The following is a 72,089-nucleotide window of genomic DNA, read 5'->3' on the forward strand; positions in this document are numbered from 1 at the left end:
GTCGCGGCCGCACTCCAGGGGAAGTTCTGTAGATCCGCTGATTCGACTTCGGAAGCCTATATCTTTTGAACTACAAGGAATTTTTAGATGATTCAAACATGACAGTTGTAGCCCTTCGTGTCTAATTTCCAGAAAGGTAAAGAAGTCATCATTTGGATATCCGTAAAAAAGGTATGGACAAAATACTAAAGCCTGTCAGTGTAGTCACCAAGAGGTGCGGCCGCACCATTTTTACGCGACAGCAGGAGCTGGGAGGCGCGGCCGTGCTTGTATTTTCGTGGTCCGCATAGTGGGAGTTAGAGGGTGCACTATATAAATGGGGTTTAGGGCATTATTTCACATTTTGGACCTAGGGAGCTTGGTTTGTGGCGATGTTTCGTGGGTTTTTCAAGAAATTCATCGGGGTAAGTGATTCTAACTCGAATTTGGTTAATATACATGAATATATCAATGTTTTCATCATTTGATTAGCAATTTGAGGTGGAAATTTGGGTTTGGGATTTGAATGTCGATTCAAAGTCGGATTTGAGTGAAACTAGTATGGTTGGACTCGTGAGTGAATGGGTGTTCGTAATTTGTGACTTTTACCTGATTCCAAGTTGTGGGACCGGGGGTCGGGCTTGAGCCAATTTCGGGTTTGGGTCTAATTTGATAGTGTTTCTTGTGGAATTCATTCCTTTAGCATAAATTGATGGTATTGTGGTGGTTGTGAATAGATTCGGAGCACTCGGAGGCCGAATCGACGGGCAAGAGCATCGCGAAGTAGAGATTTGACCGGTTTGAGGTAAGTAACGATTTTAAATCTAGTCCTGAGGGTATAAAACCCCGAATTTCGTATCATTTTTACTATTTTGAGGTGACGCACATGCTAGGTGACAGGCGTGTGGGCGTGCACCGTTAGGGATTGTGACTTGGTCCGTCCCGTAGCAATTGTAGAGTTGCATATTTTGTTGAAACGGTATAATATCTATGTGTTTTAGAAAGAGTTTATGTAAATTGGGCTGAATGCCATGTTTGGGCTTTGTGCCAGCACTGTTTGGACCCTCAAAGGCCTTTTCTTACTATCCTCTCACTGTTTTCAATTGAAAATTTATACTCAGTCATGATTATACCTGTTTACTGCATAACTTAATTTTATTACACTGTTTTGATGCATATGAAAGTTGTTTTGGGCTGAGTTCCCTGTTTTTACTGAAATGCCCGAGTGGCTTGAGAGGTTTATGACTGAATGAGACCGAGGGCCTGATTTTGTGAGGATATTTATGGGATCGGGCTGTACGCCGCAACATGTTTGATATAGGCCGAGGGCCTGAGTGATTTATGCCATGATTTGGCTTGATATAATGCTTGGGTGGAAGGAGCCCCTTCGGAGTCTATATACACCCCAGTAAGCGCAGGTACCTACTGAGTGACTGGGTGGCATGAGACATGGTGAGATATGCCCGAGGGGCTGTTACGAGTGATTGTGAGGTATGCCCGAGGGGCTGTTTACGAGTGACTGTGAGGCTTGCCCGAGGGGTTGTACATGAGTGATGTTTTGCCCGAGGGGTTGTTTATGTTTTCATCATTTTCTCTCTATTTTGCTTTGAGTCTCTGTTGAAATTGTTGAAAAATATCTTTAAATGAGTTTTCACCGAGACTAGATTTTAAACGAGATGATTTGACTCAATACTGATTGGAAGCATGTTGTATTATACTGTGATTTCATGATGTGGACTTTATGTGTTTTACTGCTCGTCACTACTACTCTGCCTTTATTTATGGTTGTTACTTACTGAGTTGGCGTATTCACGTTACTCATTGCACCTTGTGTGCAGATCCAAGTGTTACTGGACGTGCTAGCGATTGTTGATTTCACCCATCGTGGATTGATTGGAGTTGGCAAGGTAGCTGCATGGCGATCGCAACTCTGCTCTTCTCCCTCCTATCTTCCTATAGATGTTTTTAGTTGATTCCCAGACTGTATTGGTCTTAGTATTATCAGACATATATTGTAGATGCTCATGACTAGTGACACCTGATGTCGGGCCTTTATTTCCACATTTTCTTTGATTGAATTTCTTATGAAATACTTATCGTTAAATAGCTTGAAAGTTATTTTTGAAATGAGATATTGCATCATTTTTGGTAAAGAGACGGCTGGCCTAGTACTACGATAGGTGCCATCACAACTTGGTAGTTTGGATCGTGACAAGTTGGTATCAGAGCCTAGGCTACATAGGTCTCACAAGTCATGAGAAGGTTGTGTAGTGTCTTGCGGATTGGTGCAGAGACGTCCGTACTTATCTTCAAGAGGCTGTAGAACCCTTAGGAAAAATCTCACATTCTTGAATTCTTGTCGTGCGAATCCGTTGATTCAGCTTGAAGCGTAACTCTTTGAATTCCTTTCATGCATTCGTATGCGTACATGAGTGCTCAGTATTAGTTGTGCATCGACGGCTTGTGATTCGTATGATTGATGTGTGAGATGTGATTTTGGCGTGTTAATGAGGGGCTAGTCTGGAGAACTTGAGGCCGGGTCTTGTCTGTGGCTTGAGTACTGAGATTTGGATTGTGGGAGCACATGCATTTAGGGATTTATACGTCCGTTGTGTCCTTATTGATGGGACTTTGTGACTGGATGAATATGTGGTGAGTATGATATGATGGTGAGATGTGTTCAGATTGCTGGAATGCGACAAAAGAATTTGCTGGAAATGTATCAAGAACTATTGGGTGTTTGACTTCTGTCTTGAGTTGACGTATGGCCTCGAGTTATAGGGATATTGAAGAACATCTCACGTAGTTTAGTTGTGGAGTGAAGTAGATCTTTATGTTGTGTTATGAGTTCAGACTCAGGGCGATAAAGTGATTGCGTAATAGCTATGATTATGGAGGAGTGTAGAGAGATATCAGTTTGAGGCTAAGCAGGTGGGGTTATCTCCTGCAGGGTGTCCTGAGGTTGTGTGATCCTTATGTTGTTTGGTAGTGAGTTCCCTTTCACCAGTAAATGATATATGTTGCAATTTGAGTTTAGATCGCTTGTGGAAGTTGGCATGACTATTACAATGGTGAATGCGAGATTTGCTGATGATTTGAAATATTAGATGGTTTGCGTTACAGGAGCTCAGGAAGGATTTAGTTGAATCCCACTGCGGTATTATGGTAGTAATGGAGTATGGGCATTGTGAATTATTGTGTGTTTTGATTTATGGCCTTGAGCCAAGTGGAGGAGTCTGTTATCGATGAGTTGATGGCACGATTATGTGTTGTATTGGTTTCAGTTGGGATATACTAGTGAGTCAGTTATGACTGCAGGCGTTGAGAGTGAGGATGACTCGAGTAAGGGAATTTTTGGATATAGGTTGTACTTCGATCTATGAGTATGTGAGAGTTATGGAATAATTGAGTGGCTAGCTGTGAAGGATGTAGTGTACGTGGAGTAGAAGATTGCTCGGTTGCTTAGAAGTGTGGATTACTTCCTAGGGTGTTGGTGTACAAATGGGGCATAGGTTGTTCGGTCTGTTTGAACAGTTTAATTGAGATTGCGTAGAGTGGATGACTCTCGAGAATGGTTCTGATGGATTCAAGATCTATATGTAATAATTGGGAATCTTTAGGATGTGTATTTGGCTAGAAACTGCGTCAAGATTTGTGGTATTTCTATATCGTTGTGGATTCTACATTTTGGTATCAGGAAAGGGAAAGAATAACTTAAATTCATAGGAAGTCTCTTCATAGTAAGTATTTGAGTTGTGGTACTTTTGGGTGCATAAGAGAACATTCAGCAACTTTTGAGCCTTAGGGTGGTGTGGTTTGTGCTAGGGTCTCACGTGGTGAGTTTTGGTTGAGGATTTTGGTATTCCGTCAAGGAGAAGAATCAATTTGAAGGTAATTCAGAAGGAACTCGGAAAATAAGACAGCTTGGTAGTAGGTTAGATCGGCATGATAATGAGTAAGATCGGTTCTTTGGGTGCTTATGATGTGGTAAGGATTCCATGTGTGATTCGTGGCAATACTCTTGGGTTTTGGCGACCTGCGTAGCTTGGTTGAGTTAGAGGGACTCAGTCCTGACGGTTTGGTTAGATGCAAGTGGGTTTCAGAGAGTTCTTGATGGTTTCTACCATGGTTTGAGGTGTATATTTTCTACTGGTGCGTGGGGCATGTGGCGTATTGTAATTTTCTCCAGAATGAAATCAAATGGAGAGTTCTTTGCTAAATGAGTATGTAGTTGCTTGCGACTTAGAGTGGATTTTGAGATTTGTCATATCTTTCATACGGTGGCATAATGGGTACGATGTGTGGGGTAGTGTTGAGATTTGCAGGTGCAAGGTCATGATGCGGTGTGAAGGAAGGTCCTAAATTCTTAAGCAGCATGGATGATCTCAAATGACCAGATAGATGATATTACTTTTAGATATGGCTTGATGAAGGTGTAAGTTTCATAAGGGGCACTGTGTTTTGATTTATGGGGATACCTTAGTGGTGTGGTGGCACTCTCCTAGTTGGTCGGCTGCGGATATTCAAATTTTACTTTGTAACACTTATGGATGGTAGGGGTATTCCTTGTGGTATGATCGTGTATGGGAGAAGTATTAGAGATTCAGGCGGCAGATTTGAGATCGGATATAGTGATTCGTGTGCTCTATGGATTTGGAGACTGGGAACTCTAATGAGTAGATGATTTCATAGTTGTGGGCTAGGGAGACATAGCCAAGGTTAGGCAGAGGATAGTATGTGTTGTGATTCTATCATTGTGGGCCTTCGGAGGGTTATTTGTCTATTGTGGATGACCGGATTGATTTGGGGTTCATTAGTAGGCCCAATTGGGATAGGTGTTTTGCGCCGAGTCGGATTGGTTGGCTCTGTAGTGCTATTGTTGAGAGACGTTCCATTCAGTTATTGTTGGGCTTATTTGTGTTCTGGAATGATTTATGAGTTACTCTTCCACGCTACGAGAAGTTGTGATTTGTTGGTTTTAGGCACACATAGTGTGGTTTTATTGTGATCTTATAGCGGAATTTGAGTGAGATGAGTAATTGGGTATTGCATGATGGAGGCATATTGGTTATGTTCTTTCGGGTTTCGTGTGGCATTGTATCATATGATTCTCCGTGGTTATGGTAATGCACTTTGAGTACTTGGCGTCGAATATCACGTGGTTATTGATTTTGAGCAAGGTAGAGCGAGGTATATAAAATGGATCGGCGTTTGGATGGGGTCACGCATTGCAATAAAGTATGTTGAGATATGATCCTTGTGTATTAGATTCGTGTGTTTTGGTTCTGTGGTGTGTGGGGAGCTCTTGGATTTGCGTTGGGGCGATACCCGTTAATCTTGCGGGACGGTTCCCTTGTTTGATGTCATTTATCATGTTTGAGTTCATTTGGAATGTTGCTTATTTGTGCACGGACTGCACATGTTGTTGCTTTAAGTTGTATTGATGTGTCACGTCACTAGAGTGGTTGTGTTGGATGAGATGAGGTCATCGGACCTAGAATGGGTGCTATCAGATCTGGTTGCGGTATATTTGGGAGGATATTGATGCTGATCGACTTAGAAATTTTGCTATAGTTCCTATCGAAAGAGAGGGAGTTCCACCACTTGTTGATCCGATGAATGGTTATGGGTTTCTGCGTGTTTCTTTACTCATTGGCATTATATGAAGGTATTAGAACGGGTCTCTATTTGATAATAGGTTTATCACCAGAATTGGGTTGTTTCGAGCATCCACTGTGATCATAAATTATCGCTACGAGTGTTTGAGTTATGGGGATGTCATGTGATTTCATCTTGAGTTATGGCTACGGTTGGATACAGCTTGTTCAAACTTACACAGTGTGAAGAATCGAGATTCTGATCGTATACAAAATGTCGGATGTGGAAGTTTAGATTTTAAGGCTTGGGCTAGGTTGGACGAAGGAATTTCAGTTATGCTGTGTTATCAGACCTATATGGGAGGAGGTGTAGATCTCCAATTGGATGGTTTGAGCCGGGTGAGGCTAGGCTCTTGGGTACAGACTTGGTTCAGGATGCTTTACATAAGGTGAAATTGATTCAGGAGAGGCTTCGCACGACGCGGTCTAGGCAAAAGAGCTATGCGGATAGGTAGGTCTGTGATGTGTCATTTATGGTTGGGGAGAAGGTCTTGCTAAAGGTATCACCCATGAAGGGTGTTATGAGGTTTGGGAAGAGGGGCAAGTTGAGCCCCCGGTTCATTGGGCCTTTGAGGTGCTTCAGAGGATAGGGGATGTGGCTTATAAGCTTGCCTTGCCACCCAGTTTGTCGAGTATGCATCTAGTATTTCATGTTTCCATGCTTCAGAAGTATGTTAGCGATCCGTCCCATGTTTTGGAATTCAGCACGGTTCAGTTGGAGGGTGATATGACTTACGATGTGGAGCCGGTGGCAATTTTGGATCGGCAGATTCAAAAGTTGAGGTCAAAGGACATAGCTTCAGTGAAGGTGCAATGGAGAGGGCAGCCCGTGGAGGAGGCCACCTACGAGACCGAGCGGGAGATGCAGAGCGGATATCCATACCTATTTCAGACCCCAGGTATGTTTTTAGACTCATTCGAGGACGAACGTTTGTTTAAGAAGGGGAAGATATAACAACCCGGCCGGTCGTTCCGAGAGTTAGAGCCCCGTTTTACCCATTTCTGTTTCCTTATTTGTTATTCAGCTTTATTGTGTTGTATCAGGCTGGTTGGTTCCGGTGCGGAGTGGTTTCGGAGTGGAATGAGACACTTAGACTCTTATTTAGAAGTTCAAGTTGGAAATAAAAAGTCAATTGGATGTTGACTTATGAAAAAACGATCTTGGATTTGGATTTTTATGGTTCGGTTAGCTCCGTTAGGTGATTTTGGACTTAGGAGCGTGTCCGGAATGTAATTTGGAGGTACATGGTATAATTAGGCTTGAACTGGCGAAATTGGAAATTTGGTGACTTCCAGTCGGCAGTGGAAAATTTGATATCGGAGTCGGAATGGAATTCTGAGAGTTGGAGTAGGTTCGTAGTGTCATTTGTGACGTGTATGCAAGATTGGAAGTTATTCGGATGAGGTTTGGTAGGTTTCTGCGTCGTTTGCAGAATTTGGAAGTTTAGAAGTCTTAGGCTTGAATCTGAGGTTATTTTGGTATTTTGATGTTGTTTTGAGAGTACTGAGGGTTCGACCAAGTTCGTATATTGATATATAACTTGTTGGTACCTTTGGTTGAGGTTCCAGAGGCCTAGGGTGTGTTTCGGGTGAGTTTTGAGTGAGTCCGGGCATTTCCAAAACAATGGTATTGTTCTGGTGCCTTAAAAATGCGGACCTCTGCAAAATTTTGCGGACCGCGGAGGAGGGTGTGCGGACCGCATAATTTTGGTCGCGACCGCACTCCAGGGAAAGTTCTGCAGATCCGCTAGTCCTTCTTTGGAAGCCTATATCTTTTGATCTACAAAGAAATATGAGAAAAATAAAAAATAAAAGTTGTAGCCCTTCGTGTCTAGTTTCCAGAAAGGTAAAGAAGTCAGAATTTGGACATTTGTAGAGAAGGTTATGGCCAAAATACTAAATCTTGTCAGTGCAGCCACCAAGAGGTGCGGCCGCACCAGTTTTACGCGACCGCAGGAGCTGGGAGGCGCGGCCGGGCTTGGAATTTCGCGGACCGCACAGTGGGAGTCAGAGGGTGCAATATATTAACGGGGTTTAGGGCATTATCTCACATTTTGGACCTAGGGATATCGGTTTGTGGCAATGTTTCGTGGGTTTTTCAAAAAGTTCATCAGGGTAAGTAATTCTAACTTTGATTTGGTTAATATACATGAATATATATATATGATTTCATCATTTGATTAGTACTTTGAGATGGAAATTTGGAGAAAATTGTAGAAACTGCATAAAATAAATTTTTGAGATTTGAATGTCGATCCGAAGTCGGATTTGAGTGAAACTAGCATGGTTGGACTCGCGAGTGAATGGGTGTTCGTAATTTGTGACTTTTACCCAATTTCGAGTCATGGACCCGAGGGTCAGGCTTGAGCCAATTTCTGGTTTGGGGTCTAATTTGATAGTTTTTCTTGCGGAATTCATTCCTTTAGCATAAATTAATGGTATTGTGGTGGTTGTGAATAGATTCGGAGCACTTAGAGGCCGAACTGAGGGGCAAGAGCATCGCGAAGTAGAGATTTGATCGGTTTGAGGTATGTAACGATTGTAAATCTAGTCCCGTGGGTATGAAACCCCGAAATTTCGTATCATTTTACTATTTTGAGTTGACGCACATGCTAGGTGACGGGCGTGTGGGCGTGCACAGCTAGGGATTGTGACTTGGTCCATCCCGTAGCAACTGTATAGTTGCATATTTTGTTGAAACGGTATAATATCTATGTGTTTTAGAAAGAGTTTCTGTAAATTAGGTTGAATGCCATGTTTGGGCTTTGTGCCAGCACTGTTTGGACCCTCAGAGGTCTTTTCTTACTATCCTATCACTATTTTCGATTGAAAATTTATACTCAGTCATGATTATACCTGTTTATTGCATAACTCAATTTTATTACTCTGTTTTGATGCATATGAAAGTTGTTTTGCGCTGAGTTCCCTGTTTTTACTGAAATGCTCGAGTGGCTTGCAAGGTTTATGACAGAGTGAGGCCGAGGGCCTAATGTTGTGAAGATTTTTATGGGATCGGGCTGCACGCAGCAGCATGTTTGATATAGGCCGAGGGCCTGACTGATTTATGCCATGATTTGGCTTGATATAGCACTTGGGCTGAAGGATCCCCTTTGTAGTCTGTACACACCCCCAGTGAGCGCATGTATCTACTGAGTGCGAGTGCCGAGTGCTGAGTGACTGGGAGATATGAGAGATGGTGAGGTATGCCCGGAGGGCTGTTGTGAGTGATTGTGAGGTATTCCCGAGGAGTTGTTTATGAGTGACTGTTAGGCTTGCCCAAGGGGCTGTACATGAGTGATGTTTTGCCCGAGGGGCTGTTTATGTTTTCATCATTTTCACTCTATTTTGCATTGAGCCTCTATTGAAATTGTTGAAAAATATCTTTAAACAATTTTTCACCGAGACTGGATTTTAAACGAGATGATTTGACTCAATACTGATTGGAAACATGGTGTATTTTACTGTGATTTCATGATGTGGACTTTATGTGTTTTACTGCACATCACTACTGCTCAACCTTTATTTATGATTGTTACTTACTGAGTTGGCGTACTAACGTTACTCCCTACACTTTGTGTGCAGATCCAGGTGCTACAGGATGTGCTAGCGATTGTTGATTTCACCCGTCGCGGATCGATTGGAGTTGCCAAGGTAGCTGCATGGCGATCGCAGCCCTGCTCTTCTCCCTCCTATCTTCCTATAGATGTTTTTAGTTGATTCCCAGACTGTATTGGTCTTAGTATTATCAGACAGATATTGTAGATGCTCATGACTAGTGATACCTGATGTCGTGCCTTTATTTCTGCATTTTCTTTGATTGAATTTATTATTATTACATCCCATATTTTCGTACGTGAAATTACGCCATAAATAAATTAATGGAAGCTCGAAAATGAGATGTTACATCCCATATTTTCGTACGTTAAAGTTTTGTCGTAAGTTAATCGACGCAAGTTTGGGAATGAAGTTATTTTAAGATTATAGGCATTATGTCATTTCAAACAAGTGATGAATAAATTCGTGAAGGTGAGAGGGTAAGCAAATCGAAAAAAATGAGTTTCATCGAGGTTTGACATTTTGGGATAAAATATGGTCCGAGCTATAATACCCGATATTTATGGACTAGTGCCACATAAGGTACCACATGACCATGATAGTAAGGTGTATAAGGTATGTTAAAAGTGAGTAGTATTTTAAGTAAGTGGAGATAATTCTTAATTATGTAGGTAATTGGTTAATTATTGGGTAATGGGACATTACCTAGTTAATTAAGGAGTTGTGGGTGATTAATTAAAGAATGTGGTTGAGACAAAACATCCCCACGTGGCAGCAAAAACCAATTCAAGAAATGTGACTCTTAAGTCAATATACTATGTGGCAAGATTAGAAATGTGAAGGAGGTGAGTCATTATTTTGATAATTTCAGTATTACAACTTCTTTGTACAAGATACTCAAGAATGACATTGATACACTTCTCTTCCTTAATCAAATGAAAGGGTGTCTGTTGGAATTTAGGCCTTATATTCGTGTATCAAATTGCCCGCAGTTGTTAACTCACAATTGTAGCTAGATTCATGATCCTTGCTACTTGTATTTATTCTCTTTACAAATCAATTAAAGCTCTTCACTACTTCCACTCTCACCTCTTATTTTCTTCTGTTTTTTTGTCTTCGCTTTTTTATTTTCTGTATGTTTATACGTGCAAGTTAATACCCTTCTTGTGTCCATTCTGGAGTAGACAAAGGACGTGGCGTGAAAAGTAGTATCAGAGCAGTTCTATCCTAAGAAGTCTACAAGCCGTGTCTAGTAGAGTCTTATTTATGGATATGTCGTGCATCACACTTATAAGCAGGAGGCTACATGGCATTTAGGACTGTTATTGTTTCTTCTTACTCTAGATCGTGTGGTAGAGCTCAGTCCTAGAAATTCAAATTCCTGAATTCTATCTCATTCATAATAAAACGATACCTACGTCCAAAAGGCAGCTGGTAAGAGATTGAATGTGGATGTGGAAGAGTTGAGTCAAAGGAACTCGCTTTTGTATCAAGCTTATGATGAATAAATGTGAGGTCTTCAGCAGAACATGTGTGTACTAAGACGTGTAAACTTCTTGACAAGGAACCTTATGGTAAAAATATTTATCTACCCATATGGTAAAAAGGAATAACATAATCGGAAGGAAGACACAAGTTTCAACAAGTAAAAGAAGAAAGGTGAAGAAGGGAATGAGGTATCCAGTTTGTGAAGATGATCATTATCTATAGTTCAGGAAAAGAGATATAAGTATTTTGAGTTACCTTCGACAGTAACATAAGTATGTACAATTAGTCACACCCATCTCATTATGCTCCATGGGAGCCAACAGATATAGTTTAAGAGAAGGACGAGATATCAGAATCCAGCTGGGGTTAAAGTAACCCAAAATGTTAGATGGATTGTTAGCATTAGCTAACATTCCAAAGGATATTGCGAATATGCTAATAGATCTCCTTGTGAGACACCCAGAAGGTGCACTTCAAAATAGTACAGCTAGATATGAGTACTGCAAGGATAGGCACTGGAAGCCTCGAAGGGATAAATATTACCTTAGTATGGCTCTCATCCCTAGTAGAGAAAGAATGTTAGGCAACCCAAAGAGCCAGTAGGTTGAGCAAGGGGAGCTAAAAGCAAAAGAATGTCTTGTTCGAGCTTTCGGAATAAAGTAATAGATACAAATGTTAGCGGGAAATAAGAAGAGAGTTAATGAAGCATTATGAGTCAGATGTGATACATGGATGACAACGGTAGATCAAAAGATAATAGTATCACAGAATCTATAGTCAAGTAAAGGAAATGACAAGAGGTGATAGGCCTTGAGATAACAAAAGAGTAGGTCATAAAGTCATATCCTTATTTCAAGAAATAAGTTCGTTACTCCAACGCGACTACCAGAAGAAAAAATTAAACCCCAGAGTAATAGGAACCAGTATGGGCTGGTGAACAAGATAAACTAAACATGAATTAGGGACTGAGTGATTTGATAATAGTCGGCATCATGAGAATTTCAGAGATTGCTTTCCGGTGATAGTAGAATGGACGACAGAAGAATAACCTTTAAAGGTCATTCAGGAAGAGGCTTTCTTAAAGCAAGAAAGGTAAGCAAAGTTAAGCTTAAGGGACTATATGTGCCAGTTACACCCGCGCGAGTAAGGAAATTTGTTATCCTTGGTCCAGAAGGATTACCGCAAGGCGAGTAAGGGTCATCGATGATGTGAGAAGATGCCAAAAATAAAGAGATAAAATATCTATACGTAGATCATCATAGCACTAAATCTTAATACTCCCCAAGGGGGAGGGGGGGATATCGAGTGATATGGCATTAAGTTAGAATTAAATGGTTCTGGCAATTATGAAATGATAAAGGAAGAATGTGATAAAATGAAAAAGGGATGAGATTGCACTTATTCAAAGCCTACATATATGCTACGATTCCAGAACATTATATAGACACGACGTCAAGGAGAGAAAGTAAGGACCCCCCCCCCTCCTCGAGGTGTTATTGATTAATAAGGAGCCAATGCGAGAGGTAAGTTAAGACAAAAGGAATAACCCAAGAAAGATTACGCGGAATATTGATTCGAGAATGAGCCAACGAGTAGTTAGCAGTTGATTCAGGAAGAGCCTAGCTATGCCTAGGAAAGAAGATACAGACAAATCAATAGATCGTGCAAGACAAACAGAATGAACCCCGACATGGGGAATTCAGTCCCGCAAATATGACATCATAACCTTGAGAAATATTCAGATAGGAGTTGGGGTAGTTAAAGATACCGTATGAGTGTCACGGGAATAAAAGAGAGTGCCACTGGAAAGACAGTCAAAATATCAGTTCAGAAGCAACCGTACAAGCACAAGGACGTGGAAGTAAGTAACTACGAATAATTATAGGCAAGGAAGGACATCAAAAGATCTGTAATAAGCTCGCAGCTTTACAAAAGTCAGAGGGTCTTCCCTAGGTACTACAATGAAAGACTAGTTGAGAAAATAAGGAAGAAGGCTTCAACCAAAGCACAATGACCTACAGAGGAAATGGTTGCGCAACAACAGTCTAACTACAAAATTGTATGCACTCCAAAAGAAAGTTGCACCTACCATGGCTAATGAGCGGCGAGTAAAACCAAAAGTAATATTCGAGACCATATGAGCTGCACAAAAACTTCGGCATGCGTGACAACTCAGATGAGCTAAGTATGTACGCAAAAAGGGGCAAAAAGACCAGGAAAAGCAATTGCTTACGTTTGAAGAAAGCTGAAATGGAACGGAAGGAATTATTCGATTAATGATCAGCCGTAGAAGATTCCGGTATAAGTTAAAAGAAGGAATTGGGTCCAGATCATAGACAAAGGATTGAATCATTAGAATATTATATCACGGTTTTCCATAGCGTCCATAAAAGGCTAAAGTAATAGCTAAATGCCATGAGCCACAGATCGGAAGATAGCTTAAGCTTACATAAAGGCTAATCAGAAGGAAGAAGAAACTAAAGAGTTACATCAACTAAGTAAATTAGGAGTCTGCTTATTGGACCCAGAAAGTTACAGACATCATGATTGAGAACATTGTAGAATCACTCTTAATATCAGAGTTACAAAAGAGATAGTACAATAGCCATATTCTATAACGGCTCTACGATAAAGCTAGTTAAAAGTGTCCCAACCTCATAAGAAGTTAGTATGAAGCTCTCACGAGATTGTGTAAAGAGGTGCAAACAAGCTGAAGGAAGGTTGCGAGTAGTATAAATAGATGTGTATAGATCGCAAGCTAAAGTATGGAAAAGCATCAAGGTTTTAGGAAGACATGAGTAAGAATAAGAAAGGAGAAGTGAGAAGGTGACGATAATGGATAAGTGCTCAGGATTAAGCCCATATAAACAAGAGAGCTGATGGTTTCTCCAATTTGTAGAAAGCTCAGTATAGCCTAATGAACTCAAAGAAGTCTAAGACTAGTAGCATTTAATTGTGATAAATAAAGAATGAGGGTGTAATTATGATAAATAAATGGATTTCAATAATTGTACAGGACTAAAATACCCACGTAAGTAAATCACATTGGAATGCTATGAAATACGGTTATGAACTATAGTATCGTATCACCCCAGGTGGATCAGAAAAATTACTTCAAATGTTCCACGATGCAACACGAGCCCTAGTGATTACGTGAGAGGTTTCAAGTTATCAATAGTATATTGTAGATTAATATTGAGGTTTCAAGTCACAAAGTATGAGGTAAGATTAGGTCGTCATTCTTAAGATGAACAAGTAATGAGGAAGTATTAAAGGACTTAGACTTATGCATATAGGATAAGCAACGAGAGTATGCTGGAATTTGATAGCAGACCTCAGCAACGATAAATATAAGAAAGAGTTACGGTATAGTATGATCTATCTTGATATAGTAAAGTCATACGGATGGATAAACGGATCTATGAAATAAGGTATAGCAATATTTATAAGTTCAACAAAGTACCGAGTGAAGAACTTCAGTATACCTATAGATGCCCAGAGGGACATCTTGTCAAGCTCTGTATATGTTCACAAAGTACGGCCTAGAGATCGGCTAAAAGCTGGAGGAAAAAGGATAGAAGATTCGCATAGATGCGCACTTACAAGGTCAGAATCATACAAGCTGCATGAAAGAAGGTAGCAACAGTTACGAGATTGGAAGGATTCCGACCACAAGTCGTGGCGTGAGAAAGAGGCCTAAAGGGGGGAATGCCCTGGCCTTTAGATTTATTCATAGAACAATTGCCTAAATGGCAATGAGAGTATTAAAGTATTCACAAGAGCTATAAGTTATGAAAATGATCAGTGCATCAGTCAACATTCAAGGACGAATGTTCCAAAGGGGGGAATGATACCTCATGTTTTCGTACGTGAAAGTACGCCATAAATAAATTAATGGAAGGTCAGAAATGAGATGTTACATCCCGCATTTTCGTACGTTAAAGTTTCTTCGTAAGTTAATCGACGCAAGTTTGGGAATGAGATTATTTTGAGATTATAGGCATTATGCTATTTCAAACAAGTGATGAATAAATTCGTGAAGGTGAGAGGGTAAGCAAATCGAAGAAAATGAGTTTCATCAAGGTTTGACATTTTGGGATAAAATATGGTCCGAGCTATAATACCCGATATTTATGGACTAGTACCATACAAGGTACCACATGACCATGATAATAAGGTGTATAAGGTATGTTAAAAGTGAGTAGTATTTTAAGTAAGTGAAGATAATTTTTAATTATGTGGGTCATTGGTTAATTATTAGGTAATGGGACATTATCTAGTTAATTAAAGAGTTGTGGGTGATTAATTAAAGAATGTGGTTGAGACAAAATATCCCCACGTGGCAGCAAACCAATTCAAGAAATGTGACTCTTAAGTCAATATACTATGTGGCAAGATTAGAAATGTGAAGGAAGTGAGTCATTATTTTGATAATTTCAGTATTACAACTTCTTTGTACAAGATACTCAAGAATGACATTGATACACTTCTCTTCCTTAATCAAACGAAAGGGTGTCTGTTGGAATTTAGGCCTTATATTCGTGTCTCAAATTGCCCGCAGTTGTTAACTCACAATTGTAGCTAGCTTCATGGTCCTTGCTACTTGTATTTATTCTCTTTACAAATCAATTAAAGCTCTTCACTACTTCCACTCTCACCTCTTATTTTCTTCTGTTTTTTTGTCTTCGCTTTTCTATTTTCTGTTTGTTTATACGTGCAAGTTAATACCCTTCTTGTGTCCATTCTGGAGTAGACAAAGGAAGTGGCGTGAAACTTATGAAAGACTTATCGTTAAATACCTTGAAAGTTATTTTTGAAATGAGATATTGCGTCATTTTTGGTAAAGAGTCAGCTGGCCTAGTATTACGATATGCGCCATCACGACTTGGTAGTTTGGTTCGTGACACTAATAGTGCTAATGTTTCAAAAATTAAAAAGACTTATTTTGATTAGTTAGGGTGTTTGGCTAAGTTTCCGAAAAGAAAATATTTTGGAATAGTAGCAAAAACTATTTTTTTGCGGCAAGAAAGAAGCTAAAAAAAGTAGATGTCTCTTTTTAAAACAAAATCAAAAGTAGAAGTTTTTAAAAATGTTAGTTGAAGTACTCTTAACTTGACTCTCTAGAAGTAAAAAGTGACCAATATTTTAATGTAGAAGAAGTACGAAAATTGTTTTCTCACATATAATTTCACTGAACGTTGATGATAAGTTATGCCTTTGTGTTTTTATGATTTAACAAATTTTATATGAGAATCAGATAGGGATCCCGATACTAATTCTCAAAGTGTCCGGAACAACAAGTCACATGTCTGGCACAACTTCCAATGATATCAGTCAAGGGAAGAACAGAGGAAACATATGGCTATTAGTTCCTCCGGTCACAGTATAAATTAACTCTTTACAGCTGTTAAAGTTGTTGCACTAAAGACGCAATAGTGTAGCAGTCACTGTTGAAGCATGTTGTATACCGGATACTTGCTTGCATCATCCCAGTGACCTCACTTATATATTATCAACGTGAGGCAAGGGTTTACACACACTTGCAAATCCCAAAAAATTATTTTCTCTCAAGTTGCAGCCGCGTTCATTTACTCCAAGGCTTAAAGAACAACATAGCAATAGAACAAAGGACCGGTTCTCAGTATTGAGTTCATCGTTTGTCCTTAGTATTGTTGTATATTTGTTAATGTTATTCACTTGTAATTCCTATTCATCTTAGTTAGAAGTATCTCGTAGAATATCTTTGTAAACCATAAACCTTGTGTTTGTATTTGAGTAGAGTTAGTCAAAGTGGTGAGCTTTATAATAAAGTTATTACAAAGAGGCTTGCAATAGAATTATTTCAAGTAGGTAAAAGATTAAGAGTTTAATTTCTAGGTTACAATAGGTTGTAATCTAAAGTTTCTCGGTTAGTGAAGTTGAAACCCTACGAGTGTAGGTCATGGTTTTTTATCCCGTGAGCTGGGAGTTTTTCACGTAAAATACTGTTGTATTATTTACTTACCGTTGTGTGTGTGTGTATGTGTATTCTGTGGGAACTGATAGAGAACCAGGTTGTCTATACAGTTGGTGAACTCTTAGTTTACATTAATTGGTATCAAAGAAAGTTCTTTCTATAAGGCTAACACCTAGAAAGGATCTACATGGCTGCTCCACCAAACTTTGAAGAAGGCCAATCAACCTACAGACCACCAAGATTCAATGGAGAATACTATGGCTTGTGGAAGACAAGAATGCATGAATTTATCATGGATGAAGATTCAGAGCTTTGGGATGTCATTTGTGATGGACCCTTTGCCCTATGAAGACCATTGGCGAGACAAAAGTGACAGTCCCAAAAGACAAGGAAGGAGTACAATGATGTTGATCGCAAAGCTATCGAGAAAAACTTCTGAGCAAAGAAGATCCTCATCTATGGTATTGGACCAGATGAGTACAACAGAATCTCAGCTTGTCAATCTGACAAGGAGATTTGGGAGGCTCTCCAAACCGCACATGAAGGAAAAACTTAAGTCAAGCAGTCATAGATCGACATGCTCACTACTGAGTATGAACTCTTCAAGATAAAGGATGATGAGTCCATTCAGGACATACTCACTTTACTTCCATCATCAATGAGCTCCATTCTCTAGGATAGATTATTCCAAGGAACAAATTGGTCAAAAACATACTCAGTGTATTACCTGGTTCTTGGGAGAGCAAAGTCAATGCTATCACGTAGGCAAAAGATTTGCAAATGCTGGCGATTGATGAACTCATTGAAAATCTGAAGACCTATGAAATGAATAAGAAGAAGGACAAAAAGGAGAAGAACCTGGTTCTCAAAGTAGACAACAGTGGCTCAGGTGATGATGATGCTGACATGGCCTATTGACATGGAGGTTTCATAAAATGGTTTGCAAAAATGGAGGTATTCCGAAAAAGGGCAGCTCTAGCAGAACAAAAGGCTATGATTGTTGTCACAAATGCAAGAAGCCGGGACATTTCATCAAAGATTGTCCTCTCCAAAAGAAGGACCATTACAAGCACAACAAAGACAAGACGGCCAAGAGGAACCTGGTTCCCAAGAGGAAATTCAAGAGAAAAAATGCCGCTGATAATATTGTGAAACAAGCTCTTGTTTCAGATTTCTCTATTGAATCTGAGGGCGATGATGAACAAGGAGACACCTCCATGATGGCTATTGAAAGCGAAGCAGCAGAATATGACTCTATGTTTGCCCTGATGGCAAAATCTGATGAGGATGAAGATGATGATGACGATAATATAAAATTTCTAGACGTTCAAAGAAATTTGAAGTTTTACTCTCAAAAGAAGCTTGTATATTTAGCTAATATCTTGATTGATATTTACCATAACCTTATCAATGATAAAAACATTTTAACCGAAGAATTAGGAGAGATAGAGCATGAGAGAGATGATTTACTGGTCGTAGTTGTTGATTTAAAAGAAACCATTGAGTATTTAAAAAATGAAAAGGATGTTCTAACTGAGAAAATTGAAAAGGAAAAACATGAAAGAGATGATTTGTTGGTAATCATTGTGGATCTAAAGGAAACATTAGAGGAATTAAAATGGGACAATATTGCTGTAAATATTTCAGTAGAAAATTGCATGAACTACTCAAAAGGAAAGGAAGTGGCGTGTGAGGCACACCTTAAGGTTGAAAATGAACTCAAAAAGGTACAATCGAGTCTTTGTCCTGAACTTGAAAGAAATAGACAACTTCAGGAAGATCTAAGCAGGGTTAAAAATAACCTAGATATATCTCTAAAGTGGACCTGTTCCTCTGATACAATCACTTTTATGTATACAAATTATGAGGAAAATAGGCAGGGAATTGGGCTCCAAAAGAAAAAAGCTCCTTACAACCCACATAGCAAGTATGTTGTTGTACTTAATAACTGGCTTTGCGCTCACTGTGGTAACACTGGTCATTTCAAAGATTCTTGTAAAGCTAGGTTTCAGTCCCAATAGAAAATAAAGTTTTTGTTGAAAAAGTATCTACTGCTAGGGAACCTGGTTCCTACAATTAAAAAATGTGTGATGCCTTCTTGGACAAGAAGAAGTTTAATTCGCCCTTTTCCTCATTACAAGGGACCCAAACTTGTTTGGGTTCCTAAGTCTAATCTCTGATTTCCTTGTGCAGGGAGCAGTGAAATGGAACAGCCAAAGATGGTACATGGATAGCAGCTGCTCTAAACATATGACTAGAAGTATTGATGATTTTCTTTCACTCAAAGCCCTGCAATGTGGTAGTGTGTCCTTTGGCAATGCCAAAAAGGGATACATTCTGGGACTTGAAAAAATTAAAAAGACACTTAATCACTCAATTGAGAATGTGTATTATGTGAATGGCCTGAAATATATCCTGCTGAGTGTCTCTCAAATTTGTGACAAAGGAAACAAAGTGGAGTTCTTATCAAAGTCTTGCACAATCACCAATATTATAACTAGTAAAGTGATGATGGTGGCAAAAAGATTCAAAAATATCTATGTTAATGACTTTGAGTCTCTAAACAGTAGGGATCTTACATGTTTGAGTGTTGTTGATGATGATGTTGAACTGTGGGACAAAAGATTGGGACATGCAAGCTTTTTCTTGTTGAACAATCTAGTCAAGAAGGACCTGGTTCGCGTGCTGCCAAAGTCAAAGTTCAAGGATCACAAGGTATGTGATGCATGTGTGAAAAGGAAGCAAGTCAGGTCCTCCTTCAAGCCAAAGAAGGAAGTAAGCACTTCAAGGCCACTGGATATTCTCCATACGGATCAGTGTAGATCTATGAGGATGCCCAACAAAGGAGGAAAAAAGTACATCTTTGTCATTGTAGATGACTACTCTAGATTCACATGGACTTTGTTCCTCAAAACCAAGGATGAAACTTTTCCAGTTTTTGCTGCCTTTGTGAAGTAGATCAAGTGAAGATGAGTCATAATGTTATACGGATAAAATATGATCATGGTACTGAGTTCGACAATGCAAAATTTGACGAATTCTATGCTGAAAATGGTTTAAGTCATAATTTTTTAGCTCCCAGAACACCCCCACCAAAATGGTATTGTGGAGAGGAAAAATAGGACGCTTGAAGATATGACAAGGACGATGTTAATTGATAGTGGTGTACCAAAGATCTTTTGGGATGAGGTAGTGAACACTGCCTCCTATCTGATAAACAGGTGCATGATCAGGTCCTTCCTAAACAAGACCCCATATGAATTGCTAAATGGGAGAAAACCCAAGCTGACTTACCTGAGAACATTTCGTTGCAAATGTTTTGTTCTCAATAATGGTAAGGAAGCGCTGGAAAAATTTGATGCCAAAATTGATGAAGGGATTTTTCTTGGATATTCTTCACAAAGCAAAGCATAAAGGTCTAAAACAAAAGGACTCAATATGTAAAATAAAATGTACATGTAATCTTTGACACATGATAAGAATGATCAAGATGGAGAGCATTCAAAGGTTCATGGAGAAGTCATTGATATGATAAATGGGAAGGCAGATCTGATGAGTCATGTTAAAGAGTCTAGTGAAGAAGATGCAGCAGAAACTCCAACTGACTCAGAGGAACATGGTCCCTCCATTACAGCAACTGAAGCAGAAAATAGAGTTTCTGACACTATGCAAGGCACTCCTGATGCTGAGAAGAGAAGTGGAACTCACACTTCCATGGATACTAATAATGGATCCAAAATAGCGGAACCTGATTCTTCTCACCATGAGACTCAGGTGTCTAATTGGAAGCACAAATGCTCACACCCTCTCCAGAATGTAATCACCCATCTGGACTCAGGAACTCAGACTAGATCAAAGACAAGAAGCATGTTTGATTTCTCAGCCTTCCTGTCTCAAATTGAGCCTAAAAATATCAAGAAAGCATTAAAAGATGCTGACTGGATTGTTTCTACGCAAGATGAACTCCATCAATTTGAGAGGAACAGTGTGTGGCACCTGGTTCGCTGACCTTCAGATATAACAATTATTGGAACTAGGTTGGTGTTCAGAAACATGCTTCATGAGTTTGGAAATACAACAAGAAACAAGGCCAGGTTGGTAGTTCAAGGCTATAATCAAGAGGAAGGAATTGATTATGATGAAACTTTTGCTCCAGTTGCAAGGATGGAAGCCATCAGAATTCTCATTGCTTTTGCATCTCATATGGAATTCAAATTGTTCCAAATGGATGTCAAGAGTGCATTCCTGAATGGATATTTAAAGGAAGAAGTCTTTATCAAACAACCACCTAGTTTTGAATGTCATGAACATACTGAACATGTATTAAAACTCGACAAAGCACTATATGGATTAAAGTAGGCCCCTCGTGCATGTTATGAAAGGTTGTCTAGGTTCTTTCTGAAAAATGGTTTTACTAGAGGGAAAATTGACAATACACTTTTTCTAAAGAAAAGAGGGAGGAACCTACTAATTGTGTAGGTCTATCTTGGCGACATCATCTTTGGTGCAACAAATGATTCCTTGTGTGAGGAGTTTGCCAATCTTATGGGAAGTGAGTTTGAAATAAGCATGATGGGGGAACTGAACTTCTTCCTAAGTCTGCAAGTAAATCAAACCTCTAAGGGAACGATGATAAGTCAGTAGAAATACATTAAAGAGCTCCTAAAGAGGTTTGAGATGGAAAGTTCAAAGACTATTGATACTCCTATTTCCACAGCCACTCATCTAGACATGGACGAACCTGGTTCCCCTGTGAATGAAACCATGTATCGGGGCATCATTGGTTCACTCTTTTATCTTACAACCATAAGACTTGACATTGTGTTTAGTGTGGGGTTATGTGCTAGATTCCAATCAAGTCCAAATGAATCTCATCTGAAAGATGGTAAGAGAATTTTGAGGTATCTCAAAGGAACACAGAACCTGGTCCTCTATTATCCCTTAGGAGATAATTTTGACGTAATTGGGTATGCTGATGCGGATTATGCTGGTTATTTGGCGGACAGAAAGAGTACGTCTGGGATGGAATATTTTCTAGGGTCATGCTTGATTTCATGGGGTATAAAGAAACAAAACTCTGTAGCCCTCTCTACAGTAGAAGCTGAATATGTGGCAGTTGCTTCCTGTTGTGCCCAATTATTGTGGATCAAGTAACAACTAGAAGATTTTGGTGTGTTCTCTGACTGTGAGCCACTACTGTGTGACAATACAAGTGCTCTCAACATGGCAAAGAACCCGGTCCAGTATAAGAGTACAAAGCACATTGATGTGCAACATCATTTCCTCAGGGACATTATTGAAAAGGGTCTCATCTGTATGAAGTTTGGAATAGAGGACCATGTAGTTGATATCTTCACCAAAGTATTGAGCAGAGAGCATTTTGATAAGAATCGACTGGAGTTGAGACTAATCAAATTGAACTAAGAACCTGGTCCCTCAATGACTAGCTATGAAGGAATGGTAAAGTAAACTGCTAAAATATATTTTTTGGCAACTTTTAACTCAATTATATACCGTTACAGGTAAACACGCATGTCAATTAGAGGCAAACAAGTAGCTAATGACATTAAATTTGGTAGGAGGATGATGCTCATATTTGCAAAATCAGTCAGGGAGCTTGGTTCCCTTGTCTCAGGTTTGTAGTTCCTCTTACACTCATACGCATTTTAAACTGCTAAAAGTTCCACGTCATTAAAATGTGTCTGCCCTTTTCCCACACCTTATAAGACCAACTTTCACACCTGTTACAAACCGACCCTACTACTCTGTGTCTCGCTTCCAATTGTAACTGGTCCCTCCTTCCCTCTAAATAACCCCAAAAGATATGTCTCTCTCATAACTGTCTAGATCAAAGCCATCAAACTTTCCTCCTCTCTGAAAACCCTCTTTCTCGTGTCTTTGCTCTCCTAAACCCACCATTGACATTCCTACTGTGTCTTCATCTCACGAAGCATAGCATCCCGAATCTAAGTGTCAACCTTCATAAGTGAAACCACATCTCCGACCAACCACCACCCACTATTTCTTCCCCGACACTATCAAGTTTTGGTTCCCATCGTAGACGAAAAAATCAAACACCTAAGAAGTTTGTCGCGTCAATATCTCCCTCTACTACGCCAGAAAAAAATGGCAGAAGACGGACTGGTAGAAGGAGAAGAGGGAACAAAAGTCTCGAGTCAGCGGGTTGAGTAGGCAACTGTAGCCCAATAGGTTGTTGCTAGTCTTGGTGAAGCATCTGGTGTATCTACTACCCCTTCTACTCCAACTTTTGATCTAAATAGTACATCACCATCAGGTAACGCCTCTCTCGCTTCTACTGATTCTACATTGTTGGATGTAAGTGAAAAGAATGCCATAGAGAACATGTTGCTTATTGATACTGAATGGATTTTGGTTGGGGAGTGTGTGCCTGGGGATGTGAGCATTGAGACTCGGGGGAAATAAAAAGAGAATGGGGATGGAAGTGGGGAACTAGTGCCTCAAGGTGACCTGGTACCAGTTAGTAGTACATGGGTGCCAACAAAGAGACTTGCTCCATCTGCGCAAGAGGAGAACTCTGCTCCTACTTGGGATGAAACTCCATGCTCCACTAAAAAGCCCCTGGACAATACTGACCCTTTTCCTTCCTCTCATCTTGATGCAGTTCCATTAGATTTTGTAATTCCTGAGATGAAACCTCTGTCTGAAAAAGAAGATGATGAAAATGAGGAGGATTATGATGATATGCCTGTCGCATAGTTTATCGCTGCTAGAAGTGGTAGGGGAGCCTCTAAAAATCATGTTCTTAAAAGACCCACTATTAGGCAGCACAAAAAAGAAGCCCTTGAAATGATTTGAAGAGGAATAAGGAGAAAAAAGAAGAGAAGAAGATTGGTGAAGGCGAGAAAATTAGTGAATGAGGAGGATCTGCCTCCGGCCAATGTTGTGGATGTTGATGGCGAAGAGGTGATTGAAGATCTTGTTTCCCTTGTTTGTAAATCCTCTAAGAAGTCTGTGATTGAGAAGTCCAAGAAAGGGTCGTCTATGAAAGTTGTTGAAATTGATAGAGAGAAGAGTGTTGAAAAGAAGGAGTCCAGGGAGAAAGCTAAGTCTGGTAGGAAGGAGAAAGGTGTTGAGAAGAAGAAATCTCACAAGAGAAAGGCAAGTGACAGTGATGAACCTGGTTCTTTCAAGAAGGCCAGAGTGGAAGTGTCTAAAATTGACAAAAGAGAAAAGTAGAAGAAGCAAAAAGTACTGTGGGGGCAAAGTGTTTGATGCTGACATTCTTGACATGTCAGGCATGAGACAGCTAGTTGAAATTTACGTGTTTTAGAAATAGACTCATCTCTTTACTGTGAACAGTCCTGTTCAGCGAGGGGAACGAGTGCACAAGAAGGCCCTGCTTCCAGAATACCAGCTCATATTTGAGATGGTAAATAAGGTCCTTGTTATATCCCGCATTTTCGAATGTTAAAGTTTCGTCGTAAGTTAATCGACGTAAAGTTTGGGAATGAGATTATTTTGAGATTATAAGCATTATGCTATTTCAAACAACTGATCAGTAAATTCTTGAAGGTGAGAGGTAAGAAAAATTGAAGAAAAGGAATTTCGTCAAAGTGTGATATTTTGGGATAAAATACAGTCCAAGCTATAATACCTCGTATTTATGGACTAATGCCATACAAGGTACCCCATGACCATGATAGCAAGATGTATAAAGTGTATTAAAAGTGAGTAGTATTTTAATTAATTTGAAATAATTCTTAATTATGAGAATAATTGGATAATTATTGATTTTTAGTGGGAGATTGCCATGTAATTAAAGAATTAAGGGGATAATTGTTGGATAAGCTTAATGAAAACCCTATCCTCAACGTGGCAGCCCAAGAATCAAGCCAAGAAATGACTCTTAAGTCATTAACAAAAGGTGGCAATTAAAGGCATGTGGTTAGGCCACCACATAAAGTGGGGCCCACATCATAAGACATCTCAAAAACTTAATAGTCATTCAATGTAACGTGAACCTTCAAATTCAACTCACATATAAGACTTCTATAACTTGGTAACGTGAGAACTTCAGCATCTCCAACAAATTCAACGTGATTTCATGGCAATTCCCTAAGATTTTATAGCATCTTAAGCAACGTGAGATTTTGCAATTATAAGGGAGTACGGTGCAATATTTCTCAAGAATATCATACGAAATATTTCTTACTCCGATCTAGCCGTTACGTGTTTTGTCGCAATTAACGTATGTTAGAGGGATTGTCAAGAGAATCGACTCAGGTATGTTAAGACTAAGCCCTTCTTTCATTTGGCATGATCTCGTAATTACATATGTTTGATAACGAGGCATAAAGAGAAGTTCATACTACCGAATTTATATACATTATCCTAGTCTCATAAGTTACAGTATTCTCCCTTATCGGGACTTCATATTCAATTGAGGGTTGTCTTCTTCCAGTCAAGAGAGTATAGAGTCTATATATACAGTATTACAGTATTTTCACTACCATCGAGCTATAATCGATGGCCAGGCCCCTATTGAGCAACCTCTGATCAGATGGTAAGTTATATACCGAGCCTGCTGTGGTCGAGCCCCTATGAGCGAGCCCAGATGGCCGAGATACAGAGCCTAGTATGGCCGAGCGCCTACGAGCGAGCCTACTATGGATGAGTAGTTATATATACCGAGCCTTATAAGGCCGTACAACTATTTTACTTACTATATTGATAGAGTTGAGTCAGTATCAGCAGGTAAGCATATCTTCAGATTATCTTTGACTCCTAGTTACTTTCAGTTATTATATTATCAGTTCAGTTTTAGCTTTCAGTTATTATAATGCCTTAAATACTCGGTATATTATTTCGCACTGACATCCCGTTTTTGCCGGGGACGCTGCATTTCATGCATGCAGGTTCAGACAAATAGATGGGTAGACTTCCTTAGTAGGTGTTGCCCGAGTTCAACTTGATCGGTAAGCTTCACATCCTTCGGAGTCGGGTCTAGAGTTTTATATACATCTTGTGTATATATGTATATATATGCTATGGATAGGTCGGGGCCCTGTTCCGATCGTAGTACATCCATCAGTAGAGGCTTGTAGACATATCCTGCCAATTAGTGCAGTATGTTGGGCTTCTAAGCCTTGTATATATATTTTGTTGGCTTGCTAGCTGTAGTAGTTATGACGGCCTTGTCGGCCGCGCTTGATTTTGATGTTTAGTCAGCGTTCGCAAATTGTCTTGCAATGTGGCCCATGGCCAAAGTATGACATTATATGTTTAGAGTCCCTTAGTTACAAGTTGGTACGCAAGGATAGGTGAGGCACCGGGTGCCGGTCTCGCCCCCAGCTTCAGGGCGTGACAAAAGTCGTATCAGAGCAGTTCTATCCTAGGGAGTCTACAAGTTATTTCTAGTAGAGTCTTGTTTATGGGTGTGTTGTGCACCACACTTATAAGCAGGAGGCTACAGGGCATTTAGGACTGTCACTCTTTCTTCTTACTCTAGATCATGTGGTAGAGCTCAGTTGTAAGAACTCAATTTCCTAAACTCTATCTTATTCATAATACGACGATGCCTACATCTAGAAAGACGGTTGGTAAGAGATTGCATGTGGCTGTGAAAGAGTTAAGTGAGAGGGACTCGATTTTGCATAATGCTTATGATGAGTAAATGTAAGGTCTTCAGTAGATCATGTGTGTACTAAGACGTGTAAGCCTTTTGATGAGGAGCCTTAAGGTAGAAATATCTATCCACCCCTATGGTGAAAGGCAGTGAGAGATTCAGAACATAGATACAAGTTTCAACAAGTAAAAGAAGCAAGATGAAGAAGGGTATGAGGCGCCCAGTTAATTAAGATTATCAGTATTTAGAATTCAGGCACATGAATGTAAGCCTTTTGAGTTACCTTCAACAATAACAGAGGTATGTATAATTTGGCCACACCCATTTCAGTTATACCCTATTGGGGGCTAACAGGTGTAGTTTAAGAAAAGGACAGGATATCAGGATCCGGCTAGGGTTAGAGTAACCCAAAATGGTGAATTGATTGTTTGTGTTAGTTGACATTTTCGAAGGATATTACAAAGGTGCTAATAGATCTCCTTGTGAGGCACCCAGATGGTGTACTCTAGAATATTACAATTAGATGTGTATAGTACCATGATCAAAACAATTCAGAAGATAGGCACTGAAAGCATGGAAGGGATAAATATTACCTTAGTGTGGCTCGCATCCCCTAGTAGAGCGAGAATGTTAAGCAACCCCAAGAGCCAATGGATGGAGTAAAGGGGAGCTAAAAGCAAAAGAATGTCTTGTTGAAGTTTTCAGAATAAAGTGATAGAGAGAAATGTTAGCAGGGAAATAAGAAAAGAGTTAATGAAGCATTATGAGTAAATTATGGTACATGGATGACAACGGTTGATTAAAAGAAAGACAATATTACAGAGTCTATAGAAGGAAAATAGGAGAGGTAACAAGCCTTGGGACACCAAAAGAGTATAGGCCACAAAGTCATATCCTCGTTTCGAGAAATAAGTTCGTGGCTCCAATGCGACTACCAGAAGGAAAAGTTAAACCCCAGAGTAATGAAAATCAGTATGGGCTGGTGAACAAGATGAACTAAACATGAATTAGGGACTGAGTGATTTGATAATAGTAAGTATCGTTAGAATTTCAGATTTCGTTCCGGCGATAATAGATTGGACAACAGAAGAAGATTCTTGAGAAATTTAGAGAATGGTCGTTCAGGAAAACACTTCCCTAAAGCAAGCAATGTGAGCAAAGTTAATCTTAAGGGATTGTATGTGCCAGTTATACTAAGTGTCACCCTCGCGAGTAAGGAATTTTGTTATCCTTCGTACAGAAGGATTACCGCAAAGGTGAGTAAGGGTCATCGATGATGTGAAAAGACGCCAAAGATAAAAAGGTAAAACATTTATAGGTAGATCGTCGTGGATCCAACTCTTAGTACTCCCCTAAAGGAGGGAATATGGAGTGATGTGGCATTAAGTCGGAATTAAGTGGTTCTAGTAATTATAGAATGGTAAAGGAAGAATGCGATAAAAATGAGAAAGTGATGAGATTGCACTTATTCAAATCCTACAGATATGTTATGATTGCAGAATGTTATTGATAGATAAGGAGCCAGTGTGAAAGGTAAGTTAAGACAGAGAAAATAACCCAAGAAAGATTACGTGAAATATTGATACGAGAATGTGCCAACGAGTAGTTAGTAGTTGATTCAAGAAGAGCCTAGCTACGGCTAGACAAGAGGTTGCAGACAAATCAGCAGATCGTGCAAGATAAACATAGTTAAATCCAATATAGTAAATTCAGCCTCGCAGTTATGACATTGTAATACTAGAGATATATTCAGATAAGAGTTGAGGAAGTTAAAGGTACCGTATGAGTGTTAGGGGAATAAAAGATAATGCCACTAGGAAGACAGTCAAAATATTAGTTCAGAAGCAACCCTACAAGCACAAGGGCATGGAGATAAGTAACGAAGGATAATTATAGGTAAGTACGAACATAAAAAAAAATACGATATAATAAGTTCGCAACTTTAAAAGAGTCAAAAGGTCCTCCCTAAGTACTACAATGAAAGACTAGCTGAACAAATAAGGAAAAAGGCTTCAACCTAAACATGGTAACTTGAAGGAGAAATGGTCATGTAAAAATAGTCTCACAATAACATTGTACGCACTCCATGAGAAAGTGGCACCTACCGTGGCTAATGAACGGGAAGTAAAGTCGAAAGTAATATTCGAGACCTTATGAGTTGGACGAATATTCCAGCATGCGTGGGAACTAAGATAAGCTAAGTATGCACGCAACAAGGGGGCAAAAAGAGCAAGAAAAGCAATTGCTTACGTTTCAAGAAAACTGAGATGGAACGAAAGGAATTATTCGATTAATGATCAGCCGTAGAAGACTCCAGTATAAATTAAAAGAAGGAATTGGGTCCAGATCATAGACAAAGGATTGAATCATTAGCAGATTGTATCATAGTTTTCCATAACGTCCAAGAAAGGCTAAAGTAATAACTAATACCAGGAGCCGCAGATCGGAAGATAACTTAAGCCTACATAAAGGCTGATCAGAAGGAAGAGGAAACTAAAGAGTTACATCAACCAAGTAAATCAGGAGTCTAATTATTGGACCCAGAAAATTATAGAAATCGTGATTGAGAACATTGCAGGATCACTCTTGATATCAGAGGTACAAGAGAGAAAGTACAACAACCATATTCTATAATGGCCCTACGATAAAGTTAGTTAGAAAAGTACCAGCCTCATAAGAAGTCAGTACGAAGCTCCCACTGGATTGTGTATGTACTAGAGGTGCAAGTATTATAATAGAGCTTCAAGTTATTATACCTAGGTTGAAGGGAGGTCATGAAAGAGATAGAAGATATGATGCGAGATTTTAAGGCAAATAAGGTAAAGGTGAACAACGTACGAGATACTTAAGTGCAGAAGGTTGTGAATAGTCTATACTTCGGATAGAAGACTAAAAGCGCTGGGATTCAGTATCCAGGAATGATAGCGGCATCGTTAGTAGCATATCATCCAGCCTATGATTTCTAGGTATCGAGAGGACTAGTTAAGAGAGTAAAGAAGAGATAGAGACGATGCGATGTCTCGCTTGATGTTCCAGAATAACACAAGAAAATCTATGGTACAAGCAAGTTGAAGGAAGGTTGCGAGTAGTATAAATAGATATGTGTAGGTTGCAAGCTAAAGTATGGTAAAGCGACAAGGTTTTAGAAAAACAGGAGTAAGGATAAGAAACGGCAAGTGAGAAGGTGACGAGAAAGGATAAGTCCTCGAAATTAAGCCCATGAGAACATGAATTATAGAAAGTTCAGTATAGCCTGAATATACTCAAGGGAGTCTAAGACTAGTAGAATTTAAAAGAGATTGAATGCTGCCCTAGTAATAGAATAAGGGTGTAATTATGATAGATAAAGGATGACATTTGGGACTTCGATTGAGTAATGATTTGATGAATTGTAAAGGATTAAAATACCCTCATAAGGAGAATCACATTGGGATGCTAAGAAATATGGTTATTGAAGTATAGTATCGCCCCTAGGTGGATCAGTCTAATCACTTCAGATGTTTCCCCAATGAGACGTGAGCCCTAGTGACAATATATTACGTAAGAAATTTCAAGTTATCAGTGGTAAATTGTAGATCAATATTAAGGTGAATTAACAATGGATGGACAAAAGTCATAAAGTATGAGATGAGATTAGGCCACCTTTCTTAAGATGAACAGTAATGACAAAGCATTAAAGGACTTAGATTTATACATTTAGGATAAGCACGAGAGTAACCTGGAGTTTGGTAGCAGACCTTAGTAACGATAAATCAAAGTAAGAGTTATAATAGTAAATTCATACGGATGGATAAACAGACCTATGAAATAAGGTATAACGATATTCGTAAGTTCGACAAAGTACCGAGCGAAGAACTTCAGTACAACTATAGATGCCCAGAGGGACATCTTGTCAAGTTCTGTATATTTTCCCAAAGTGAGGCCTAGAGATCAGCTCAAAGCTGAAGGGAAGAGTATAGGCACAAATGGAAGAAAACAAAAGTCGTACAAGCTACATGATAAAAGGTAGCAACAGTTACGAGATTAGAAGGATTCCGACCATAAGTCGTGGTGTGAGAAAGAGGCCTAAAGGGGAGAATGCCCTGGCCTTTGGATTTATTTACAAAACAATTGCCTAGATGGCAAGGAGAGTAATAAAGTATTCGGAAGACATAGGTTATGAAAATAATAAGTGCATCAGTCGACATTCGAGGGCGAATGTTCCAAAGGGGGAATGATGTTATATCCCGCATTTTTGTATGTTAAAGTTTCATCGTAAGTTAATCGACGTAAAGTTCGGGAATGAGATTATTTTGAGATTATAAGCATTATGTTATTTCAACCAAGTGATCAGTAAATTCATGAAGGTGAGAGGTAAGCAAATCGAAGAAAATGAATTTCGTCAAAGTTTGACATTTTGGGATAAAATACGGTCCAAGCTATAATACCTCATATTTATGGACTAATGCCATACAAGGTACCACATGACCATGATAGCAAGACGTATAAAGTGTATTAAAAGTGAGTAGTATTTTAAGTTATTTGAGATAATTCTTAATTATGTGGATAATTGGGTAATTATTGATTTTTAGTGGGATATTACCATGTAATTAAGGAATTAAGGGGATAATTGTTGGATAAGCTTAATGAAAACCCTATCTTCAAAGTGGCAGCCCAAGAATCAAGCCAAGAAATGACTCTTAAGTCATTAACAAAAGGTGGCAATTAAAGGTATGTGGTTAGGCCACCATATAAAGTGTGGCCCACATCATAAGACATCTCAAAAACTTAAGAGTCATTCAAAGTAACGTGAATCTTCAAATACTTATAAGACTTATCTAACTTGGTAACGTGAGAATTTCAGCATCTTCAACAAATTCAACGTGATTTCATGGCAATTCCCTAACATTTCATAGCATCTTAAGCAATGTGAGATTTTGCAATTATAATGGAGTACGATGCAATCTTTTTCAAGAATATCATACAAAATATTTCCTACTCCGATCTTGCCGTTACGTGTTTTGTCATAATTAACGTGTGTTAGAGGGATTGTCAAGAAAATTGACTCAGGTATGTTAAGGCTAAGCCCTTCTTTCATTTGGCATGATCTCGTAATTACATATGTTTGATAACGAGGTATAAAGAGAAGTTCATACTCCCGAATTTATATACATTATCCTAGTCTCATAAGTTACAGTATTCTCCCTTATCGGGACTTCATATTCAATTGAGTGTTGTCTTCTTCTAGTCAAGAGAGTAGAGAGTCTATATATACAGTATTACAGTATTTTCACTACCATCGAGCTATAATCGATGGCCAGGCCCCTATTGGGCAACCTCTGATCAGATGGTAAGTTCTATACCGAGCCTGCTGTGGTCAAGCCCCTTTGAGCGAGCCCAGTTGGTCGAGATACAGAGCCTAGTATGGCCGAGCGCCTACGAGCGAGCCTACTATGGAATTGTAGTTATATATACCGAGCCTTATAAGGCCGGACAACTATTTTAATTATTATATTGATAGAGTTGAGTCAGTATCAGCAGGTGAGCATATGTTCAGATTATCTTTGACTCCCAGTTACTTTTAGTTATTATATTATCATTTCAGTTCTAGCTTTCAGTTATTCGGTTGTCTTACGTACTCGGTATATTATTTCGTACTGACGTCCCTTTTTTGTCGGGGACGCTATATTTCATGCGTGCAGGTTCAGACAGATAGACGGGTAGACCTCCTCAGTAGGTGTTACCCGAGTTCAGCTTGATCGATAAGCTCCACATCCTTCGGAGTTGCCGGGTCTAGAGTTTTATGTACATCTTGTGTATATATGTATATATATATTATGGATAGGTCGGGGCCCTGTTCCGATCACAGTACATCCATTAGTAGAGGCTTGTAGACATATCCTGTCAGTTAGTGCAGTATGTTGGGCTTCTAAGCCTTGTATGTGTATTTTGTTGGTTTGCTAGCTGTAGTAGTTATGACGGCCTTGTCGGCCCAGCTTGATATTGATTTTTAGTCAGCGTTCGCAAATTGTCTTGCAATGTGGCCCATGGCCAAAGTATGACATTATATGTTCAAAGTCCCTTAGTCACAAGTTGGTATGCAAGGATAGGTGAGGCACCGGGTGCCGGTCTCGCCCCCCAAGTTCGGGGCATGACAGTCTTGTTCCCTCGAGCTGAAAGATACTCCATTGCATCAACAACAGACTTGTTCCTCTTGGAGGTATTGGATGGATAAATAACTATCAACCTTTTTGGAATCATCATTGAACATATGAAGAAGGTGGCAGACTTTAAGGATGGGAACCATGGTTTGCCGTATGGATTCCAGCTTACCAAAGTTTTTGAATATTTCAAATTCCCCATGGGGAGAGCATCTGTGGAAACTCGAAAGCAAACATTCTCAATGACTACCTTGGAGGAGTGTGAGTGTATCGACAAGAAGGGGGAGTTGGCAGCAATTCTATGATTCTCAACTGATTGATGCTCAGACTACTAATAACGAGGAGATAAGGAGGTTGAAGGCTAGGAATGCCATTCTCTTGGGACAACCCAGTCAAGTCAAAGAGGAATCTGGTTCTAAAAGTGCTCAGGGTGCAGAGGTTGTCCACTTGACGGTTGGAAATGCAGACCTAAGGAAACGGTTTGAAAACCTGAAAGAGCAGCTTATCAATGAGTAGCAGTCTGCAAACGCTCGAGTAGATATTCTTCTCAAAGCCCTTACCCCTTCGTCCTTCCCTCCCTCTTCCAGTGCCCCTTAAACAGTCCCCTTGTCAGCGTCCAGTTTATCAGTGCCTATCTTAGTGCCAGTGTCCTGTTTTGGTATTTTATTCTTATGACTGTGGTACTTTAGTTTGTTTACTTTGTGGATGTTTTGTAACAATAGTACTACTACTTCTTATGTTTTTATTTTTCCTATAATTAATTAATTAGTGAGCATCTTAGTCCTTTACTATGCATGTTATACTCTTGTGTTCTGTGATTAGCTATATGCATGTTATACTCTTGTGTTCTGTGATTAGCTATGTTGTGTGCACACAAGTGGCATGAGTTAAATTTCCTGGACTTCTTTTTGTGTTTACTTAAAAGAAATCTTTTTATGATGCCAAAAGGAGAAATAAAAATTGAAGGGGAGAAACAGGTTCTCAAGGGGGGATATGACTAATCTGTAGGGGAATCATATGGAGATCTGTGTCTCAGGGGGAACTTCAATTCTAAATTTGTCATCATCAAAAAGGGAAAAATTGATAAGTTATGTGCCTTTGTGTTTTGATGATTTAACAAACTTCATATGAGAATCAGATAGGGAACTTGATATAAAGCCTCAAAGTGCTCGGAACAACAAGTCACATGTCTGGCACAAGTTCCAATGATATCAGTCAAGAGAATAACAGAGGGAACAGATGGCTATTAGTTCCACCTATGGGTGTCAAGGGGCTGGTCTGAGCTATTGGAAAAGAGACTAGCCAGACTACGGACCGGAACGGTTTCGGGCCGGGCTAATTTTTTCGTGTATTTTGTATAACTACTGTAATTTATATTAAGATAAAGTAAAAATATAAAACATAAAAACAATCTTATAAAAAGAGTGTTTGAATAAATTTCGAAGGCTTTAAAATCCTTATATTTGAATATTTCATTAAGAATTAAGATAATAGAATACAATGAAGATGGAAAAAAATTGAACTTATAATTTGCAAGTTCTTTTTTTAATTCAAACTTGCAAATTAAAGTTAACATTTTACAACAACTAAATTAAATAAAAAAAGAGTAAATTCAAAGTTTAATTATTAAATATAAATCAAGAACTTCAAAGGTTTTGCATTGCCTTAGTATGTTCTTCACAATCAATATGAACTTCTTGGCCATCTTCTGGAGTGTTAAATTCAAATGGTGTAACGACCCGGCCGGCCGTTTCGAGAGTTATAGCTCTATTTCTCCCATTTATGCTTCCTTTTGTGCTTTTCAGCTATATTATGAAATATCGGGTCAGCTGGTTCGGGTCCGGAGTGGTTTCTGGGTGAATTGAGAAACTTAGTCTCTTTATTAGAAACTTAAGTTGGAAGAGTCAACCGGATATTGACTTATGTGTAAACGATCTCGGATTTGAATTTTTATGGTTCCATTAGCTCCGTTAGGTAATTTTGGACTTAGGAGCACGTCCGGAAGGTAATTTGGAGGTTGGTAGGGGAATTAGGGTTGAATTGGCGAAGGTTAAAAATTTGGCGATTTCGGTCGGCAGTGAAAAATTTAATATCGGGGTCGGAATGGATTTTTGAAAGTTTGAGTAGGTTTGTGGTATCCTTTGTGACGTGTGTGTAAAATTTGAGGTCATTCGGTCATGGTTTGATAGGTTTCGGCATTGTTTGCGGAATTCAGAAGTGTAGAAGTTCTTAGGCTTGAATCCGAGGGTAATTTGGTGTTTTGATATTGTTTTGAGTGATTCGAAGGCTCGACTAAGTTCGTATATTGATATATGAGTTCTTGGTATGTTTGGTTGAGGTCCCGAGGGGCTCGGGTGATTCTGGGTGGTTAACGAAAGGTTTGGAACTTGGAAAATGCAGCTGAAGCTACTGGTTCTGGTATGTTCCGCAGCTGCGGAGTGGGAGCCGCATGTGCGAGTCCGCAGGAGCGACTAAGGAGCCACAGATTCGGCCATGGAGGACCTGGGCAGTAACTGCAGGTGCGAAGGTATTCCCTCACCTGCGAGAGTCGGAGATGCGGGTAGGCATACGTAGATGCGAGAGAGAATCCGCAGGTGCGAGGCAGTTTCCGCACCTGCGATGATTGCATATGCGGTCAAGAGTCGCAGAAGCGGTCCACGGATTTTAAGTAACTTTCCGCAGAAGCGGAGCTTGGTCCGCAGATGCGGAGAAGGGACCGCAGGTGTGGTTTCGCTGGGCAGAAAGTATAAAAAGAGGACCTCGTGATTTTTGCTCATTTTCACCATTTTCAACTCGGACTTTGGAGCTTTTGGGGTGATATTTGAAGGGGATTCAAGGATATTCTCTAAGGTAAGTTACTTGAGCTCTATAATCATTAGCTATGGTGTTTTCTCATTTATTTCCCACCTAATTAGTAGGATTTTTGAAGTGAAATAAGGGGTTTGGGCTTGAGATTTTGGAGAGTGTAATTTGGGGATTTGAGGGACCAAATGATGTCGGATTTTGATGAATTTAGTGTGATTAGACTCGTGAGTGAATGGGCTTTCATGTTTTGTGACTTTCGTCGGATTTCGAGACGTGGGCTCAGGGGTCAGGTTTGAGCCAATTTCGGATTTTGAGTCTAATTTAATAGTTTTCTTGCGGAATTAATTCCTTTAGCATATATTAATGGTATTGTACTGGTTGTGACTAGATTCAGAGCATTTGGATGCCGAATCGAGAGGCAAGAGCGTTGCAGAGTAGGGATTTGTTCGGATTGAGGTAAGTAACGGTCTTAAATCTGGTTTTGAGGGTATGAAACCTCGAGAAATTCATATGATGCGGATATCTAGAAGTGACGTGCATGCTAGGTGACGGGCGTGTGAGCGTGCACCATGTGGAATTGAGACTTTGTCCGTCCCGGGAGACTGTAAAGTCGATAAGCCCATTGTTATTACCTGTTCATCTTGTTTTATTTGAGTTATTGACTGTCTTACAAGTTAGAAACCATGCTTAGGCTATGTGATAACACTGTTGGGACCCGCAGTGGTTGTGAAGTTGTTGAATTGACTGCTAGTTGCTATCTTGTACTCAGTCACCATTTGCTTATGCATTATATCCCACCTCTCTCTCATGATTTGATTAGTACTTGTTATATTCTCTGTTTGGGCTGTTATTGTGATATTTGTGAGGCTGGAGAGGCTAGTATCTGATATAGGGCCTGAGTGCCGGGTTGAGAGCTATGTGAGATATATTGGATCAGGCTGCGCGCCGCAGTAATGTTGGATCGGGTTGCATGCCGCAACAAGACTACAAGCCATTTTATCGGATCAAGCTGCACGCCGCAGCAGTACGTGGATCGGGCTTCACGCCACAGCAATGTATTGATCGGGTTGCAAGCCGCATTAGTATTGGATCGGACTTTACGCGCAGCAATATAGCACTTGGGTTGTAGGAGCCCTTCCGGAGTCTGCACACCCCCAGTGAGCGCAGGTACCTTTTGAGTTTGATTACTGAGGGCTGAGAGCCGAGTGATTGAGCTGTTGAGATGAGCTGAGTGACTTTTTCCTTGAGAGGATATACTTGCTTTTCATTATATGTTGCACTTAGTTGTTACCTGTCCCTGTTGTGCAATATCTGGTTTACTTGAGTGCGGACTGATTTGATTTAAACTACTAAACTTGGAAGCATGATTATTCCTTATTGAAAGTTATTGAAATAAACTGTATTTGCATAGCTCGTCACTACTACTCAGTTCCCTATTTATTTTTGTTACTTACTGAGTAGGAAGTACTCACATTACTCCCTACACCTTGTGTGGAGATCCAGGTGAGACCGTTCACAGAGATCGTTGAGTTCATGCGCATTTGGTTGTCGGAGACATACGAGGTAGCTGTCGGCGTCCGCAGCCCTTGACTCACCTTCTATTGTTATATTTTCTTTCTGTTTTTTGTATTTTGTTTAACATTATAAACTATAATTCTAGTCTGGTTTAGATGCTCATGACTTAGTGACACCCCGATGTCGGGCTATCTTTACCGCATTTTATTTTGAGTTGAACTCTTTTGTGAAGATTCTACTATGAAAAGCTTTGACTTATCTTTTAAATGAAGTATCAAAGTGTTTTGGAAGTGTGTCGGCTTGCCTAGTACCACGATAGGCACCATCACGACAGGATTTAGTTTTGGGTCGTGACAAGTTGGTATCATAGCCTAGGTTAGCTAGGTCTCACGAGTCATGAGCAGGTTTAGTAGAGTCTTGCAGATCGGTGCGGAGACGTCCGTACTTATATTCGAGAGGCTACAGAACCCTTAGGAAAATCTCATATTCTTGAATTCTTGTCGTGTGAATCTGTTGATTCTGGTAACTAAACTTCTATTGTTTCATTCTCTCACATATGGTGAGGGCTCGCACTACCGGGCAGGAGGACCAACCACCAGTACCACCAGCCACGGCCACGAGAGGACGAGGCCGTGGTAGGGGTAGGGGTGCAGCCCGCGCAGCAGCCGGGGCAGTACTGGCCTTGCTCATGCGATCTCTATTTCTACGGCCGCAACCACTTCTCAAGCTGGGGGAGGCACTCAGACTCCCGCCGCTCGAACACCCGAGCATGTTGTTCAGGGACTCCAGACACCGGGGGCACTACCAGCCCAGCCGGTTGTAGCTTCTTAGGACTATGTGTTTCCTGCTATGCCTGAGGATGAGCAGCGTAGATTGGAGAGGTTTGAGAGACTCCACCCTCCGTCTTTCAGTGGTGCAGAGGGTGAGGATGCACAGGGTTTCTTGGAGAAGTGTCAGAGAATACTCCGTACAACAGGCATTCTGGAGACCAGTGGGGTCTCATTCACTACTTTCCAGTTCTCTGGGGCTGCGTTCAGTTGGTGGGAGGCTTAAGAGAGGCGTAAGCCGGGCAGCGTAGTACCCCTTACTTGGCAGCAGTTCTCCATTGTCTTTCTGGAGAAGTTTGTGCCTCAGTCTCGCAGAGAGGAGCTGCACAGGCAATTTGAGCAGCTTTGTTAGGGTGATATGTCTGTGACGCTGTATGAGATGCAATTCTCGGAGTTGGCCCATTATGCTATATGGTTGGTTCCCACAGACAGAGAGAGGATCAGGAGGTTTATAGATGGCCTCACTATTCAGCTTCGGTTGCTTATTACCAGAGAGAAAGTGTATGGTGATACATTTGATGAGGTTGTCGACATTTCCCGGAGGATTGAGATGGTTTGCGGTCATGAGAGGGTTGAGAGGGAGGCCAAGAGGCCTCCTGGACATGGTAGATTTAGTGGTACTCCTTCTGGGGGTCGGTTCTAGCACGGTAGAGGCCGTCCTTTCATACATGCTCAGACAGCTTGCCCAGTTAACCGTGGTGCATCATCTGGCCATGGTTATCGCAGTTATCAATAGGGTCATTGGTGTAACAACCCGGACGGTCATTTCGAGAGTTATAGCCCCGTTTCCCCCATTTCTGCTTCCTATTGTGCTTTTCAACTATATTATGATATATCGGGTTAGTTGGTTCAGGTCCGGAGTGGTTTCTGAGTGAATTGAGATACTTAGCCTCTTTATTATAAGTTTAGGTTGGAAAAGTCAACCAGATGTTGACTTATGTGTAAATGATCTCAGATTTAAATTTTTATGATTCCATTAGCTCCATTAGGTGATTTTGGACTTAGGAGCACGTCCGGAAGGTAATTTGGAGATTCGTGGGGGAATTAGGCTTGAATTGGCGAAGGTTGAAAATTTGGCGATTTCGGTCGGCAGTGAAAAATTTGATATCGGGATCATAATGGATTTCCGGAAGTTGAAGAAAGTTCGTAGTGTCATTTGTGACGTGTGTGTAAAATATGAGGTCATTCGGACGTGGTTTGATAGGTTTCGCCGTTGTTTGCGGAATTTGGAAGTTTAGAAGTTCTTAGGCTTGAATCTGAGGGTAATTTGATGTTTTGATGTTGTTTTGAGTGATTCGAAGGCTCGACTAAGTTCTTATGTTGATATATGACTTGTTGGTATGTTTGGTTGAGGTCCCAAGAGGATCGGGGTGATTTCGGGTGGTTAACGAAAGGTTTGGAACTTGGAAAATGCAGTTGAAGCTGCTGGTTCTGGTGTCTTCCGCACCTGCGGAGTGGGAGCCGTAGGTGCGAGTCCGCAGGAGCAACTAAGGAGCCGCAGATGTGGCCATGGAGGACCTGGGCAGGAACCGCAAGTGCGAAGGTATTCCCGCACCTGCGAGAGTCGCAGATGCGGGCACGCGGACGCAGATGCGAGAGAGAATCCACACGTGCGAGGCAATTTCCACCCTTGTAATGATCGCAGATGCAGTCAAGAGTCGCAGAAGAGGTCCAGGGATTTTAAGTGTCTTTCTGCAGAAGCAGATCTTGGTCCGCAGATGTGTAGAAAGGACCGCAGGTGCGGTTTCGCTGAGCAGATAGTATAAAAAGGGGACCTCGTGATTTTTGCTCATTTCCACCACTTTCAACTCGGACTTTGGAGCTTTTGGGGTGATATTTGAAGGGGGCTTCAAGGATATTCGCTGAGGTAAGTTACTTGAGCTATATTATCATTAGCTATGGTATTTTCCAGTTGATTTCCCACCTAATTAGTAGGATTTGTGAAGTGAAATAAGGGGTTAGGGCTAGAGATTTTGGAGAGTGTAATTTGGGGATTTGAGGACCAAATGATGTCGGATTTTGATGAATTTAGTATGGTTATACTCGTGAGTGAATGGGATTTTGGGTTTTGTAACTTTCGTTGGATTTCGAGACGTGGGCTTGGGGGGCGGGTTTGAGCCAATTTCGGGTTTTGAGTCTAATTTAGTAGTTTTCTTGCGGAATTGATTCCTTTAGCATATATTAATGGTATTGTACTAGTTGTGACTAGATTTGAAGCATTTGGAGGCCGAATCGAGAGGTAAGAGCATTGCGGAGTAGGGATTTGTTCGGAATGAGGTAAGTAACGGTCTTAAATCTGGACTTGAGGGTATGAAACCCCGAGAAATTCATACAATGTGGATATCTAGAGGTGACATGCATGCTAGGTGACGGGCGTGTGAGCGTGCACCGTGTGGGATTGAGACTTGGTCCGTCCCGGGAGACTGTAAAGTCGATTAGCCCATTGTTATTACCTATTCATCTTGTTTTTTTTTTTGAGTTTTTGACTGTCTTACATGTTAGAAACCATACTTAGGCTATGTGATAACATTGTTGGAACCCGCAATGGTTGTGAAGTTGTTGAATTGACTGCTAGTTGTTATCTTGTACTCAGTCACCGTTTGGTTATGCATTATATCCGAGCTCTCTCTCATGATTTGATTAGTACTTGTTATATTCTCTGTTTGGGCTGTTATTATGATATTTGTGAGGCTGGAGAGGCTAGTGGCTGATATAGGGCATGAGTGTCGGGTTGAAAGCTATGTGAGATATATTGGATCGGGCTGCATGACGCAGTAATGTTGGATCGGGTTGCATAATCGATGCCAACCCTACACCACTATATAGTAGCGAGGATGGTCGATGTAGTTTTACCCAACAAGGTCGGGATCGATTTCCAAAGGGAGTTAATTTGATTTGGAATCGGGTATCTAACTAATCTAGATGTGCGTGTTGTTTCAATTTACACTTCCAAACATTGTTGTGATTGATTCTATTCTAATTTTATACTATTATATGCTAAGAGTAATCTAAGTACAATATTTTTGGTGAAAGTTTTCAAGTGTTAAAAGGCACTAGGGAAGTGACTTCCACGTAGGTGAGTATCTAATGGGTATCGAGAATCTAGGACAAGCTTGTTTTGATTGGGGTCGTGACATAACCATCACACACAAGTGCTCACTCTATACCTCTCGGTAGTTTGAGTGACTTTGCCCGATTTGGCTTTCTCAAGCCCAAATGGGTGTTCATATATTACAAGTAAAATTGGCTCAAGTCGGGTATTACTATCTCTAGGTTTAACCCTTTAATTTGGGCTATCAATCTCTTGAGTTCACCCCAACTCCTTGTTAGCCTAATTTTTCTAGACTTAGTCCCTCTTTCTCAAGAAGAGCCTAAGTCATAAAGGCATGAATCAGTATTTGAAACCACTAATTCTACAATTAAAGCATGAATTAAGCTAAATATCACTAACCCATAAATAATTATGCCCTAAAATTCAAGACCCATTAAATACTCACACTAGGGTTGGGTCACAACCCTAGTTATGGGGTCTAGCTACTCATAATAATAGCAGGAATCAAAGATAAAGATGAAATATGAGCCATAATATTAAAGTAGAAAATTAAAATCTAAAGTTTCAAGAGAAATCTACTACAAAATTGCCCAAAAAGGGTAAAAACCGCCGTTCACGTGCTCTCCTAAACAAAACTTAACCTAAAATTGTCAAAAAGGCTATTTATACTAAGGTGAAATTTTCGGACAAAAATTCCACTACGGAGGTTTCGCGGACGCGTAATTCTGACCACGTCCGTGCTTGGGCTTTCGCGGCCGCGTAATATTGAGCGCGATCTGCATTTCTTCACATCTGAGACTGGGCTGGACCAAGTTTCGCGGGCCACGTATTTTCAACCGCGTCCATGTGAGATTTATTTGCGGCCACGTCATTTGGATGCGGACCGCTTTCTTCATTTATGCCCGAATTTCAAAGTCTCTGAACCTCAACAAACGCTCTGAATGGAATTTCAACTGCGGCCGCGCTAGTAATTTTGCGGCTGACCTTTACCATCGCGGTCAGCGTTGATGTTTGTACTCAAAACAGCCTCTCTGAATCTCAATTTCGCGGGCCGCATATTTGTGGCCGCCTTAGCGTTGGTCCTTACGCGGCCGCGCTTTTATGTCATTGTCTACGCTCTTGTTCCTAGTCTTGGATTTGTTCAAGTTTGACTCCTTTGTGAGTTGATTATGGCTTCTTTGGATCATTTTGAACAAACACTGCACCAAAGCACATTAAGTTAGTTTTCGGGAATACCTTCACGTATTTTTGACCCAAAACCTAAGTAAAAGAGAGCAAATAATAGGCTAAAATCCCTACTTATCAACTCCCCCAAACTTAAGTTTTTGCTTGTCCTCAAGCTAACAAGGTAATTCCCACCTCCATAAGAAAAAGAAAGGAAAATTTCAGTTGTCCTAAGGTGACTTCATCAAGTATCAATTGGGACTAACAATTACCCTCAACACAAATGCATTATCAACAACATTATGCTATGACCTTTTGAGTTCCATAGTTCTAATGTGACACAAGAGCATCAAGAGTTGACTCAATTCATCAAGGAAGCTCGCTCTCTCACGTAGATCATTGTGGATCCCAGACTCCTCCTCCTCTACTCTCCATGAGCTAATCTCACCTTATAGAATGTGACACTCAAAACAAGGATTGTAAAGAAGTGTGCTCATCACTCTCAAAATAATGCCACAAGTCCGGCTCTAAGTACCATAAGCTTGCCCCTTATGTAAATCACCACTAATATAAGCTCACTCAAATTGAAATCATATAGGGCTTTAGTGGGATGTAATGAAGGCTTTGGGATCAAGGTAGGACATAACGAACTTTGTTGGGTTCATCTTTCCTTAAGCACTCCATTTTCTCATTTCGGCTCATACCTTGTTGACTTTTTGAGTCATATTCTTCTTCCTTAGGGGAACTAGAGAGACACATTGTCACTCTTTCTTACTCATGACAATCATTTTTCTCCTTTTCTCATCATTACATGCCTTTCAACATTGTTTTCTTTGAATCCCTTCAACCTTTACTTTCTTTTTGACGTGTTTCTTTTTGGCTTTTCTTCCTTTTCTTTGCCTTTCCTTTTCATCAATACTTTTTGTTCTTTGTACCTTTCATCACTTTGAAATTCCTCGTCTTTCCCCCAAACTTATGTTTTTGCCAAATGTTCATCATGAATGCTAAGGAAATATTGGGTGCCAAGAGAGGGTCATTATAAAACGGATAAAGGCTTGTAATGTGGTTATTGAATAAACAATGCTTAGGTTCAAAGGGGTTGACTAAGGATATCATATTAGTAGGCTACGGAAGCTTTCAAATTTTTAAATGGGACCAAGGAGAGCCTACAATCACTTCTCAAGTCGAGCTACACTTATGATTTCGCCTAGACAAACATTCAGGACAAGTTCTAGACTTATTGGCACGGGACTTGGACTTGTAATTCAATACCTCACCTCTCAAGCTACTGGATTGTTAAAGAGAACAGAGTCGAGGGCCCACAACAACCCTAGATAAGATTAAAGATCACAAATGGCTCACAGAAACCACTTGATGATAGTTTTAGTCAACTCAAGAGTCTAAAGGTCACAACTAAAGCTATTCTTTGTCAATCAACTTCTCTCTAACCATGAGGTCGAAGGTAAATGTGTTAGTACCAAGTGAAGCCTACTTGAGACTCTTTTATTCATTACTATTATATATCAAAGAAAAAAGTGAACGGACTCAGTCCCTCAAGAAGGTTGTCACGCCATCCATCGTTGGGAAGAGCCACCCGGTTCACACAATATCCAGCTTTGGAAAGAACCGTGGCATTAAGAAAACCAAAGGCTTATTGATCACGCAAAAATATAAAAAGAAGCTAAAAACTCAAAAGCTACTGAAGGAAATAAGAAGCTAAGCTATCAAAGAAAAATACAAATAAAGTTATAAAGTAAACTACGGAAAATAAAATAAATATGTACAATAATGGAGTGAAATGAATATATACATGGAATGGTAAAGTTATATACATACCAAAGGTGAAAAATAACGATAAGTAAAAATAAAGAAAAATAGTATCATAATTATTACATGCCAGTCATCAAATCAAAATAAGACCCCTCCCCCCCCCCCCCCCAATAAAAGATAGCATTGTCCTCAATGATAATAGCAAAATAAGATCAGGGAAGGGATAGAGAGTAAAGAAAACTCCCTATGTGGTCTTTGTCTGCATGGGGTCAGGCTCACTAGTGGGGACCTCTGACTGCATAGGATCATCAGCCCCATCTGGGTCCTTCAACTGTATCTCCAAGTCCTCGGACTGGGGCACCACAAATCCTCTCTTTGGCTCTCTATCAGCCTCCTGCTCTGATGCCTGTGTTGTTTGTGCTGCAGGGGCAGTCTCCCCCATAAGTAAGTCAAGTGGGATGTCTCCGGCCGAAGTGAGCTTCTCTACCTCCTTCTTCACCAGCACCACTGAATCTTTTGAAGCTTGAGTCTTCTTCATCTTTTTGACCTGTTTGCCCAGCTCCTTGATCACCTTGCCATGAGTATCCAATGTCTCTAGGATTTTCTTTTGGTTGTCCAGGAGCTTCTTCTGGTTGGCCAGAAGCTCCTTCAATGAATCATCCACTGATGGAGGCACCTGAAGCTGTGCTGGGGCTGTGTGTGCTGCGACCGCACTGGATAAGACAGACAGCTTTGATGTAGCTACCTGCATCCAGTTGTTGATGCTGAATAAAGTCTGATTAACCCCCAGTGCAGTCTGAGGGTAAGTTGAGGAGGAGGGCACATATAATGGGGCGAAGATAGATGGCCCGGAAGAAGGAGGTGGCATAGCAGCCGAAGACCCTGCAGCTGTGGAAGGCTCTGACCCGGTAGACTCTACTCTTGGCTCTTCAGACTGGCCAGAGGGAATAGTGGATTTTCCTTTAGATTTCGGGTTGTCTTCTCCTTGAAGGCTGTACCAGGAGAAGGGCCTCTTCGGCTTCACCTTTTTGTCAAATTCCCTCCCCTCTACCTCTTGGTCCTCTAGATACATAGTGAGGAAGGTACGGTAGGGGTATGACCTTTCTTCCTTCCCGATTGCTTTGGTGATGTTTTGGGCCATGAGATTTCCCACATTTATCGGGTACTCCACCATGATAGAAGCTATGAGGATTGCCCGGGAGACTGGGATGTCACTGTCATGCTGGGACGGGTCAAGTCGGCTGCAAACAAAGGTGCACCACCCTTTGGCTTCAAAGTTAAGAGTGTTTCTAGCAATTGGGACTCGAGGTGTAAGCCAAGCCGGTGTTGTCCCTGGGATGGCTATCACCTCTGCAACCCATGGACGGGCTGCCTCATCTAGTGCCACCTTCGCTAAGTATAGAGCTGCATCCACACCATCAAACCCGGCATAAGTGTTCAGTGTCTTGCCATCAAACCGGATAATCCGGTTCCGTACCTTAGTCACATAGGTGCCCTTTTTGATGTGGGCAACATTGGCGTAGAATTCTTTGACTAGGTACTCATTTGCTTCCGGCAGCTTGCTAGTGAAGTATTTCCACTCCACTCTTTACTTAAACTGTCTCTTCACATTCGGATTGTGAGGGAGAAGATCTCTTTCTATAAATTGCCGCTCGAGGGTGAGCGACCTTTGTAGCCACCATTCCCGGAATTTGTGGTAGGCTTTCTCACTGACAAACCTAACTTGCCTTAGCTAATTACATTTCGCATCTACTAATTGTTTGTCATGGGATGTATGTCGTTGTATTCAATTCGGATGTATTCGTTCTTCTATAATTTACATTGTATTTATTTTCACTATATTGAATTCAGTTGTATTCAAACAACAATTGGAGTATGTCGTTGTATTCAATTCGGTCGTATGCACTGTATTCAATTCGGCTATATTCATTCTTTAGCTATTTTACATTGTATTCAATTTCACTGTATTTAAACAACAAAAAATTAAAAATACAGTGATATTCGATTGTATTCAATTCAATGTATACAAGAAAATAAATTGTATTTGCATTGAAAAATACAAATACACTCAAATTTGAGTGTATTTGTACAGAATACAATGTATTTATAGATTGTATGTGACTCAATAACAAAGAAGAGAAGAAAGTGCGGTAGAGATGGCGTCTTCCGACCAAGCAAGATACTACATACATCATATTAAAACTAAAAATGGAGACAAATAAAAATCCGGTCAGGTCTGAGAACACACTATCATGTTGTATCTAACAAAATTTAGTCAAACTAATACACTCAGATGTGAGATACAAAGAAGGAGAAGAAACCATGGATCTGGCATCTCTGTTAGATCCAGATTTGGTGACGCCTCCGATCTTCCTCCTCCATTGGTTTCGCCGCCAGTAATCGACCCATCGTGACTTCGTGATTTTCAGGTCTGGATCTGACGGTGTAGATGAGAGAAGGGAAGAGGGAGAGGTGGCTGGATCTGATGGTGGAGATGAGAGAAGGGAAGAGAGATAGAAGCGGATGTTTGGTTGGGTTTCGGTAGAGCTCCGCCGAAGAAGATGTCCGACGACGACGGAGTTGGACGGCGGTCTTGCCGAGGGCGAATAAATAAGGAAAAAGTAGAGAAAGTTGAGGGAGAAGAGAGGAGGGAAAGAATTGATGTAGTAGAATAACTCTATGTATAACACTACCAAAAAATCGGGTAATTGTGGCGGTTTTTTAGCGTATAGTGGCGTTTCTCGCCAGAATGTGTACTAATGACGGTTAAAGAAAACGCCATAATCCCCTCCGCCAGAAGTATATTATGGGTGTTTCCTGGAAACCGCCGTGATAGGAAACTAAAACCGCCATAATATTCAATGGTTAATGCGGCCTTTTTGCTTTGCCTATTGTGCAGGCGGTTTACTGCCGTAATTGTGCCAAAATTGCTAAAAGAAAAGTTTAATACTATTGCAGTTACAACCGCCGTAATTACTCAACTTAATTGGCTGCTTTTACCCTCAATACGTAAAAATTGTCCATTCTTTGAAATAGTATTATATCAATTCCATAATTGCAGTTTTTCTTTGCACCCTATGCATTTAAAACTTCTATAGTAGTTTATACTAATAATTTTAGTGCAATATAAAATATTAAAATAATTAAAATCATCATAATGTAAAACTCAAGTACTCCAAAGTTACATCATCAAAATATTAAAGTTTCAAAGTGTTCTTCAACAATAACAACCAAAAATATCATAGTTGATCCTTAAATTGATTACTTATTGGTACTTGGTCGATCATCAATTGGTGATGGTGTGCCACTTCCTAATTCTGATCCCTGGAATAAAAAAACAAGACAGACAATAATCAATTAACTGAATTTTAAACTATACACATTGCAAAAGTATAAGAATGAATGTTCACGCAACAAAGAAATTGGAGCTCCATATAAATGCTTCTAATACTTCGATTTCCAATAAGATGATAACATACAAGCAACTGGCTTTTATACAAGCGGGCAAAACAATGATCAATTTTTCTACCCAGATATACCATTTTTTGCAGTAAGATACAGGCAGGTTTTTATCAAGAACTATGATCTCCAGAACTTTAGTTGTATAAAGCAAATGGCCTCTCTTTGTGAAAAAAAATAAAGTTGATTTTTTGAAAAAATATAGAATTCTCTAGAATGTCCTAGAGTAGTATCCTTGATAATTATCTAGTAGATATATCTAGATGTTCTAGAATGTTGTGGGAAGATAAGACATATCTAGATATTCTAGAGTGTTGTTAGAAGATAAGGTTGCTAGAATCTTCTTTGTACATTATCTAGAATCATCCATATGCTAGTATAAATAGGGGGAGTCTTGTTCATTTGTAATGAAGCCAAATTCAAGAAAGTCTTCTTCAATAACAAAGTTCTCCTTTCAAAAATCTATCTTCTCTTTTCAAGCTTCCTCTTCTTTAGTTGAACCCTCCAATCTTAGTTAACGATCTTGGGCTAGCAGAAGGTCTCCGAATAACTCTTCTTCTGTTATTCTTTACATGGTATCAGAACCATAAGTCGGTTTCTAGATTTCAAGGTTAGGTTAGTGGTTGATTCAACTGGTTTCTCTAAATGGATTTGGGTGGTCGTGCTAATGGACTGGGGATGGAGTTATTTAACCAGTCAAACTACAAGGTATGGAAGACTTGTATGGAGTCATGCCTTGTTGGTGAGGATTTGTGGGATGTTGTCAATGGAAGTAACACAAGTCCTCCTGCTGACGTACCAGAGAATAGCAATGCGCGTAAGAAGTGAAAGAAGATTAATACTAAGGCGGAGTTTATCCTAAAGAGGTCTATCTCTCCTAATTTATTTGATCATATTATAAAGTGTAAATCAGCTCATGAAATATGGAGGACCTTCGATCGACTGTTCAACAAGAATGATGAAGCTCGACTATAGATTTTGGAGAATGAGTTAGCTAACACCACTCAAGGTAATCTCTCTATCGCCGAGTATTTTTTGAAGGTAAAAAATCTGTGTTCCGAAATTTCTCTATTGAATCCGGGTGAGGCTAACTCTGAAGCACAAATAAGAAGAATTATTATTCGTAGTTTAAAGCCAGAATATATTTCCTTTGTTACATCGATTCAATGATGGGTTCAACAACCATCTTTGGAGGAATTTGAGAATTTGTTGTCGTCACAAGAGCTACTAGCCAAACAGATGGCTGGCGTATCTATCAAAGAAGGAGAAGGAAATGCTCTTGTCACTGATAAGAGGAACTTTAAAGAGAAATCAAGAGATAGCATGCACTATTGGTTCTCAAGTGGTTCAAGCTCGTCAGAAAAGAAGGGGGAGTCTTCCACTAACAGTAAAAAGCCTTTAAAATATTACCGTTGTGACAAAGTCGGACACATAAAAAGATATTGTCGAGCCAAAGAGAGCAACATGGATCAAACCAAGAAAGCTGCTAAAGAAGAAGAAAAAGAAGAAGACTGGGAAAAGTGCATCGCAGCGGAGACTCGAGCAATAGATGCCATGGCTTCCATAAATTTTGAAAGAGACTGGATCGTGGATTCAGGATGTGGGCACCATCTCACTGGAGATCAATCCAAATTCTCCACCTTTCGCGAATACAACGGACATGATGTCATTATTACAACAGATAATACAGTCCATAATGTGGAGAAGGAAGGCACTGTTGTGATTAACGAGAAGCAAAAAGACACTATCACCCTCAACAGTGTCATTCACGTTCCGGGTATGAAGAAAAATCTATTTTCAATTGCAAATGCTGTAGATGCGGAAACTATTTGCTATTTGACCCACGTGATGTGAAGTTCCTTCGAAATATCAAGGTGCTCAAGGCAGATATCATTCACTCAGGTAAGAGAGTTAATGATTTATATGTCTTATCTGCCTCTAATTTATATATTGGGAAGATGAGTAGCAATGATAACACACATCTTTGGCATGCTAGACTTGGACATCTTAGCATGGATAAATTAAAAGCCATGGTAAAATTGAATCTAGTGAAATAATTTCCTAACTTAAAAAATTTTGGTGGAGGAAAGGTTTGTGAAGGATGTCAATATGGAAAGACACATCGTCTTCTATTTGACAGATCCTTGTCAAGGTACAATGCCCCACTAGAACTTACTCACAGTGACTTGATGGGGCCAACGAGAACTCCTCATTCTCAGGTTATTCTTATATGCTAATTTTCATTGATGATTTTACTAGATTCACTTGGGTTTATTTTGTGAAGCACAAGTCAAAAGTTTTCAGTAAGTTTATGGAGTTCAAAGAAACAGTTGAAGGCGAACTCGATTCCAGAATAAGGCGGCTGCGAACTAATAATGGCAGTGAGTTCACGTCAGATGAGTTTCTTTCCTTTTGTCGTCAGCATGGCATTAAAAGAGAGCCGCCATGAGCTAATATGCCACAATAAAATGGAGTGGCTGAAAGGAAGATCTGACACTTAACTGAGACATGCAAGAGTTGGCTTCATACCAAGAATTTACCTAGAGCCTTGTGGGCTGAAGGTATGAAATGTGCAGTGTATGTGATTAACAGGATGCTGCTTTCTCCAAACAATATGAAGTCTCCCTATGAATTAATGTTTGGAGAAAATCCCAGCGTGAAACACCACAGAGTTATTGGCTCCATTTGTTATGTTCACATTCCGAATTCTCAATGGAGCAAGTTGGTGCCAAGGCAAGGATATGCATCTTTGTTGGATATGATGAAAGAAAAAAGGGATGAAAGTGCATGGATCCTAAAACTCATCTCTTTGTTGTCTCAAGGAATGTCATATTCGACGAGGTGTCTTTGTATTATGGAGTTGCATTGGATGGAGCGAGTTCAGAAACCTTAAATAATGGAGATTTAAGCTTGCCCATTACAGGTGCTTCTCTCGATAATATAGCTGCCGAGGAGTTAAGAGAAAGGGGGAGTCCTGGACCTAAACAACATGAAACTCAGGAAGAAGATGATTCAAGTGGTTTGGGAAGGCCAAAAAGAACTATTATTAAGCCAGCTCGCTTCAGAGATGAAAATTTTGTCAGTACGTATTCCCGTTTCTTTGCAGGACCAATTGATGATGAAGAACCTTCCTCATTCGAAGAAGATAAAGGAGTCAAAGAGTGGGAGTTTTCTATGGATGATGAAATGGAGGCTCTCATGAAAAATAAAACTTGGAGCCTTGTACCAAAGCCGGAGGATGTACAACCCATTTCTTGTAAATGGGTTTACAAAATCAAAAGAAGAGCAGATGGCAGCATAGATAGATATAAAGCAAGGTTGGTTGCTCGGGAATTTTCTCAAAAGTACGGTGAGGATTATGAAGAAACCTTCAGTATGGTGGCTAAGATGATCTCTGTCCGAGTTGTGCTAGCCTTGGCAGCCTCGCACAATTGGAAGTTATGGCAACTTGACGTGAAGAATGCTTTTTTTATATGAAGAGCTTGACAAAGATATTTATATGGAGCAACCACCCGGGTATTTCTCTAACTTACATCATGATTATGTCTGCAAACTTAAGAAGGCCCTTTTTGGCCTCAAGCAAGCTCCACGAGAATGGTACGGTAAAATTGCTCAGTATCTACATTTCTGTGGTTATGATGCATCTCATTCAGATCCTAGCTTATTTGTTAAAAAACAAGGAAACTTGCATACAATTATTCTTTTGTACGTGGATGATATGATAATAACAGGAAACAATGAAGATGGAGTTGCTAGGCTTCAAGATGAGTTTTCCATAAGATTTGACATCAAAAAGTTGGGAGAGCTACACCATTTTCTTGGCTTAGAGGTGACAAACATGAACAAAGGGATCTTTGTCACTCAAGAAGGATATGCCAAGAAACTTGTTGACAGGTTTGGATTGAAGCAAAGCAAAACATGTTCTACTCCTCTTGAGATAAGCACAAGGTTAAGGCAGATCCCAAGCCTTTTCGAGCTCTTGTTGGAAGTCTCATGTATTTGACTATTATAAGGCCGGACATTGCGTTCTCGGTGGGATATGTTAGTAGATTTATGCAAAGGCCAAGAAAGCCTCACTTAGAAGCTGCAAAGATGATTCTAAAGTATATCAACTCAACATCATACATGGGCTTGTTCTTCAAGAAGAAGAATGATTTGGTGTTAGCTGGTAATACGAATGTTGATTTTGGTGGTGATTTCGATGACCGAAGATCAACATCGGGCTATATTTTCCTCTGCGGTGGAACAAGTGTTTCTTGGTGTAGCAAAAAGCAAGACTCAGTTTCCTTGTCAACCACGGAGACGGAGTATAAAGCAGTTACTCTCACTGCTCAAGAATGTGTATGGTTACAAAGACTTGCTAAAGACTTGCATCTACCTATATCAAAGTCAACTGTGATCTATGGAGATAATCAAAGTGCCATCAAGCCTGAAAACAATCCAGTATTCCATACAAGAACTAAACATATTGAGGTGGAACATCACTTTATTCGGGAAAAGGTTCTTGATGGAACTATCAATACTTTGGAAGTGCAAAGTCAAGAAAATATCGCAGATATCTTCACCAAGTCACTTGCTAAAGCTTCGTTCGAGTTCTTCCGTGACAAGCTTGGAGTAGTTTCCAAAAAATCACTTTAAGGGGGAGTGTGAAAATAAATAAAGTTGATTTTTTTGAAAAATATAGAATTCTCTAAAATGTCCTAGTGTAGTATCCTTGATAATTATCTAGTAGGCATATCTAGATGTTCTAGAATGTTGTGGGAAGATAAGACATATCTAGATATTCTAGAGTATTGTTAGAAAATAAGGTTGCTAGAATCTTCTTTGTACATTATCTAGAATCATCCATAGGCTAGTATAAATAGGGGGTGTCTTGTTCATTTGTAATGAAGCCAAATTCAAGAAAGCCTTCTTCAATAACAAAGTTCTCCTTTCAAAAATCTCTGTTCTCTTTTCAAGCTTCCTCTTCTTTAGTTGAATCCTCCAATCTTAGTTAACGATCTTGGGCTAGCAGAAGGTCTCCGAATAATACTCTTCTTCTGCTATTCTTTACACTCTTCGGCAAACCAGAGCCCAGGCAAATCTAATCAGCAAATGGCAAAAACTAGATGCACAAAATCCAGCATAAGATCTGAATCAGTCCAAAAGTTCAATCAGCTTCAAGTATATATGCAAATGGCAGTTATTGTAATTAGAAAAGGCTGGAAACTGGAATTACTGTTTAACCCAAAAAAATATTTTTCAAGGTCAAAGCAATAATTTTGTATGAAGGGCCACAAGCAACCGATTCAATCCGAAAGATACAAGTTTTTGTTAATACAACGTGATAGAGAAGTGGAAAATAAATTCAATGAGAGATAATATAAAAAATAAAGTACAGAAGAAATAATTCTTATTGAATAATCCTTGATAGGATGTTGAGCCGAACAGAGCTTGAAGGGCCGAACTCGACCTGTTAAATGGGTCGACCCGACTCGGACCCGGACCCGGACCCGTTGACTCTTGGCCCGTGGGTCCTTAACCAGGCCGATCCGGTTCACTTTCTTATAGTGGCCGGTCCGTATTTGACCCATTAATCAAAACATGTCGACCCCACCCGGACCCGTAACCCGTAATCCCTTAACCCGAGCCCTAGTGGATCGAATCCAATTTAATTAAAACAAGTTATAAACTAATAAATGATAAAAATTTCAAACTTTATACATATATACGAACTTGAAATTACTACATGTCCTTGAAGCCAGTTAGAATAAAAATAAAAGAAAAATCATACTTTATTAACATTAAAACTTGAGAAACATATCGAATTCGACAATTTCTATAATTAATAGTCTAAACCATATTGGATTCGACTATTTCGACAAGAACCCTCGTAGAGTCTATATATTTTTTACCACAGGTCAACCGGCCCGGACCAGCTCACACACACACACATATACATACATATATATATATATATATATATATATATATATATATATATATGTATGTATATGTGTGTGTGTGTGAGCTAGTCCGGGCCGGTTGACCTGTGGGTCAGCTACCGGTTCCAGTCCGATCCGATTCAATGGGTCAAAATATTATAGCCGGCCAGGCCCCTTAAATTAATGGGTTGGTCCGGCTAGGGTTTTGTGGGTAATGGACCACTTAAAGAGTCAATTTTAATGGGTTATGTGAGCCGGTTCGTGGGTCGACCTAGCCCATTTGACAGGTCTAGGCCGAACTATGGCTAACTTGGGAGTAAGATGCTATGAATTACAATGTATAGAATTGTAGAGAAGAAAATTAGATTCCTTTGATGGTGATAAAAGTATGTCTATTTATAGGGCTAAATCTAAGTAACTATTCTCCTTGAATTATGGGTCCATTATGAGCATTTACTCAATCCATATGTTACTTTTGGAAGACTTGTAACAGTTGTGTAAATGCTGAAATTCCGTAACAGATGAGTTAATTCCGTAACTGATGAGTTAATTCCATAACTAATGAGTTAATTCCATAACTGATGAGTCAATCTCGTGCCTGTTAAGTCAATCCCGTGCCTGTTGAGTCAATCTCGTGCCTGTTGAGTCAATCTTGTAATTGATTGCCTTGTTCTGACCGTTACAATCATTTATTGCATTTATTGTACGTTACATAATTGATTTGTAAGTGATGGCGTAATGATGGTAAATCTCATATAATCCGGGATTAATTGATTCCTTCCTCATTTGTAATTATGAGATATTCTTCCGCACCTGATCCGGGCTATTTTATGATGATCAATTCCAAGGCTAACATGCACGGTACGAGTATGTTCGGTCCCGGAGGTATTTCACATATCATCTTTATATGTCATTCTTCACTTTTCTCCAAATTTTGCTGACACGTGTCGCCATTTAATAGACCCACGTGGTGAGTTTACTTTTCACTAATATAATTACAGAGCATTCATCAGTGAGGAAATGCTATAATACGGACTAAAGAACTCATCACCATAAACAACTAAGATAGACAAAAGCTTATGAGACACTTCCCTGTATGTGATATCTTTTACCTAAATCTGACCACATACATTGTTTACTATTCTGGTGTATTTCTTTATGACTAAGCTACTCATTCTATTTTTGGAGCATCACATAGTTAACTAAATTCAAATCCTTTCCACCTTTTAAACTTTCAAGGATCCAAGCATACACCTTGAGATCAAGAAGAATTCTAATTTTACACTACTGATAGCACAAAAATCCCCATAGCACAAATTAACCTTGCTGGTTGTCTCACCAATTCTGCCAATGAACATTGATTCACACACTGGCAAAAGACTGTTGATATATGATTCTAAAGATATGGGTAGGTTAGATTCTGTAAAAACAAAGTCTCACTTCGCCAACTATTAGCTATAGATTCAGGATAAATGAAAGGACTAGTACTAGAGGAAATGGTTCAGGCTCTTCTCTTTCTCCTCTATAATTTGGATTCCACTCAAAGAAAATGCTGATTGAGAAAAAGAACAGTAACTGTGCAGCCTATTCACATTGTTTCCACAGAAATTATGCAACCAAAGGAATCTCGATGTTACACAAAAAGAGACGGGGTAAATTTTTATAGTCTTCTTTAAAATGGCCATGGTTAGTCTGTTGAGAACATGGATAGCCTATTCACATTGTTTCCATAAATAGCCTTCTTTAAAATTTTAAAAAGGCAACCATGCCACAAATCTTACACATATCAAACTTTGACTTCACCATGAAATTCACTATTGGAAAAGTACTACTGAAACCACATAAGTGAGAAAACTTATAGCTAGTTATCCAAACATTTTGTCTATCATGATTTATGTATTGTCTATCAGTTGATACAGTATAAACTTTTATACCTGTGGCGGAGTCGGAAATAAGTGAGCTAACTCCTCAGGGATATTCCCTATGTTCCTTTGATATAAGCTAAGTAGTGCATTTAATTGTGATTTATACTTGTCATCTCTTCCTTACACTCGGGAGTTGAAGTGCTAGTGCTAGATGAACCCACATAAGCACGACGAGCTCTCACAGATGTTTGTTTGAACGCCACGGATAGAACTACACCAATGCCTAATCCTCGAACACAGCCAGGATGCTCAGGACCGAGTACTACACCAAGTGCGTCATTTGGTGAAGCTTCTGCAAGACTTTCTGATCTTTGACTTCAAATTTCTTCAATTCTCTCCTACATGAAAGACAAACAAGCGTGAATGGACCTAAACAGTAGATGAGATGATCATTTTACTCCGAACCTCTTTAGTAAGACAAATTCGACTTTTTCATCCTCTAAGTCGTTCCCTTTGATAACACATATATAAGAGGTGACATGCTCGTTCGGATCAATTGTTCCGTTGTATTTAGGAATCTCGGGCATTCAAAACTTCTTGGGGATCAGTTTGGGAGCTGCACTTGGGGGGTAAGGCTTCTAAACGAATTGTTTGGAGTCCATACCCTTCAATATCGGTGGTGCCCCTGGGATTTGATCGACCCTGGAGTTGTAAGTTTTCACCTTCTTATCGTTTGCCTTGATCTTCTTTTCCTCGAACTCAATTCGTTTTGTCAGTTCCTCGAGCATCTTCATGATTGCAAGATCGGTCCCCGACTCTTTATCGTTCGATTTCTTTGAAATTGATTCGACCCTATGGACAACTTCTTGTAACGGTTCGGGCTCGATCCTTCTTGGCGGGTTATTCTGATTTTGGAGCTGGGATATCGCTGCCTGTTGGGCCTGCAACATTTCGAAGATCACTCGCAGGTTGATCCCGCCGGCTTCGCCGCCACGTGCACTTTGAGTGGCTGATCAAACATCCCCGCGGATGCTGCCCTCGGGATCGACTGCCAAATTTGCATCGAGGGCTATATGTGAGCTGACGTCGATTAGATCTACAACCGGAACTCTATCGAGGTCAACCAGGGGTATGTCGTTTTATGGTGCTATGTTATCATTCTCGCCGTGATGACCGGAACCGTTGTCGATGTGAAGGGGTGCTGACTGAGAGTTCGACATTGTGATCCTGGAATCAAAGATACTTCAAAGAACAAGTGAAAAATAGTGTGTGTTATGAAATTATGCACCGAGTAACCACTATTATCCTTAGCCCCACGGTGGACGCCAAACTGTTTACCCTAAAGTCGGATAACAATTGAATTTATACGAGGTTTTAAGGATACGTGATATAACTTGGAACAATTTAAGAAGATATATATATATATATATATATATTGAAACCGAATGCAAAAGAAATAAATGCAAACTGAACGAATCAAATAGCCTTGGCCCTCGAGTTCGATCACCCTTGAACCAAGTGAAGTTTCAACTGATACAAGAACAGAATAACAAGATAATGTAAACTAGAGAAAGGCAGCGTATTGCTTTTTATTACGTAAATGTGATCGTGTCTTACAAATGATTAGACCCCTTTATATAGTAGGGGAGTTCTACCCTTGATACAATTCTAAATACAGTAAAAAATCTCATGATTAGCTAATTAGTCAGCCTCTTTTATATATGTGCCGGGATTTCCGCCGTGATCCTCGCTTGATTTCGGATATTTCAGCTTTCCGTTATTTTGCTCGGTAATCTTCCTTGATCTCTCTCGATCTCTATCTTGCTTGGTCTCGATCTTGGCCGATCTCGATCTTGATCGGTCTCTGGGTCACGAGCTCGACAATATAACTTTGCACCATGGTTCAATATAACACGAGGTTGAACCTTAACCTATCATATCCCAGTCTCGACTAACCATATAAGGGGGAGCTCGGTTTCGACCGTATACATGCTCTACAAAGAATTGGTAAGATTCAAACTGTTTTAACCCTCAAGTAACGTGAAGATTACGAAGGTTCATCTTTGACAAAAGTGTAGGAGATAAGCCTATAATGTGTAAGCAAAAAGGAGTGTTTCTGTATGGGTGGAGTCTTATTTTTAATGTGAAACATAACTAGCCTAATACTTGATGAGCTATGCAATAGCTTATAACTTGGGGGGAATTGGTCCATGTGCATTGTTTCCATAAGAACTGAACAAAAAGTGAGAGGAGTATTGTCAAGTAACATGTGAGCTCAAAGAAAATCTACTCTAGTCTGATAATCATATTGCTGGCGATTTGCTAAAATGATGGTTCTTGTGTGTCAGCTTCAAATCGGGTCTTATTTTAGGTCCCTAGAGATTTCCACGTCATAAATATCTTGGATCATTTCCTAACAACCTAGGGAATACAAAATATGCGAAGCACCAATATGCTTGATTAACGTCATTTTTCTAGGTTGATTTGGTGACATTTGAGCAGGACCAAGTTCAGTAACATAACTCATGAGGAAGATGTGGAAGTGAGGATTGATAAACAAGTCATCAAAGGGAGGAAGTTTCAAGTACCTTGGGCTAATAATCCAAGGAAATGGAAAGATTGATGGTGATATCACACATCATATTAGATCGGGTAGGTTAAATGAAGGCTCACATCCGGTGTCTTGTGTGATAAGATTGTGCCACCGAGACTTAAGGGTAAGTTCGATTCAATGGTTGTTAGACTAGTTACGTTGCATGGGGCGTGGTGTTGGCCAGTCAAAATTCTCACGCTTAGAAAATGAAAGTATTAAGTTTAAGTTTAAGTTTCAATGATGACAATACCGTCTTATGTTAAATTTACAGGACTGCGGGATTCGAACTAGCAAAAAGGAAAGAATGAAGATGTTGTCTAAAGATGTGATTGCTACATTAATGGACAGTCAAAGGAGTCCATTTGTTCGACCTCAATCAAAGGAGTTCAGATTGCCAATCAAGTAAAGTCAATCAAGGAGTTCGCCAGCAAATATTATGTGTCCATAAATAAGCTCAATCTAGGCTTGAATGACTCCTCAATGCAAGCTTGTGACAAGGAAAGTCATGATCGAATCTGGGCTCTTCCAAGAGCAAGATTCGAACAGGCACCCCCATGGTCAAATCCCTTTGTAAAGATCTCGTGCCTTTAATTTCGTCAAGACTCAACAGCTCTTTTCTCTCCTATAAGAAGGCTGCGAAATTCAAATAGAATACTCGCGCAACTACACACATTGTACTCTAAGTCTCTCTACTTCTTAGCCTAAACACTGTAATCCTTAGTTATTAGTATCTCGAAAGATAGGAAGAACTAGAACACAAAAGAGAGTTGTGTCAAATATTCAGAATTCTTTGTTACTATTTCTCGTTGGTGGTGAACGAGTTAAAACCATCTGTATTGTAACACTTTAAAAATCTTAAGGGAACCCTTGTGACCCAAGAAAAACTGGATGTAAGTACCACAACGGTACCGAACCAGTATAAAATTATTGTGTGTTATTTACTTTTCAATTACAGCTATCTTTCATTCTGCATTGTGTTCAGTCAAGTAAAATTACTGTTAGTCGACTAATATTTAATAGACCACAATTCACCCCCCTCTTGTACTTTCAATTGGTATCAGAGCAAGGCTCACAATCTTTGCTTAACAGCTGGTGAGGAAAAGATCATGGGATCTAAAACTATTGTTGGTGCTCTATTTCAAGAAGGAACCTCTCAGTTCGACCTCCCTACTTCAATAGTCAGCACTTTTCTCACTGGAAAGTGCACATGAAAACTTACACAATGTCATATGACATCAAGGTATGGCATGTGATCAAAAAGGAAAATCTTCCAATCCCTCCTAAGAAGGATGCAAATGGTCAAGTCATTGTATCAACTGATCTTCTTGACTTGGATGATTACGCTGATGAGCAAGCTGTTGTCATAACTGTAAATGCCAAAGCAAAACAATATACTGTACAATGCTATCAGTGGAGAAGAATATGAAAAGATATCAAGTTGTGAAACTGCCAAAGAAATGTGGGACAAACTGGAGGTCACTTACGAAGGAACAAACAAAGTGAAAGAAACTAGGATAAATCTCTTGGTTCGAGACTACGAGTTATTTCAAATGAAGGATGGAGAATCAGTGGAATAGATGTTTTCCAGGTTCAGCAAAATTCTTGGAGATTTCAAGTCTTTCGTAGACCTATCAAGAGTGGCGAACATGTTAGAAAGATTCTCAGGAGTTTACCTACCATTTGGCAACCAAAAGTTATTGCCTTAGAATGTCAAGATCTGGACAAAATTTCCTATTATGAACTCATAGGTGGTCTAATTGCTTTTGAGAAAACTCACTTGGATATACAAATTGAAGAGAAGAAGAAAATTGTTGCTTTTAAGGCAATTGTGGTTGAACCAGAAAATGAAAAGGAAGAAGAAGGAGGAGAACAGGACGAAAACATTGCTATGCTTTCTCAAGTTGTAACAAGTATGATGAGGAAAAATAGGAATAGCAGAAGAGGAAAGCCTAAATTCAGGAAAGGAAGGATAAGCAATGAAGCTGATAAAAATGATGGAAGATGCTACAAATATGGAAAGTTTGGTCACATTCAAGCTGACTGTCCTAAACTGAAGAAGAAGCTCAGCAGAAACATGCAAAAGAAGAAATCCTTCGGAGCATGGAGTGATGAGGAAGAGTTTGATCATGAGGAAATTGCTAACATATGTTTCATGGCTATGAATGAAGATGGAGATTCAGGAGAACTTGGACTAATGACAGATAGTAATGATAAGGAAGACGACTCAAGAGAACTTGGTCTCATGGCGGACGAAGGAACTAGTGAGGTACGTACTCCCTTATGTCCTAATTGTTATGAACTTCAAGAATTTGTTGATATTTCTCTTGCAGATATAGAAAAAGTCGCGAATGAACTTAGAAAAATCAAGAGAGAAAAGAACGTCTGGGCCTTGAAACTAGAAGTATGTGAGATTGAGCATGATATGCTATAGGATGAAGTAAATGAACTTCAGCTTCAATTTAATGGATTGCAAAAATTCACAAGTCACAGCTCAATCAAATCAAATCATACTGTTCATTACAATTAGAAAATTCATGCATGTTCCTTTTGTGGTAAAAATGGCCATAGTACTAACCAATGCAGGAACAGAATTAGAGCAGAAAGAGGCTCTGGTAACACTAACAGTCCATCATGTTTTTATTGTGGTAAAAGAGGTCATACCTCAAACGTTGCAGGTTCAAAGATAATCGGAGATGGGTTTGGAGACCTAAATCTTCAAATCAAACTAACACTCAGCATTCTAACCATTCAGGACCCAAGCAGGCTTGGGTACCTAAAAACAAGTAATTTTGTTTTGCAGGAATACCGCAAGAAGAATCGAAAAGGAAAATAGTATCTCAACAGCGCGTGTTCCAGACATATGACAGGTGACAAATAATTGTTCAAATCAGTCACCAAATTAGATGGAGGAACAGTTACTTTTGGAGATAAATCCAAAGGAAATATAATTGGAGTCGGAAAAGTTCCTCTGAGCTCAACGTGTGATATAGATGAAGTCTACTTAGTTGATGAACTTGGTTATAACCTTCTCAGCATCAGTCAACTATGTGACAATGATTATGAGGTTCGTTTTAAGAAACATGGCTGGTTTATAAAAGATGAATTAGGTAAAATCATTCTTTCAGGTAATAGAGACAGAAATGTCTACACTATAAGAAACTTAGAAAATCTTGGGGATCAAATTTGTCTTACTTCCATGATAGATAATCCCTGGGTTTGGCATAGAAAACTTGGTCATGCCAGCATGCATACTATTCAAAAACTGTCTAAACGTGATCTTGTTATTGGTCTTCCAAAACTAAATTTTTCAAAGGATCATATTTGTGATGCATGTCAACTAGGAAAACAAACTTGTTCTTCTTTCAAAATTAAAAACATTGTTTCCACTTCTAAACCTCTTCAATTGTTGCATATGGATTTATTTGGTCCTACTAGAACTGCTAGCATAGGCGGTCGGAAATATGCATTTGTTATTGTAGATGACTTCTCTAGATTTACCTGAGTTATGTTTCTTAGTCACAAAGATGATGCTCTAAAGAATTTTGAAGTTTTCTATAAGAAGGTTCAACGAGAAAAGGGATACTACATCTCTACTATCAGGAATGATCATGGAGGAGAATTTGAAAGCAGAGCTTTTGAAAATTTTTACAACAATCAAGGAATCTCTCACAACCTCTTCACCAAGATCACCGTAGCAAAATGGAGTAGTAGAACGTAAAAATAGAACCTTATAGGATATGGAAAGAACTATGATCGTAGAAAACTCTCTACCTCATCATTTATAGGCAGAAGCTGTGAGTACAGCATGCCACATCATCAACGGGTGTCTGATTCGACCAATTCTCAAAAAGACTCCTTATGAGCTGTGAAATGGTAAGAAACCAAATATCAGCTATTTTCACCATTTTGGTTGCAAATGTTTTATCCACAACAATGGGAAGGATAATTTGGGTAAGTTTGACCCTAAAAGTGATGAAGGTATATTTCTTGGTTACTCTTCTTCAAGTAGAGAATACGGAGTTTATAATAAGAGAACTTTGTGTAGTGAAGAATCTATTCATGTTGTTTTTGTTGATACTAACCCTCGCCCAAGGAATGAACAAATTCCTAAAGATGAGGAAATTTCTTGTGCTTCTAAGTCTATTATTGTAGGTAAGGACCATCAAAATGAGTCAGCTGTTCAACAGACTCAACCAACTGAAATACCCCCAGAAGATCTCGAACTACCTCAAGCAGATCAGTCGACTACCGAAGAAAGAGAGCCTCCGGTAAATACTCCAAATGAATGGAAGAGTGAACTAGGATATCCTCACAAATTCATTATAGGAGATCCACGGGAAGGAATAACTATAAGAAGGTCTCAAAAGAACAAATCTCATGTAGCTCTCATTTCTCAACTTGAGCCCAAGAAAGTGGATGAAACTCTCAAAGATACTCACTGGATAAGTACTATGAAATAGGAACTATATCAATTCGGAAGAAATAAAGTATGGGAATTAGTTCCAAGACCTCCAAATTCTTCTATTGTTGGAACTAAGTGGGTTTTCCGAAACAAACTGAATGAATCAGGTCAAGTAATTCAAAATAAAGCAAGACTGGTAGCTCAAGGTTATTCTCAACAGGAAGGAATCGACTATGATGAAACCTTTGCGCCTGTGGCAAGACTTGAATCCATTCGAATATTACTTGCTTTCGCTGCTCACAAAGGATTCAAGCTATTTAAAATGGATGTTAAAAGTTCGTTCCTAAATGGTTACATTTCTGAAGAAGTATATGTGAAGCAACCACCCGGATTTGCAAACGATACATTTCCTAATCATGTATACAAGTTGACTAAAGCCTTGTACGGTCTCAAACAAGCCCCTCGTGCATGGTATGAAAGGTTAAGCTCTTTCCTTCTAAATCAAGGTTTCAAAAGAGGTAATATCGATACAACTCTTTTTATTAAGCACTCCAATTCAGGTAACCTTATTACTCAAATTTATGTAGATGATATTATTTTTGGTAGACCTTTACTATGTTCTTTGTGTAGAATTTGCTCTTTCCATGAAAGGAGAATTTGAGATGAGCATGATGGGAGAACTGACTTTCTTTCTTGGACTTCAAATCAAGCAGTCTCCTAAAGGGATCTTCATTAGCCAAACCAAGTACACCAAGGATCTTATCAAAAAGTTTGGCATGAAAAACGCTAAGGCAATTGGTACTCCAATGAGTCCAACTACTATGCTAGATGAAGAGAGAAATGGACAAAAGGTTGATGAAACCATGTATAGAGGAATAATTGGATCTCTATTATATCTAAATACTAGTCGACCAGATATTATGTTTAGTGTGTGCAAATGTGAAAGATTTCAGTCGGCTCCCAAGGAATCCCATCTTTCTACTGTTAAATAAATTATTAGATATTTAATTAGTACTTTTGACGTAGGATTATTGTATGATCGTTCTAATAGTTTTTCTCTAAGAGGTTTTTCAGATGCAGACTTCGCAGGTGACAAGATTGATAGAAAGAGCACCAGTGGGATATGTCAATTGTTAGGAAATGCCTTAGTATCTTGGCATAGCAAGAAATAAAACTGTGTAGCACTATCAACAACTGAGGCAGAATACCTAGCCGTTGGAAGCTGTTGTACACAAGTTCTATGGATTATGCATCAACTTCTCGACTATGATCTATCTCTTACATATACTCCTATATTCTGTAATAATACCAATGCTATCTGTTTATCAAAAAATTATGTGCATCATTCTAGAGCAATGCATATAGAAATTAAACATCATTTTATTCGTGATCATGTTGCAAAAGGTGATATTGTTTTAGAATTTATTAGTACTGATTCTCAACTTGCTGATATTTTTACAAAACCACTATTGGAAAAAAGATTTTGTCTGCTCCGTAAAAAGATTTGCATTGTGCAAAATTTGTAAATCAAATATTTTACCGTGTTTTAAAATATTTTACCATGTTCTAGAATATTTTATTTCCGTAATTATGTGTGGCTTAATTAAATTTCTGTGTAAGTGTAATTATTGCATCTTCTCAGTACCGCCGATCAGTCACTTCAGAAGTATCACTTCCTTCTGAACTTGCCCTTTCCTTTAACTAAGGCGTCTCTTCGTTCCTCCCAGCAGAGCCAATAAAACCCTTCCTTCTCCAACACACTCCTCATTCTCTTCAAAGCACTCCTTCACGCCATGGCCAAAAGAAATCCCTCCTCCGCTGCAACCAGACGCAGTCGAAGGTTTCAAAAACCCCTTAACAATGTTTGACACCATTGGAAACTTTGTTTATGAAGAACCAGTTAAAATATTTTATGCAAATCTTTTTGTGAATGATAAAGATGATTTGGAATCTATGGTTTTAGGCACTAGAATTGTTTTGGACTCTTATCAATTTGAAAAGATTTTCTCTGCCAAGTTTAGTAGGTATGATGTGTTTGTCCAAAATTCGTGGCCCAAAGACTTTGAAGTTTCGTTTGATGAAGCAAAAACCTTTCTGTCTTATAATCCTCCTAACATTGGTCCCAAGAATCTTAAGTTTGAACATCATGTCTTGGCCCACATGATAGCCACTACTCTCCTCCCCCGAACTGGGTCCCTTAGCTCTATGTCTACTAGAGATATTTTTGTTCTTTACTGCCTGGTTAGTAATAAACGACTTGATTGGTTTGTGTGGATTTATCAATACATGCTTGAAAGTATCAGGGATATATCTTCTTCTGCTGCATGTTTGCCCTATGGTCTTCTCATCTCACATGTTCTCGAGGTCATGAAGGTAGATTTGGCACCTTTTAAACACAAGTACATTACCAGTACTTATGACAAGACTGTTTTCTCAATGATGGGGTACACTCTGGGTGATGATGGATGGGTTAAGCGTGCTAAAGTTGAAAGTATTCTAGTGCCAGTTGAAGTTCAAACTGAACAACCAGTATCTTAGTCGACTGCCTCTCAGAATCTTCAACAAATTCAGCATTATCTTGATGGGGTAAAACTGCTACTGGTTGAGATGAAGGAACATGTAGACAAAATCAGGGAAGTTACCAAGGAGACAGGTACATATGTGGCTAAGCTCAGGATGGATATGGGATCCACACGGTGGCAAGGAACCAGAGCTTTCAATTCTATGAGTGAAAAGATGGACAAACTTGTCAAAGATGTTGAAAATTCCTATGATTCCTTCTTCACCAAAGTGATCAACACTCTCAAATACTTCCTAGGAAGTAGTTAAGGCGACTCGATGTGACGATGTTACAACTAATTTTTTTGCTTTTTGCTTATGCTTCCTTGTTGGTGGTTCTTTTTAAACAATATTTTGCTTGGGTATGTACTAGCTAAGCCTCTGCTGAAGGCACTACTTTTGCTGCTCTAACCTCCTAATTAGTATGTATATTATTTCCTATGTTCTTTGTTCTCTGTGCTTTTCTTTCCTTTTTGATTGATGTCAAAGGGGGAGAAAACTGTCGAGAGAAGTAAACGCCAGCAGGAGGACAACAATTATTCAGGGGAAGATGGAAACAACATAAACTCAGGGGGAGCAACATATAAAAAGGGAAGTATCATAATTTATGGTTTTCTTGGGTTTACTCTCTCTTGATTGTCATCATCAAAAAGGAGAAGATTGTTAAGTTTAAGTTTAGTTTCAATGATGACAATACCGTCTTATGTTAAATTTGCAGGACTGCAGGATTCGAACTAGAAAAAAGGAAAGAATAAAGATGCTGTCTAAAGATGCGATTGATACATTAATGGACAGTCAAAGGAGTCCATTTATTCGACCTCAATCAAAGAAAGTCAATCAAGGAGTTCGCTAGCAAATATTCTGTGTCCATAAATAAGCTCAATCTAGGCTTGAATGACTCCTCAATGCAAGCTTGTGACAAGGAAAATCACGATCGAATATGGGCTCTTCCAAGAGCAGGATTCGAACAGGCACCCCCATGGTCAAATCCCTTTGTAAAGATCTCGTGCCTCTAATTTCGTCAAGACTCAACGGCTCTTTTCTCTCCTATAAGAAGGCTGCTAAATTCAAATAGAAGACTCGCCCAACTACACACATTGTATTCTAAGTCTCTCTACTTCTTAGCCTAAACACTGTAATCCTTAGTTATCAGTGTCTCAAAAGATAGGAAGAACTAGAACACAAAAGAGAGTTGTGTCAAATATTTAGAAATCTTTGTTGCTATTTCTCGTTGGTGGTGAACGAGTTAAAACCATCTGTATTGTAACACTTTCAAGATCTTAAGGGAACCCTTATGACCCTAGAAAAATTGGATGTAAGTACCACAATGGTACCGAACCAGTATAAAATTGCTATGTGTTATTTACTTTTTAATTACTGCTATCTTTCATTCTGCACTGTGTTCAGTCAACTAAAATTATTGTCAGTCGACTAATCTTTAATAGACCACAATTTCCCCCCCCCCCCCTTGTACTTTCAGAAAGTAGTAGAAATGAGGATACTAAGATGGATGTGTGGGCATACTATGAGAGATATGATTAAGAACGAAGATATATGGTACAAGGTGGGAGTGGCCTTCGTGGTGGACAAGATGATGGAAGAGAGGCTGAGATGGTTCGGGTATGTGAAGAGGAGATGACGGATGCCCCAGTGAGAAAGTGTGTGAGGTTGGCAATATTGGGTCTAAGGAAAGGTAGAAGGTAGGCAGAAGAAGTATTGGGGAGAGGTGATTAGACAAGACATGACAATCCTCAGCTTACCGAGGACATATGTAACGACCCGACCGGTCGTTTTGAGTATTACAACCCCGTTTTCCCATTTAGTTCTCAAATTGTACTTTACAATTGTTGTGTGAATTGCCGGGGTAATTGGTTCGGGTCCAGTGAGGTTTTGAAAGGAATTGGAACACTTAATTCCAAGGTTTAAAGCTTAAGTTAAAATAGTGACCGGATGCGGACTTATGTGTAAACGACCTCGGATTCGAATTTTGATAATTCCAATAGCTCTGTATGATGATTTTGGACTTAGGAGCGTATCCAGAAAATTATTTGGAGGTCCGTAGTGGAATTTGGCTTGAATTGCCGAAAGTTAAATTTTTGAGAAATTTAATTGGGGTTTGACTTTTTTATATCGGGGTCAGAATCCGATTCTAGAAATTTAAATAGGTCTGTAATGTGAAATATGACTTGTGTACAAAATTTGAGGTCAATCGGACGTGATTTGATAGGTTTCGGCGTCGTTTGTAGAATTCGGAAATTTGGAAATTTATTAGGCTTGAATCCGTGTGTAGTTTGTATTTTTGAGATTGTTAGGTATGATTTGAGGCCTCGAGTAGGTCCGTGTTATGTGATGGAACTTGTTGGTATGTTCGGACGGGGACCCGAGGGCCTCGGGTGAGTTTCAGAAGGTTAACGAATTGATTTTTGAATTTGGAAGACTGTTGGAATTGAAGCCTTCTAGTGTAATCGCACCTGCGAAAAAGTAGTCGCAGGTGCGAGCTCGCAAGTGAGAGAAGGGGTGCGCTGAAGCAAGGTGCGCAGGTGCGGAAGATGCTTCGCAGGTGCGGAATCGCACCTGTGCGAGAAGGAGCGCAGATGCGGGTAGAGGGCTGTTAGGCATTGGTCACAGGTGCGAGGGAAAATTCCGCACATGTGTGAGCGCAGATGCGGACGGATGGGCGTAGAAGCAGAAACTGGGCAGGCGAGTGGAGTTCGTAAATGCAATGTTTTGCTCGCAAAAGCGGATGCACAAGTGCGCAAATCTTGTCCGCAGATGCGGAAATCGCTGGGGTAGAACCTTAAATTCGAGGGTTCAACATGTTCACCCATTTTCGGATTTTGGAGCTCGGGTTGGGCGATTTTAGAGAGGAAAGTTTTCACACAACTTGGGGTAAGTGTTTTTAACTCCCTTGTGATTATATTCCATGAATTAATCTTCATTTTTGGTGTAAGATTATTGAATCTTCAAGAGAAATAGAAGGAAATTTCTATAATATGACAAAACGAATTTTTCAAGTTTGAATACCGATTTGGAGTCGGATTTGAGTGAAATTAGTATGGTTGAACTTGTAATTGGATGGGTTATTGTATTTTGTGAGTTTCATCGGATTTCGAAATGTGGGACCCACGGACAGTTTTGGGGCGTAATTTCAGATTTTATGGAAAATATTAGTATTTTGATATGGAATTAATTCCTATAATTTTTGTGGGCCGAATCAAATTAATTGTGACTAGATTCGAGCCGTTTGGAAGTCGATACACGCAGAATGGAATCTCGACATTGGATTTTGCTTGTTCGAGGTAAGTAACTCTTCTAATCTTGGAGTTGAGGGTATGAACCCTGAATATATGTATTTCGTAAATTATTGGGAGGTGACGCACATGCTAGGTGTCGGGTGTGTGGGCGTGCACTATAGAAATTGTGACATAATTGTTTCTGTGGAATTTTGTAGTTAAATGATCTTGGCATTTTTCATGCGATTTTATGAGTTAAAGAAATTGAGCTGAAAACATATTAAAAATCATGTTGAGGTTATGTGCCAGTATTATTGGGACCCACAAAGGTCATATTGTTGTGAAATATTTATTTTAAATTAAAAATTCATACTCAGTCATATTCATTTCATTGCATATCATATCTCAGTCTCTGTTGTTATTTATTAATACATCATATCATCATTTTGGGCTATTGTCATGACATTGTGAGCCCATGAAAGAGAAACTAGAGAGATTGATGACTGAGGGAGGTCGATGGCCTAATTGTGAAGATATTGTTTTTTGGGATCGGGCTGTACGTCGCAGCAGGACATGTTGGCTTTATATATATTATACTATTGCACATGAGTTGGCCGTGCAGATCTATATATTATACTATTGCACGTGAGTTGGCCGTGCAGCACGTGAGTTAGCTGTGCGGATCCAGATATTATTATAGCACGTGAGTTGGCCGTGCGGATCCTTATATTATTATTGCATGTGAGTTGGCCGTGTGGATCCGAATATTTATATTATGGCACGTGAGTTGTCCGTGCAGCACGTGAGTTATCCGTGCTTATAGCGCTTGGGCTGTAGAAGCCCCTCATGAGTCTGTACACACCCCCAGTGAGCGCAGTCGAATATAAATAGGGATCGGACTGTACCCCGCAGCAGGTATTGTATAGCGCTGAGTGATTGAGTGTGCTGAGTACAGTGAGAGAGAATGCGAGACAGTGAGATTGAGTACTCTGAGAGTGTGAGTACATGAGTACAATCTCTGAGATACATTGCATTGACATGCACACATGACATATATGCATAGAGATGTGTTTTTCTCATGCTGTACGGTATCACATTATTCATGATTTCTCACACATATTGACAGATAGGCATAGTGATGTATTTATTTTACACTGGTTATCTGGAAAGAAAATGAGATATTTTATTTATTATTGAAAAGATTTTGGAAAAATTTCTGTTTCCAAACTTATTCACATTTTTGGTAACTTTGGCAAAAAATTTGGATTTTCACTGATGTACTTGAAAGGAAGAACTATTATTGTTGAAATCATGAGATGACTGAGCATTTTATCTCTGAGTTACTTCTGGTATTATTTGCTTTATGTTGTTATGGATTGTTGTGGACTATTGGTTTTGGACCCGACCTTGGTGGAAGCTCGTCACTACTTTCAACCTAAGGCTATGTTTGTTACTTACTCAGTACATGGGGTCGGTTGTACTGATACTACACTTCTGCACATTGCGTGCAGATGTTGACTGTTGTTGTTGTTGTGCTCAATGGTTGCAGGATTTGAAGATGTACCTGCGTTCCTGTTGTAGCTGTCTCTTGTTCATGGTAGTCTTAAATTTATAAAAGCTCTGTTTCTGTACCATTCAAGCAGACTATGTATTTATTTTATTTTCCCTTTGTATACTCTATTCTTAGAAGCTCATGATTTGTACTACCAGTTCTTGGGGAATGTATAAGGTTAAGATAATTATTTACTTAAATTTCTTTAATAATTGTTATTGGAATTGGATAGTTGAAAGTTAGCTTACCTAGCAGGTTGGGTTCGGTGCCATCACAACTGGTTGGATTTTGTGTCGTGACATGACCTTGGCTAGAAAGATATGGAAGTCGATGATTAGGGTGAAAGGTTAGTAGGTACTCGAGTTTGGGACACTGTATCTGTTCCTTATTTTTCCATATTATTATTGTTGTTGTTGTTGTTGTTGTTGTTGTTCGATTTTTAGTACTACATGTTGTTCCTTTGCTTCGGTTATCTTATTGCTTTGTTATTTATTTTGCTATTATTACTTTTCTTGTCTTCATTATTTTCAACAAGGCTTCTTCACTATTATTTTTCTTTTTCAAACATGTTTTGAAATGATTTTCTTGAGCTAAGGTTCTATCGAAAACAGTCTCTCCCCCTTCACATGGTAATGAAATTTGCGTACACACTATCCTCCCTAAACCCACCTGTGAAAATACACCTGGTATCTTCTTGTTGTTAATTTGGTGACATTTGAGAACATTTGCACCAAATGACTTGTAGTGACCACGGAACTCGAACATTGATCCTTTAAGCATTTAGTAATCTAAGTTGCATTTGTTTTTGGGTCTCAAATGTGAACTTTTAAACTGGCTTTTTAAAATTTGTAAGTTAATGACGAAGAAACTTTATGTAACTCATTACCAGATTAATAATTCAAATGGATGATGAAAAAGCTAATTTAGTCAGATTTCCGTTATTAGCTTAAATCACTCCCCTGGGGTTCGGAGTCTGGCTAAAATTGTTGTGACTTGATTTAATCTTCACAAGAGTGAGTTGCTCTAGTGGTGAGCACCCTCCACTTCCAACCAAGAGGTTGTGAGTTCGAGTCACCCCAAGAGCAAGGTGAGGAGTTCTTGGAGGGAGGGAGCCGGGGGTCTATCGAAAACAGCCTCTCTCTGTGTACACACTACCTTCCCTAGACTCTACTAGTGGGATTATATTGGGTTGTTGTTGTATTGTACTTTAAAATGAGCAATAGAGGGTGTGACAAGGTCAGTTGCAAAGGAGTTGCCCCCGGAATGGCAGCTGTTGCACTTAATCCTGGTGTTATTTACACGGACATGCTTCAGTCATGCTTTGGCAATTCAGCATCCCTCTGTCAGACACCTGAGTCATGCTGTCATGGTACTTAATACCTTCCACTTTACCCTCATCAAACTCATCAAGAACTAATAACTACTTATATTCGATTTCTTAGGCTATTTGAATGCAGTTGTGACATCTTTATTCAATTGGTATTTGGGGCTTGGCTTGGAATGCTACACTTAGTGTTTTATGTTTCAGGTTATGCATTTGCTTCACGATGAGTTTCATACTCGAGAAGTTGCCGATGCTTAAAACCTCTTCTACCTTGTCAGGGCTCCAAAGGCAGCTAATATGATACTAAATTTAACTATGGCTGATAATGGTGGTCTCGTTCAGTGTAAATTTATGCAGCTGGGTGAGACATACTGCCTTTTGTAGGGCAGCAGATCGACGAATACTACCAGATTTTGGCTCCATTGAGTATGATAACATCCCCCCCCCCCCCCCCCCCCCCCCAAAGTTTTCTTATGTTTTGTGAGTTTAGGACATTCGAAACTAATGGAATGTTTTGAGCAACTAAGAGAGAGTCGAAAGGGAGTTTAGACTTATGTAAATTTGGTTTATTTGTTTGATAAAGTAGGTCACATTTTCCGAGCATTTTTCTTTTGTTTTCATTGCTAATCTTCATTTCAAGCGATTTGTTTGACGAATCTTTCTGTAATCAACATATGAAACCTTTGTGCTTCTGATACTTCTGCAAATTTTTCTTCTTAAGAAGAGTTAATTTTGTTCAAAATTTAGTACAATCAATCACCGAAAAACCAAAAAGAGTTACATTGAGATGTTATATACGGAGTCGTAAATTAAAGTTTTGAATGCGCTTATCTTTTCGATATAGACGTGTAAGAGAAGAGTCGGCCTTCCTTAATTTTATGATTACTCTCACGAAATTAAAAGCTTACTTTTTTCTGGGAAATTTTCTGATAAGCTATATTTATATCATATCATCATCATTTATCTATATATTAATATAAAAGCACGAATAATTTATGTTAAATATTGAACAACTAAAATATCCCTGAAACGTTGATCGACTTTTATGCCCTTAAATATTTGTATAATTTAAGGATCTAATGGTAAATTACCTAATGATGGAATTCTTTTTCGATTAAACTATACATATACTCGACCCTACAACGATTGGTTCTATTTGAATTAGAAAAGTGCATCCATAATTTTCTTTCAAAGAATTGTTGTTCTTAATTACACTTCTTTTATAACAAGGAATGTACTAAAATATAGGCACGTACTAAAAGAAAATTTTAGTACTACATTCTAAAAACATATATAACATTTTACAAAGTTGAAAATTCTTACTATCCTTTAAAGTCATAATTTTATAAAGCTAAAACTAAATTAAATTAGTATCTTTTACCTAAATATTAGGAGCTACTACCTAATTCAAATAAATTGAGTTATTTTTTAAAATATTAAATTATAAGAAAATAATTAAACGATAATTTTCTAAAATAAAAAATCTAATTTTAAAGGATGAAAAATAGGGGCAAGTTTATATGAATATTTTTCTTTTACATGATAATAAAGTAGTTTTAATAATAAAGATGAGATTGGCTCTTTAATTTATTTATTCTTGTTTCAGTATGACTAATTGATTCATTTACAAACTTTTCAAAGAAAATCGATTAATGTTAGATTA

General features: G+C 39.3%; 3 protein-coding genes across 3 annotated transcripts; all 3 read left to right on the forward strand.

Annotated features, from left to right (window-relative positions):
* Positions 1–17,570: 17,570 nt before the first annotated feature.
* LOC138902242 (uncharacterized) lies at positions 17,571–19,593 on the forward strand. Its single transcript, XM_070190088.1, has 2 exons — positions 17,571–18,362; positions 18,829–19,593. Exons 1-2 carry the CDS (start codon positions 17,571–17,573, stop codon positions 19,591–19,593), a joined length of 1,557 nt encoding a protein of 518 aa, XP_070046189.1.
* A 189-nt stretch (positions 19,594–19,782) lies between these two features.
* On the forward strand, positions 19,783–20,643 carry LOC138902243 (uncharacterized). The gene is made up of 2 exons (XM_070190089.1): positions 19,783–19,969; positions 20,126–20,643. The coding sequence occupies exons 1-2, from the start codon at positions 19,783–19,785 to the stop codon at positions 20,641–20,643; spliced, it is 705 nt and encodes a 234-aa protein (XP_070046190.1).
* Positions 20,644–21,312: 669 nt separating this feature from the next.
* Positions 21,313–21,789, forward strand: LOC138902244 (secreted RxLR effector protein 161-like). The gene has a single exon (XM_070190090.1). It carries the CDS (start codon positions 21,313–21,315, stop codon positions 21,787–21,789), a length of 477 nt encoding a protein of 158 aa, XP_070046191.1.
* The last annotated feature ends 50,300 nt before the right edge of the window (positions 21,790–72,089 follow it).

The sequence above is a fragment of the Nicotiana tomentosiformis genome, chromosome 12 (assembly GCF_000390325.3).
Source record: "Nicotiana tomentosiformis chromosome 12, ASM39032v3, whole genome shotgun sequence".
Classification (NCBI taxonomy): Eukaryota; Viridiplantae; Streptophyta; class Magnoliopsida; order Solanales; family Solanaceae; genus Nicotiana; species Nicotiana tomentosiformis.

Excerpts from the sequence above, each read along its gene's own strand:
- LOC138902242 (XM_070190088.1), top strand. The coding sequence starts at position 17,571 with ATGGTTTGCAAAAATGGAGGTATTCCGAAAAAGGGCAGCTCTAGCAGA. Across the intron at positions 18,363-18,828 it reads TTGAAAATGAACTCAAAAAG|GGAGCAGTGAAATGGAACAG; the intron begins GTACAATCGAGT and ends TTCCTTGTGCAG.
- LOC138902243 (XM_070190089.1), top strand. The coding sequence starts at position 19,783 with ATGTTAATTGATAGTGGTGTACCAAAGATCTTTTGGGATGAGGTAGTG. Across the intron at positions 19,970-20,125 it reads ATGTTTTGTTCTCAATAATG|ATGGAGAGCATTCAAAGGTT; the intron begins GTAAGGAAGCGC and ends AGAATGATCAAG.
- LOC138902244 (XM_070190090.1), top strand. The coding sequence starts at position 21,313 with ATGGAAAGTTCAAAGACTATTGATACTCCTATTTCCACAGCCACTCAT.